Source organism: Coffea eugenioides, chromosome 5 (assembly GCF_003713205.1).
Source record: "Coffea eugenioides isolate CCC68of chromosome 5, Ceug_1.0, whole genome shotgun sequence".
In the NCBI taxonomy this organism is placed as follows: domain Eukaryota; kingdom Viridiplantae; phylum Streptophyta; class Magnoliopsida; order Gentianales; family Rubiaceae; genus Coffea; species Coffea eugenioides.
This window is the reverse complement of record NC_040039.1, coordinates 3,458,069-3,530,157: the sequence shown is the minus strand read 5'-3', so window position 1 is coordinate 3,530,157 and position 72,089 is coordinate 3,458,069. Positions and strand designations below refer to the sequence as shown.

Genomic DNA, 72,089 nt, shown 5'->3' with positions numbered 1-72,089 from the left:
ACACCCTATTCGGGTGGGAGGTGCCTCGATATTCGGGTGGAAGGTGCCTCTCATACCGACTCAGTGCTATGATCGATTCTCTGAGCGGCAGCAGCTACCACACCCTATTCGGGTGGGAGGTGCCTCTCATACCGACTCAGAGCTATGAACAATTCTAAATCGATTGAAGCATTGTCTCATCAACCAATTATACTTGTGGGGACGCCCCAACCCATTGGCTAACCTCGTAACTCGAGCCGACAAGGGTTTGGTCGAGAAGTTTGGTGAACCTTGGAAAATGATATAGGTTGATCTTTTGAAATCTCGTTTGGCATAGTCGAATAGTACCGCCACTACATGAATGTTTGGTTCCGGATCCGAGTGGGTGTTATGTTGGATGGAGGAAGTAAGTGAAGCGCCACGGTCATGTACTACTTAAGTTGACAGAGAGTCAACCCCAAATGGCTTGAATCGGTCGAGATATGGAAATAGCTCCGAGAGTTCCTGTATCCTTCCATGCGTGTTTATTTCTTACTTGTGCAGTTAAATGAAAGTTCATGTTAAAATTGCTTTCAAATATACTATTTGACTAATTTGCACTACTTGCTTGCTTGCTTAATTTTCTTGGTCTCACTGAGAGTCAACTAGTAGTTTAGGGCATATATCGGGTCGATCTCATGAGAAAGATTGAACAATTACCGGTACTACTAAAGTTTCTCTATTATTTAGATTATCAATGAATTATAAGATATGAAACCTACTGAACTTATGCAAAATAACAAATGACAGCTCCTTAGGTTATGGTATCCCTAATTACTCGTACAAGTGCTATATTTGAACCATTTAATACTACTATCTAGGGTAGTTATGGTGTAATTTCCTTATGCATATGAAACCTACTTTCGTAGTGAATCAATTATATTCATAACTAATCCATACCTATTCTCATGGTTATGAAATTAGTTACAAGTTCATTTCTTCAGTGAAATTACATGAAATTAATCACCAAAATCACATAGATGCACCTCTACTCTCGTAAGTGTACTTTCTATGTTTAGCACTTCTTGAACCAGTGTTAAATTTCAATTTTTATTGCAGAAACAACACCTTAGATAATCACAATCAATTGTACCAGATTAATCATGATATTAAGAGCTAAAATACTAAATAATTTGCTCAAATCATAGCAATCAAATAGCCAAATAATAAACACTAACAATCATAGTAAGTTCAACCAAACCCAAGGTATAAACTTTAAAGATACATAATGAACACAAAATCCAGAACTTGCATATTAACTATACTTAAGAATCTGATACAAAAGATAAAGAGTTGGAGAAGAGATAATCCATGTCACTTGAGCTTCAACTCCTCCATCTTCATCTATATCTTCATCCTAATCTAGCCAATATACAAGAATGGATGAACTATACTTACTCTATACTAAACTAATCTACACTCAGAAAATGCAAGAGCTACATTTCTGTACTCCAAGCTTTCCTCCCGTATGTTTCTCTATTCTCCTTCAATCTTGCAAGTTTTTGGCTATTTCAAGACAAAGGAAGTCAAGAAAATGAGGCCTACACCTCCCTTTTACAGCTGGTAATGTTTCTCACATGTCTAGCATTACATGTGACTTAGTTGAGGTGAAATTGAGTTTTTCGCGTAAAGAGCAGCCTTTTCTGACCACAATCTGGCTACAAATCCGGCCACAAATCCGGCCAAGTTCCTGCCGGATTGCTACAGTGACATTTTGGTGCACTTTTGTTCAATTTCCAACTCTGCTCCGATTTTGCGTCAACTTAAATTGAACTTTTCTTGATGATAAAAGCTGATTTAGCTCTGGACCAAAACATGAAACTTGTAGCCCTTTGAGTTAGCTTTCCAATGGATTAAGAATCACCTCATTTGGATCTGTGTAGGCAGAGAAATAACTGAAATACCCTTGACTGCTCATTGTCCTATTTCAGTTTCGATCAATAGAAATTAGCTACTGTAATTCGGCCTTTTGACCTGGAACACCTTCGAACTGGATTTTGATGTCTTCACCAAAGTTGTAGATCTATCTCTTATTTTCAAATTGGTTAAAGAATCATCTTAATCCAATTATTGTAACTCAAGTTATAGCTAAAATACGAACATATGTCAAAACTGTCAAAATACACAAAATTCAAGTAAAAAGTGATAAAAACCTCATTTAACCACTTAAAAGCATTTTTCACCAATTATAGCCAAAATGATTTATTTTTTCCAATAATATAACCAAAGTGACTAAAAATAATATAAAATGTCATTCAATTATTACGTAAATTAGTTACTTATCAAACTCCTCCACACTTAAATCATTGTTTGTCCTCAAGCAATCCACACATAATCAATTACAATGATTCAAGAGGTGAAACAATATATGCACTTTTGTCAAATTTAATTCCTCATGACTTGGAAAACAATCATTATAAAATTATTCAATTTACACTAAATACTCATAATATCAGGTAAAGGAAAGACAATTATACCTTAATTTTAACAAGTTAAATTTAATCTCTCACCCTAACCTAATTTCACAAATAAGCAAATCACATAGTCGTTTTATAACTTTTCTCCTCCTATAATCATCTTTTTCTCAAAATTTTACAACTAAGAGGGATTTATTCATACTAATTTTACTTAAATAGTGAGAATGCCTTTTTACGCGAAAATTGACACTTTTAGGTGAAGATCCCCGATTACTCAATATTTCACCTATTCAAGTTGCTATGCATACTCTTAATTCAAGTACCTTTTTACGCGAATGTCGACATTCGTAGATGCCAACCCCCGGTTACTCAGTTCGAGAATCATTGGAGTAGAACAATTTTTATTTACTTTCTTTTCTCCTTTTTTTTCCTTTTTTTATGAGAAAATAAATAGATTTTTCCCTCATAGAAAATTATATAAAAATAATCAAAGGAGGAGTATAACCTTTATTGACTATATCAATCACTTAGTTTGCAATATTAAGTAAAGAGAAGAAATCTCATTAAACATATAAAATCATAGGCATAATTTTTCTCACTTTACCGAATATACTTTCTAAAATGTAAAAATCCTAATTCCATAATAACCATTTCCAAGTTAAATGAGAACTAAACTTTCCAAAATACACATAAAGTTTCAACAATTGGAAGAATTAAACACTTAAGGTTGGAATACTTTGGCCCTTTTTGAATAAAAATGCAAAAATTTGAAGAATTTTTGAGCCACAGTGAAATATTAGAAAAGATTTGAGAAAAATTTTAAAGGAGTTTTCCCTTATAAATGGACAAAACTCTCTGCGAACAAACCCAAATTCAAGCAATTTATCCACATGGAAAATAATTCAAACACAATTCCAACATTTCTAAGCATTTATATTCACAAAATATCATCACAAGGCAAGTAAATGCAAGTCCAGTATTTTCATCCCCCACACTTAAACTTCACATTGTCCTCAATGTGAGAAAAGGAAAATAAATAAAGAGTAAAATACTGCTCAATTGAACTTGCGCAATCCGAATCCATGTCCAAGTGATGAATTTTCAACCTTATTTGGGAAAGAATTGAGAGTTCAATTATTGCACCCTGAAAAAAAAAATTCAAAACAAAACAACTCCTTGAGAATAAAAGGTTGCAATCAACAAGAAGAAAACATGCAATTCAAGGAAAAAGGAAAGATGATCAAGCATGTGGAACCATACAATGTTCAAGGGATAAAAACATGAAATGAGCTAATCTTTACTAATCAAATATATGCATTAGTATCCAAAGCAAAGGGATGCTAATTTCACAAAATAAGCCCACCATGTTGAGTAAGGTAAGTTCCATTTATACATTTTGCCATCAATGATCAAGTCCCCTCAAGTATAAAAGTAATCTCAAAATGGAGGCAAACACACCAAAACAAAATATAAATGACCTTCGTGAGAATTCGTGAAATACTAAAAACCATTGAACCACAAAGATTATAAGTGCATTTATGAATTTTATCAATTAAGGCCATCTTCAATTCACCTCTTCTTTTAGAATTACCTAAGAATTCAAGAAATCATTCAACCAAGCATCTTTTCATTCGTTAGGTAATCTAAATTACTCACATGAATATCAAAAACTCCCATTAAACTAATTAAAATGCTACATTGGCCACTTAATGTGCAACTTTGTCACCAAACCAAATTAAGCATAAAACTAGCAAGAATTCACCAAATAAATACAATAAATGCAAACCACAAGATTTATTTATTACTAACAATCACCAATAGCATCAATAAGCTCAAATAAATACACTTAACTTCACATATTAAAAATTGCCTAAAAATAGAAAATATTGAATCATGGCAAAATTCAAATAACAAAGTTAGGTGAAGATTTGTTACCTCAAGGTGGTTTGGTGATGCTTAGAGATGAATATGATGTGAAAACCACCAAGAAACTTACCCCCATTCGGCCTCAATTGAGTGATTCAAGAAGGTACAACCCTAACTAATGGTAAGCTTGAAACCACTTTAGAGTTATTTTTGAAAGAATACGAACTATAAAATTCACTCTAGAGGATAGGAGAAAATGATTTGGCGAAGGTTATTTGAAGATTAAATGGTAAAAAATGATGTTTTAGTGAGTGGTGTGTGTTTGAGGTGTTAGTGTGTGAGTGGGGTTGAAGAAGAAGGGAGGAAAATTGTGAGGAATCGGTTCACAAATTTCTCTTATGTTGGTTACTGTTCATATCCGGCCAGAAATTGGAGGGATTCATGGAGGGATTGCTGGAGGGATTCGTGGCAGATTTTTTTTTTTTTTTTGCCTATTCGGCCAGTTTCTAGACGGATTTTCGGCCGGATTTGCTACAATGGTTTTTTTTTTTTTTTTACAATCCGGCCAATTTTTGGCCGGATTTTCGGCTGGATTCAAGGCAGTAGCGCCAAAAAAAATTTTCTTTCTCCCCTGACTATCCGGCCTTTAATCCGGCCAATATTTGGTCGAATTTAGGGCCGAATTTGCTGCAAAAAAAATCTGTTTTCTGTAGTTTTTCCTCCAAATTTGCTTGGCCAACCTTCCGCATTCCACTGGTATCCACTTGCTTTCATGTTCTTTGAATAAAATCCAAGTTTAACATGATCATGTATGAACACAACTTTAACATGAAACACTTTAAATGCATGAAATGCAGCAATTGAACATGAAAACTCCTTTTTTGCCTCAATATAGACACTTTTGCAATTGAGATCATTTGCATGAACCCTTGCCATTACCACCTACAAAATACACAAAAACACTGGTTAAACAACTAAAAGTTACTAAAAACAAGAAATCGTTGGGTTGTCTCCCAACTAGCGCTTCTTTATAGTCATTAGCTTGACTATATTATCTCATTTTTCAAGGAGGCTTAGTTAACGAATAATCCACCATTTTTGAACGTGGTGGATCATTAAAAAGTGACCCGATCACATGAGTCACGTGTTCTAATGATATAAGAAGTGGAAGTAGTTTACCTAATTCAAGTGAATCATAGATATTACCTTGTACATACACCACTTGAGTACTCACCAAAGGAACATCTACATAGCTTTCTTGGTTTATAATACCTATAGAGCCTATACAATTAACACGTTCCTTAAGAGGGGTGAAAAATGAGTCGTTAAGGCTCGCCTCTTGCAGTTCAATGTTAGCTCCAAAGGTACTATCCTGTGAAATGGACATTTCCTCATTGAAACACAATTTAGATTCATCATTTTGATCAAAATTTAATCCATTGTCACATACAACATTCTCACTATTCATAATAGGGCCATTTTGCATATCATTAGAGGAAATAACTTCACACCATGCATATAATTGGTCTTGTATTTTACCAAAGTGAGAAGTTAATTCATCTAACATTTCATCAACCCTATCAAAACGATTGGAGGTTGCATTTGCTAGCTTTTCTATGGCTAAATCAAATTGATTAGAAGAATTTTCTACAGTTAGCTCCCAAGATGCATTAGAATCATTAGCTAATGGTTCACTTTCTAATTCCCAAGGTAGAGGTGCATTAGCTAACTTCTTTATTGCCAACTCCTAAGATGGTTTTGATTCATATTGGACACTTACAGGTTGGTAATCATAAAAATTTGGAGAATCGCTATATCCACATTGATTATCCCAACCATACGTAGAAGAATTTCTCTAATTAGCACTGTATTGATCAAAACAAGGATTGTAATGCTCTAATTCATCATAATAATCCATATTTTGTACTTGTCTACATGTATTAGTAGTATGATAACCTCCACACAAGTCACAAACCACATGATAAGAATTAAAATCATTAACATTCATCCCTTGCTCAATTTCATGCATAATTGTGTCCATTTGAACTTGTAACATCATAACATCAAATTTAGCCTTTAAGCACCTTAAACCATCTTCAAAAGACATACATTCAGTAAATTCTTGGTTACCTCTGTTGAGGGAGTTTTGCACTTGGTAACCATCCATTGCCAATCTTCCACTTTTCAAGCATTATCCTCCAAATTGACCTACCCTTCTCATCACCTAAAATTGCTTTTAAACAACCTCAAAAGTAAAATTAGTAAGAAAAATATGTAATAAAACACATACACACATAAAACACAAAAATAACAGAAAATAATATTCACACTATAACTAATGAAATGTCTAAACTAATAAACTTGTTCTACACACTGATATTGCCAAATCTTCCCCAGCAACGGCGCCAAAAACTTGACGGGCTTTTAATATACGTACAAGTTAAAAAATCTGATTTATACCCGTTTCACTGCAAGTATACAGGTCAACTAGTAGTTTAGAGCATATATCGGGTCGATCCCTCGAGGAAGATTGAACAATTACTGGTACTACTAAAACTTCTCTATTATTTAAACTATCAATGAATTATAAGAAATGAAACCTACTGAACTTATGCAAAATAACAAATGAAATCTCCTTAGGTTATGGTATCCCTAACTACTCATGCAAGTGCTATATTTGGACTATTGAATACTACTATCTAGTTTAGTTATGGTGTAATTTCCTTATGCATATGAAACCTACTTTCGTAGTGAATCAATTATACTCATAACTAATCCATACCTATTCTCATGGTTATGAAATTAGTTACAAATTCATTTTTTCAGTGAAATTAATCACCAAAACCGTATAGGTGCACCTCTACTCTCCTGAGTGTATTTCTTATGTTTAGCACTTCTTGAACCAGTGTTAAATCTCAATTTTTATTACAGAAACAACACCTTAGATAATTACAATCAATGGTACTAGATTAATCATGATTTTAAGAGCTAAAGTGCTAAATAACTTGCTCAAATCATAGCAATTAAATAGCCAAATAATAAACACTAACAATCATAGTAAGTTCAACCAAATCCAAGATATAAACTTTAAAGATACATATTGAACACAAAATCCAGAACTTGCATATTAACTATACTTAAGAATCTGATACAAAAGATAAAGAGTTGGAGAAGAGATAACCCATGTCACTTGAACTTCAATTCCTTCATCTTCATCTACATCTTCATCCTAATCTAGCCAATATACAAGAATGGATGAACTATACTTACTCTATACTAAACTAATCTACACTCAGAAAATGCAAGAGCTACATTTCTGCACTCCAAGCTTTCCTCCCGTATGTTCCTCTCTTCTCCTTCAATCTTGCAAATTTTTTGCTATTTCAAGACAAAGGAAGTCAAGAAAATTAGGCCTACACCTCCCTTTTACAGCTGGTAATGTTTCTCACATGTCTAGCATTACATGTGATTTAATGGAGGTGAAATTGAGTTTTCCACTTAAAGAGCAGCCTTCTCTGACCACAATCCGGCCACAAATCCGGCCAAGTTCCTGCCGGATTGCTACAGTGACATTTTGGTGCACTTTTGTTCAATTTCCGACTCTGCGCCGATTTTGTGTCAACTTAAACTGAACTTTTCTTGATGATAAAAGCTGATTTAGCTCTTGACCAAAACATGAAACTTGTAGCCCTTTGAGTTAGCTTTCCAATGCATCAAGAATCACCTCATTTGGATATGTGTAGGCATAGAAATTACCAAAATACCCTTGACTACTCATTGCCCTGTTTTAGCTTCGACCAATAGAAATTAGCTACCGTAATTCGGCTTTTTGACCTGGAACACCTTCGAACTGGATTTCGATGTCTTCACCAAAGTTGTAAATCTATCTCTTATCTTCAAATTGGTTCAAGAATCATCTTAATCCGATCGCTGTAGCTCAGTTATAGCCAAAATACGAAAATATGTCAAAACTGTTAAAATACACAAAATCCAAGTAAAAAGTGATAAAAACCTCATTTAACCATTTAAAAGTATTTTTCACCAATTATAGCCAAAATGATTCATTTTCTTCCAATAATATAATCAAAGTGACTAAAAATAATATAAAATATTATACAATTATTATGTAAATTAGTCACTTATCACTAGGTGTTTGTTGTTTGAGAAAAAATTGCCAAAGAAATTTTTGGTTGAATCTATCAGCACTGTAGTGTATCTTTTCAATAGGTTGTCTATAAAATTATGGAATGGCGAGACCTCATTTGAAGCTTGGTTTGGATACAAACCTTTGGTACGAAATTTGAAGGTGTTCGACTGCATTTGCTACACACATGTTCCTGATGTAAAAATAGGCAAACTTGACGAAAAGGCAAACTTAGCTATTGCAGCATGTACCAAAGTTAATAAAGTTTATCAACCTTTGACTGCAAAAATGATAGTCATTAGAGACATCCATTTTGATGAATATACAGCATGGGATTGGAACAATTTCAAAATTGAATATTCCAAGAGATCAGAATCTAAAGAATCTTAGAAGGAGAGAATTGATCAGTCAATAGATCATATTCCAGTTAGAGGTACCAGATTACTCTCTGATATCTATAACAAATATAATTTGTAGTTCTTGAACCAGTAGATCATAAAAAAACTATCAAAGACTTGAAGTGGGTCGAGGCAATGAAAGTAGTTGAGAATGATTGAAAAGAACCAGACTTGGATTCTTGTGGACAGACCAATTCATAAGAAACCCATTAGTGTGAAGTGGATTTTTAGAACCAAATTAAATGCTGATAGTTCTATCAACAAGCACAAGGCGAGGTTGGTCGTCAAGGGATATGCTCAACAATTTGGAGTGGACATCTTAGATACATTTGCACCAGTAGTAAGACTTAACACCATCTGATTGATCCTAGCACTTACAGCTCAAAAAGGATGGAGAGTTTATCAACTTGACGTCAAGTCAGCATTTCTGAATGGCTACTTAGAGGAGGAGATTTTTTTAGAGCATCCTCAAGGATTTGTAGTGAAAGGTTAAGAAAACAAAGCGTACCTACCTCACAAGGTACTATATGGCCTAAAACAAGTACCAAGAGTTTAGTACAGCAGGATTGATGATCATCTTCTAAAGATTGGATATAAGAAGAGTTTGAGTAAATCAACGCTTTATGTAAATTTATTAATAATGATATAATTGTTGTTTTACTATACGTTGATGATTTGTTTGTTACAGGAAGTAAGCTAATCTTGGTAAATCAGTTTAAGGAGTAGATGAAGCAAATCTTTGAAATGATTGACTTGGGAGAGATGCCTTATTTTCTTGGCATGGAGGTTGTTCAATTTCAATAAGAAATTTTCATAAGTCAACACAAGTATGCAAGAAATATGTTGAAAAATTTCAACATGGAGATTTGCAAATCAATTAGCACTCCATTGATAGAGAATGAGAAACTCAGCAAACATGATGGAGCAGTTAAAGTTGATGAAGACTTATATAGAAGTCTTATAGGTTATTTAATGTACCTTACAACAACAAGACCTAATATTATGTATGCTATGAGTTTACTGTCTAGATTTATGCATTGTGCAAGAGAGTTGCATTTCAAAACTATAAAAAGAGTACTTAAGTATGTCAAGGACACTGCTGACTTTGGAGTTTGCTTTAGAAAATCAGGAAAATTGGATTTACATAGCTATTTAGATAGTGCCCGGACTGGTTCATATGATGATATGAGGAGCAATTCTAGATACTTGTTCAACTTCGGTTCATGGATGTTTTTCATGAAATTCAAAGAAACAAGATATGGTAGCTCAATCTATCGCTAAGGCAAAATATGTTGCTGCTACTGCCGCTGCCTTATGGCTTAGAAAATTATTAGCTGATCAAAATCATGTTCAACAAGAAGCTATCCAAATTTTTGTTGATAATGAAGTTGCTATAGCTATCTCCAACAATCCAGTGTTTCATGGGAAGACTAAACACCTCAAAATCAAATATTATTTTCTTCGAGAAGTTCAAAAGAAAGAAAAATTTGTTCTAGTTCATTGGAAGACTGATGATTAGATTGCAGATATTTTTACAAAGGCCTTGTCTAAAATAAGGTTTGAACGCTTAAGAAGATAGTTGGGGATCTGCAGTAAAAGTGGTAAGAAGGAGTGTTGAAATATGCCAAATTTTCCTATAGATTTTTCCAAATTGAATTTAATACCAAAATAATTTAGTTAGCAGAAGAATAAGTCTTATTGTTAGGATATTTGTTAACCAAAAAATCATATTGATTTGTTAATAAATATTTTAGCTGAAATTTGCTAAGTAGAAAATCATGTTATCAAGTAGTTTTTGTTGAGATTTTTTAGAGAATTGTTAGTTGAAATTGTTTTAGTTTGTTTCTTTGTAAACAGTATAAATAAGGTATTGATGAATGAAGAAGCTAAACTCAATTTCTAGCCCTCAATATAGTCTTGATATCCTTGTTTATGCTCCAATTTTCCAATAGTAGAGGTGGTCAGTACCGAAAACTCATCCGACTATGATGAGCAAACAAAGTTAATCAAATTGATCCATGGAGGAGGAGCCACCTTTGGATGTATGAATCGAATGGGTTGTATCCCATGCGACTGTGCTTTTTCTTGCATTTTATCGATGCATCTGGTACTGACGGATATTTGTATTTCACGAGAACTTTGGGTCAATATGTTGGACAAGAAGCAAGGCATATCCCCCATGTAATGTGGGCATGGCCAGGATGTTGTATCTAGTAGATTGGAATAAAGCTATGGACAAACATGAGGTTAGAACTGGATCCAAGGAAATATTCTTGGCATGAATTCCCTCACATGATTCATCACATATATGTGCAAAGGGTACTTCATGGCTATGAAATGTTGCCAGTAGAATTTCATAAGAAGAGGAGGAGTAGGAGGATCGGGTCCTATCCAGCTAAATGGGGGGTTACAACTTCAGAGATGCCCCGGTGCTTTATTCAATATCTCAAGGATTTCATTGTCACCATGCATATCCTTTACTCAGGTTGGAGGGATACGAAGCCACTTGATGCTGAGGCCATTACCCCTAGCTAATATGGCTGGGGATTGCTTCATATACTATCTTGATGCTCAGAAACAGTGTTTGACCCTTCCTCAACTTCCGGAATATGCCTCAGATTCGGATTACTCAGACAATGATAAAGTAGAGAACAGTGACTATGAGTTAGTGACGTTTGACAGTGAGGATGATGAGACTAATCACGCCAATGTGAAGGTTAGAAACTTCTAGTGGTGGTACTGAGGAGGAATTTCAGATTGCTTGAGAGTTCCTCCAGAAAGTTGCAAGAGTTGTAATATCTGAAGAAAGACAAGTAACATTTTGATTGAGGGCAACTGAAGACTAGTTATTTTTCCATTGAGGGCAGTTGAAAGTCTTTGTTGTTGATTGTAACTTCTGGATAGTTGGTTTTGTTTATCATTTGAGTTATCTTTTGACTTGGGCTTGTTTGATCCTTAATCTAATATTGGACTTATATGTAAATAATTGTGTTATAAACTGTCAAATAATGTTAAGTCCAATTAAAGTGATCAAATATGATTTGAATTTAATGTATCTAATAGGGTGTGAGTCTTTTATGTGTAGAGATTAAAGATATTTTCTATTTCTATGATAGGCTGAAATAGGAATCCAAAAGGTAACAGGAATGTTACCTATAAATAGGGTTATGGTCCCCAAGTCACACGTATTCTGATTGTCATATTTTCTAATATCACAAAATAGTTCTACCCTGATATCCTATCGTCAAAAAAGATACCAGAGAGAAACTAAAGAACCCTCTCAAAAATTGATAAATACGCGTTGACCTGGAAGGCCATCCCAAAATCTTCAAGGATTCAAGTGCCAGTTTGTCAACATGAATTCAGATACTCTTCCACATTTATATTACAATTATATTCAAATATCTGATATTGGGATTCTAAAAATTTCTTACAAGTAGTATCAGACATTCTCCAATATCAGAATTTGAATTGTTGAAGTTTCAAAGTGGTGCTTAATTTGGTCTTATTCATGAAAAGTAGTATTACTATTTCGTTCATTCAAATATGGCTGAATGGCATAAAATTAAGATGGAACCATATTTCATGCTTCTTGCTTGGATCCGAATGCTTCATGCTTCTTGCTTCTTGCTTGGACTTGAATAGCCATGTGTTGTCTTATTTTTTTTTAAGAAATTGTATGCTGCCTTTAGTTTGAAAGGTCAAACCTGCGTGTCAAAGTACTATTATTAATATGCAATCCATGCCTGGTTCTTTTGATTGTCCGGCTTGCGTACTTCTTGTTAGGACTTGCATGTCATAGTACTATTATTAATATGCAGTCCATGCTTGGTTAATGGGATAAGGAATTTGTGGGTTTTTTTTATATTTTTTTTTCAAGAATAATATGTCTATATTTATGTTAAACAAATTATGGTTTCTTTAATTTGAATGAACCCTAATAAAGATAAACAAGATATTTAAACCCTACAAAAGTTCATATTGTTTGGCCTATTAAATATATAGTTTTATAAAATATTTATGGATTTCAAGAAAATTTTGGGTTTGAATGATAAATTTGGGGCAAATTATGGATATGAACTTTTGGTCCAATAAGTCTTGATCCAATTAACTAGTTTGACCAGGTTTAACCATGTTTTGACTAGACTTGATCAAAGTTGACTTTGATCAAAATTTTTGTGTAATTTGTATAATTTTAAATTTAAATATTGGTATGATTATATATTTTTTGGAATAAATTAATTGAAATAATATGCTACCAAAGTGACCTCTATTGTGAAAATTAATTTATTTTAGAATATAACTAGTTGAGTACTTGTGATTTTGTGAATATTGATAAGCTCAAAAGAAGATCAATATTTAATAAAATTGCATGTTCATTTGTGGTAATAAACATGTGATAATTATTCAGATTTTTATATGTGAATTATAAATTAGCCCAAAGAAAAATTTATTTTTTAACATGTTATTATTATCAGTTTTTATTACTGCGTCAAGATATCACTTAAAAGTTAATATTTTTGTCCAAAAACAAAATATTAATGGAATATCGGTATCTTGAGATGAGGTTACCTTTATTTGAATTTATTATTATTATGGTCTATGTGAGCTTGTTTAATTATATTATGTATTCTGTTCAGTTGCAAATGATCTTACGAATATTACTATCAATATCAATAGTATTCCTGTGCTGAATGGCACAAATTTCAAGTTTTGAAAAGAAAATCTCTCAATAGTACTTGGAGTAATGGATTTCGACCTTGTGTTAAGGGATGATTCTCTCCCACCTCTTACAGATCAGAGTACCTCTGATGAAAAGAGAGATTAGAAAAGATAGGAGAGATCAAATCGCTTGTGTCTGATGATCATTAAAAAAAGTCGTTCTAGAAGCATTCAGAGGAACAATGTCAGAAACGATAGTAACCGCTAAAAAGTTCCATCAAAGCATTGAAAAAAAAATTGTCAAGAACAAAAATATTGAAATTAGTACGCTCTTGACACACCTAATTTCAATAAAATATAGTGATAAAAATAATATCACAGAGTATATCATGGAGATATCTCATCTTGTTTCAAAATTAAATGCACTTAAATTGGTACTCTCTGAAGAGTTACTAGTGCATTTGATTTTCATATCTCTTCCTACACAGTTTAGTTAGTTTAAGGTGAGTTACAACTATCAAAAATTAGTCTCTAAATAGCTCATCTCGCACTATGCAGAAGAAGTGAAAAGGTTGAAACAAAATCAGACAGAGTGTGCTCATCTAGTTTCAACCACTAATAATAAAAGCAAGGGACTTAAGAGAAAAAAGGATAAAGAAACTGCAGGTACAGCACCACAAAAGAAACAACAAAAGAAATTAGTTGATCAAGGAAAGAATAGTTATTTTTTCTGTGGATCTGAAGGGCATATAAAGATATATTGCACCAACTATCACGTTTGGCGTGCTAAAAAATGTATATTTCTTAATTTGATTTGTTCTGAGACTAATTTAACTTTGATACCTAGACACACATGATGATTAGATTCTAATGTAACAATTCATATCAGTGTGTCTATGCAAGGTTGTCTGAATTGTCGAAAGTCTAATGATAATAAAAGATATATCTACGTGGGTAATGGTAAAACAGTTCAAATTGAGGCAATAGGGATTTTTAGATTATTGTTAAAGATCGTATTTTATTTGAATTTTAATGAAACATTTATTGTAACATATTTTTGACGGAATTTAATTTCTATTTCTACGTTAAACAAATTTGATTATTTTTGTTCATTTGAAAATGAAAAGTTTAAATTATTTCGTGATTCAAAATTAATTGGTTCTGGTTCTTTAATGCACTACGATAATTTATATTTAATTGATACAATTATTTTATTTAATGAATCTCTACATTTGAGTACTAAAGGAGTAAAAAGAAAATTAATCAATGAGAATTCAGCTGCATTATGGTAAAAGAGATTGTGACATATCTCCAAACGGAGAATAAAATAAATTGTATCAAATGAAATTCTTGACCCCTTGAATTTTACAAATTTTGATGATTGAGTTAACTGTATAAAGGGAAAACAAACCAATAGAAGAAGATTTGAAACCAATAGGTTCTCAGACGTTTTAGAACTTATGCATACAGATATTTGTGGGTCATTTTCTACATCTATTTGGAATGGTCAACAATATTTTATAACATTCATATACGATTTTTCAAAATATGGTTACATTTATCTCATTTCTGCAAAATTACAGTCACTAGATGTGTTCAAAAATTATAAAGTTGAAATTGGGAACCAACTCAATTAAAGGATTAAATGCGTCAGATCTGACTGTGGTGGTCAGTACTATAATAGATATGACAGTTCAGGTGAACAACGTTCAGGACCATTTGCTAAATACCTTGAGTAATGTGGATGGAATGCGATATCATTCCACATTACATTATGCCGGTTTCACCCACTATGAATGGTGTAGTTGAAAGACGAAATAGAACGCTTAAAGACATAGTAAAGAGTATGATATATCATTCTACCTTACTAAAATCACTCTGGAAAGAAACACTTAAAACTGTAGCATATATCTTTAACAGAGTTTCAACTAAAACAACTATCAAAACCCCTTATGAGTTTTGAATAGGAAAAAATCCCAATTTAAAGTATTTACATATTTGAGGATGTCCAGTTGATGCAAGACCTTATAGGTCAAATGAAAAGAAACTGGATTTAAAAACGATTAGTTGGTATTTTATTGAATATTTTGACAGATCCAGAAGTTACAAGTTTTATGATCCCACGATTAAATCGATTTTCGAGACAGAAAATACCCGATTCTTTGAGGATGTCGAGTTTGGGGAAGAAAATATAGTAAGAAAACTTGTCTTTAAAGAGAAATATGTCAATATTTTCACAGGTGTCATTGATTTTGTTCAGGATCCCATTCCTGACCTTGATCATGACATAATGAATCAAGACAATGTCGAACAACAAACGATTCTAAAAGAACAAACTCTTTCTCTCCAAAAACTAGTACCATTAAGAAGATCTACTAGAGAAAGGAGAAGTGCAATACCAGATGATTACATTATTTTTCTCCAAAAATATGAGAATGACACTGATTGATGAAAGATGATCCAATCAACTTCTGTCAAGCCATGAAAAACTCAAATTTTTAAAAGTAGATCGATATCATGAATGAGAAGATTAAATACATGAAAGACAATGTCCCATTACCAGAAGGGGTTATAAATGGATATTTAAAATCAAGAGAGATTCAAAAGACAATGTGAAAATATACAAAGCGCGTCTTGTCGCTAAGGAATTTACACAAAAAGAAGGTATCGACTATAAAGAAACATTCTCTTCGGTCTCTTCGAAAGACTCTTTTACAATTATCATGGCATTAGTAGCGCATTTCAATTTTGAGTTACACCAGATGGATGTAAAGACAATATTTCTCAATAGTGATATTGATGAGACGATTTATATAATGCAACTAGAAAACTTTGTATCGGAAGATTCAAAAAATATGATTTGTAAATTTAAAAAATTCATCTATGGATTCAAACAAGCGTTTCGACAATAGTATTTCAAATTTCATCAAGTGAACATCTCATTTGATTTTGAGATGAATTTTTAGATAATTATATATATCATAAATTTTGTGGGAGCAAGTATATTTTTCTGATATTATATGTGGATAATATTTTGCTTGGCAGCAACGATATGGGCCTATTGCATGAAATCAAGAGATTTCTAATTAAAAATTTTGAGATGAAAGATTTTGGTGATGCATCTTTTGTATTAGGTATACAAATACATCGGGATCGTTCTTGGAATATTTTGAAACTATCACAAAAGGGTTATATCGAAAAGTTTCTTAAAAGATATGACATGTAAAATTGTAAATCAGATGACACCTCTGTGGTTAAAGAAAATAAATTTAGTCTTGAATAGTGTCCTAAGAATGCTTTTGAGGAAAAACAGATATAAAAGATTTCTTATATGTCAGTAGTAGGGAGTCTAATTTATGTTCAAGTATGTACGCATCTAAATATTGCATATATTACTAAAATGTTGGGTAGATATTTAAGTAATTCTAGATTAGATCATTGAAAAGCAACCAAATGAGTCTTACAGTATTTAAAGAAAATAAAAAATTACATGCTCACGTATTGGAGGTCAAATAAGCTCGAGATCATTGAGTATATTGATTCCGATTATGTTGGATACCAAGATACTATGAAGTCGACGTCAGACTATATTTATTTGTTAGTTGGGGGTGTCATATCTTGAAAGAGTGCTAAACAGTTTCTTATAACATCTTCTACTATGACTGTCGAATTTACAGTTTGTTATGAGGTATCCAATTATGAAATTTGGTTGCAAATTTGTCACAAAATTATGTGTATTGGATAGTATAGAAAGGCCATTCAAATTATTTTGTGATAATAAGTCAGCAGTCCTATATTCCAATAACAACAGGAACTCGACAAAATCTAAACATATAGATATCAAATTCCTGACTGTTAAAGAAAGAGTACAGAGTGGACAGTTATCGATAGAGCATATCAAAACACACTCCATGGTTGCGGATCCGCTTACTAAGGAATTGTATCCAAAATATTTCATGAGCATGCTGCTCGTATGGGTATCATGTTATTAAATGATGTACAGTTTTAATGAGAATTTGTTATTTTAAATGCTTTTATAATACTTTTCGATTATTAATGATTTAAGAATATTTTATACATAGATAAAATTTGGATTTATTTATACTCTGATTTTGGTATGATTTAATCTTATGAAAATTTAAGGTGGAGTAGTTGAAAATAGGCATGTTATGATCACATTACATGAAATTTTCATACTATACATCCACATCATGGTTTATGTCATTTAATTATATCAATATATATGACCATTGATAGGTCGAGTTACGAAATTGTAACAAAGGCTACTTTGATCCTATGTTGATATAATTGATGGACCGAATTGGCTATAAATACATTTTGATAATGACAGTAAAGTTGAGTTCATACGGTTAATTACAAAATATAATTATAAGGTTACACATATAATCCAAATGGGAGATTATTAGATCCTTAATCCAATGCTGGACTTATATGTGAATAATTATATATTGCAAACTGCTAAATAAGATTAAGTCCAATTAAAGTGATCAAATATGACTTAAATTTAATGTATCTAATAGGGTGTGGGCCTTTAATGTGTATGGATTTAAGGATATTTCCTATTTCTATGATGAGATGAAATAGAAATCCAAAAGGTAATAGGAATGTTACCTATAAATAGGGTTATGGTCCCCAAATCACACGTATTCTGATTGTCATATTTTCTAGTACTATAAAATAACTCTTCCCTGATATTCCATCGTCAGGAAAGATACCAAAGAGAAACTAAAGGACTCTCTCAAGGATTGGTAAATACGTGTTGATGTGGAAAATCATCCCAAAATTTTCAAGGATTCAAGTGCCAGTTTGTCAACATGAATTCAAGTACACTTCCGCATTTATATTATAATTATATTCAAATATCTGATATTGGAATTCTGAAAATTTCTTACAGAGCTGATCATGAATGTTATCATTTATTGATTTCATGATTGAGTTTCGCTGTCTACCCATTCTGCAGCGCAATTGTGATAAGGTGTTGAAGACTTTTACCTGTTTTCTTCTGCTTTGTGAATCGAAAGCTTATGTAGCAGCAGTATGAGCTCTTCATACCTGAACAGTTAGCCTTAAAAAGCCTAAGCCTAACTATAAGAATCTTGTCAACTGTCTTTCATTAGAGAACAAATTGGTTATGTTAAATGGCTTCTATTACAAACACAAAGGGATCTGTTTTGTATATATATACACTTTGCACTGTGCAATGGAATATCTTAAAGGGTAAAATACAAGAAACCCCCTTGTGATTTCACGAAAAGACACCTTATCCTCCTATTGTTTAGAAACCTGCACATAAACACCATAAACTTCATAATTAAAGTGGAAATTGACCTTTAACCAGATGTGTAGGTCGAATATCAGGTAACAAGGCATGCTGAAAACTGGACCTGTGAACATCTCCTAGGATCCAATTGAGGATCATTAAAGACCCTCGCTTCCTGCAGAACAACACCCTTCTCGATCCCCATGAATGGAGAGTAATCCACTACAGATTAAAGAATCGAAATTACAACATCACATTTCATTGACTGCTAAACTCAGGCAAGGTTCAAACAAATTCCCAAGGCTAAAGCAGATTTGAGCCAAAATTAACCGATCTCATCGAAATTAATGTAGTGAAGAACTAACCCAGGGCTACAAATACAAATATTAAATAAATCCGCAGGACCAGTATTTCAACTTCTGCTAATTCCTTTTTTTTGTCTTTTTGCTTTTTAAGTGGGCACAGGTTTTGGATAAAGTGTTCGATCCGTGTGTCTTTTGGTTTTTAAAAATCTACAACTTCCAGAAAATGGTATATATGGAATTTCATTGACTAAATTTGCTTGCCATATATGGAAATTGAACTGGTTATGTATTTTAGCAATTTTTCACCTAAGGATCCATTCAATGACAGACATGGTAAAGCTAATGGTGTGAAGAAAAAGAACGAGTTGCGATTGGAGTAGACAGATACATATTGACAAGAAACGAGCTTTGTCAAGAAAATTGGTGCTGATAATCACTTGAATGCAGATGTCAAAAAGAAATGTTTGCCAAGCTTGAGAAGATTGAAAATAAGAGATTGCAGCTGTTACGGACTTCGAATCTGAGGAGAAGAAATTGCAGTGAGGCTTGTTAAAACAGAGACCCAATGCTTCAGGTCTGTAGGAACAACATTGATGAAAAAAGGAATAAGGTATCGCAAGATTTTCCATCCAAATTTTTTATTCTGAGTTTGAATACCCTTTAGAACACTCTGCAACATGAGACGACCTTTAGTAGTGAAGACATACCTTTCATTGCTCAGAAACGGGGGAGTTGAGTTCTGGAAGTTTCATTCAAGCGGAAAAGATATAGTAGAAAGCTGTATGGCAGAATCCGATTCAGAGCAAATTTGCTTTGGTGGTGTCGCATGCTGCTAATACTATTGCAAGACTGGAGAAAGGAGGAGTGTTGCGGATCTCTTCGCTTCTGCCTTCTCTCTCTTATGTATGCTTATATCGGGTGGGAGAGTGAAGTCGAATCGCAGATATCTCTTTGGTCGACGTCGTACAAATTAGTTTCCCTAGACAGTAACTTTTTTTTTCTTTTTTGTGAAGGAATTGGACAGCCTGCCAGGGTATTTGACCTGCTACCGGTAACTAAGCCGGTTCAGAAGGTAATTTCCACTTTAGTTATGAAGTTTAAGGTATTTATGTGCAGGTTTCTAAACGATAGGGGGTAAGGTGTCATTTTGCGAAACCACAAGGGGGTTCCTTGTATTTTACCCTATCTTAAATTATCTATTCGTATGATCGAAATTTAAGGTTATAAATCATGAGAGAAAAGCAAAAGAAAGAAATCCAGTTGGCGATTGCACAAAAATGATTTCATTTTGACAGTATAGAGATTTAAAGAAATGGCCTACTCACCAAGTGGCAAACTAATTTTTGTTTCCTTTTTTTTCGTTTCAACCAAGATTGATTTAAATTTATGTACGTCTTTGCGAAGTTTCCTGAACTTTATTATGATTGATAAGAGTTGCCATCAATTGAATTGATACTTTAGTGATGAAAAACTTTCAAGTATTTTTCCACGCAACAGGTCTTCTGTTTCACTTTCTATGACATTTTTTGTCTCACATTTTACTATATTAATATTTCTCCTTTATATTTTAGTTTCTTTTTATTTTCTTAATATCCAATAACTATTAATTGAATAATACATAAAATTTAATAATTTTGAAAAATCAAAATGCATAAAAAATGAGATTTTTAATTAATTTTTTGTTGTATTTTTTTAATTTTCTATCATATATTACTTTTTTTAAACTATTGTATTTATTTTTTGTTCAGTTAATAGTTATTGGATTTTAAGAAAATAAAAAAGAACTAAAATATGATGTTTATGAAGGAGAAATAGTAATATGATAAAAAGTGGGATAGACAGTGGCACAGGAAATGGGACAGAAGATTCGTTGCGATTTTTCGACCACTTTAAAATTCAAATACTTAGGAAAAAAAATTATGGGAAAGTAAAGTTTTTTGAAAAGTTAACTTTAAAATTAGAGGAAACTTTTGGAGACACACAAAAGTGTCTATAAATCAGGCTAAGAAATAATCAAAATATTTTGGGCAAAACAGTAAGGATGTCCCCACGCCCTCGCCCCCGCCCCCGCCCCATCCCCCATCCCCCGCCCCGCCCCGCTTCCCCTGTGGGGCTAATTAAGATTTGTTATATAATTTTATTATAGTTAAATTTTAGCAAATAATTAAGTATTAAAATATCGACACCCGTGGGGCTAATTAAAATTTGTTATATAATTTTATTATAGTTAAATTTTAGCAAATAATCAAGTACTAAAATATCGACACATCACCAAATTATTATTTATTGTAATTTCATAATTGAAACTTATAAAAATAATTAAACAAAAGTTATTTTAATACAATCCAACATGATGAAATAAATACAACTAAAGTAGTCAAGTTTTCACTTTTAGTACAAATATAATCACCAATTCATTATTGTGCTTGTGATTTTTTTTTTGAGAAAAAAATGTTATTGTATTAAGTGTAATTAGGGATTTAGTATAAATGTATTAGTAAATTTAGTGTAACTAATTAATAATTTCTATTAGTAGTTATATATAATTATTAGTATAATTGATAATATCAATTATATTACATATACTAATATACATTAAATAATACATATAACTAATAATATCATTATCATAAATTTATAACTAATTAAATTAAATATTATATATATAATTATATACATATATATATTTATATATTTACTTTTTTTAAGCGAGTGACGGGACGGGGATGGGGTGGGGAGCAGCTCCGTTTCTAAATGGGTGAAAAAAAAATCCCCCACCCCTTCCCGCGGCCCCAATAGCCCACCGCGGGGCGGGTGGCCGGATCTTTATTAGGCATGAAGTTAAAAAAAAAAAAAAAAAGGTTTTCAAGAACATCCGGGGCTTATCTGCAATAACGATATAGTACTCCTCCAAACTGTCCTCCCAAGCGGATTTAATTTGACTACTAATTCATGAAATATCCAAAAAAATATCCATTCCCTTAGGCCTTAGCAAATTCTCCTAAAACCCACTATTAAGCCCTGCGTATTGATGGAAATGGGGGGAGTTTTGAAGCTAAACGCTTAAATTCAGGTAGAAAGTAAGAAATTCAGAAAGAATAGAATGCCTGCCTGAATGCTGAAGCTGTCAGGATGATGATGTTTCTCAAACCTTCCACGTCAATTTCAGTTCCTTCCTCTTCCTTGTGGAGGTTTGTGTCCTTAAATCTTTTTTTTTTTAAATCTTATTCTTTCTGCTGTAATCTTATCTGGGGATTTCTTTTTCCCTCTTTTTTAGCTGAATGATCGTAAAAATTTTTGTCTTTGCTAAATGTACTAAATAACTTGAGTAAAGAATTTAGTCCAATTCTTAGAGCTGAAACATGGGGTTGTAGCTTTATATATGATGTTTTACCTACAAGAAATTATGGCCTAAATAGAACAATAGGATAAGACTCTTGTTTAGTTATTCCCTTGGTTATTTTATTAGCTTTTCTATTTTTGATTTCTGGGCTTTTGGTGTTAATTATAGAATGGTAGTAAAGATTCTTGAAGTGTGTTAAAATAGGGACTTTTACTGGTAGTCACCTTAATGGTATTCCGTGAAGGTTGGTTGTCTTAATTATTGCTTCGTTTAAATTTCTGTTCGCTTCTTGCCATTGATATTACACGAGTATATTGCTTGCAAAAGTTGGGCTAAGAGATGATTATTTGTTGTTTCTGTAGTGGCAATTCAAGTAGTAATGGTAATTTTATGGATGGCAATCTTAAGATATGTAAAAGAGCTGAGGTGGTATGCCTCGGCATGTTGGCACCGAGGAAGTTTATGCAAAAGAGGAAGAAAGTTGAGTATTTTAAAGATGCCCATGATGAAGCAGATCAGAAGAGCTGGAGGAGACTGATGAACCAAATTGAGGAGGAGGGTTCTGCTGTTTCAGTGCTCAAAAACCATAGGCTGAAGAATGAGTCTCTTCCCAAAGACTTGGTTCTTGGAACTTTAGTAAGATTCAAGCAGCTCAAGAAATGGAACCTTGTTGCTGAGGTATGTGATTGTTTCTGCTGTACATATATTTCAGTGCTTAGGTTTTGTTATTTTTCTAAAGTTAGAAGAATATGAAGTAATATGGTTTCTGTGGCTGTTAGATTCCATGAGAAGGTTGTGAAAGATAGTATTCATTGGGTTAAAGAGATACAGACTATAGAGAGATAGAGACCTGAGTGAGGTTTTTTCATTAAATTAAGACATATGAAAATTGTTGTTCTAATTGATGAATCTTCTGGCTTGAAATTTTGAACTAGTTTCAAGACATTTAACTTCTCTCGACCATTTTGCAAAATCATTAATGAGTGTTCACCTAGCTTCATCACCACATTTTTGGCACAAACTTGGAGGTTTCAAAAGCTACATGATTGGATTTATGCTTAAAATTAACCTGCTGATGAATAGATGTAATACCTGAGAGCACCTGACCATTATCTCATTTGAAAATTATTTTTGGCTGCAGTTTATCTGTTACTGTATTTATTGGTTTTGATTGAGTAATCTTCACTTAAAATTATTTACTTTGTTCTCCTTGTTGAGCATATGCATGTTTGGGTTGACTTGATTGATTTTTGTAATTTTCAAATGTGTTTTTGATGGATTGTTATGTGATAAACCTTTTGACTAGGTGCTTGAATGGCTTCGAACAGAGCACTGGTGGGACTTTAATGAAATGGATTTTTTGATGCTAATTACAGCATATGGAAAACTTGGGGACTTTGTTAAATCAGAGAGGATTCTAAGCTACATGAACAGAAAAGCATATCCACCAAGTGTGATATCCCATACTGCCCTCATGGAAGCGTATGGCAAAGGTGGACAATATAACAAGGCTGAAGCAATATTTCGGAAGATGCAGTCTACAGGCCCTGAACCTTCTGCTTTAACATATCAGATAATCCTTAAAACCTTTGTTGAGGTATAGCTGCATTTTCTTTTATCTCTTAATTGTTCAGACACTTTGCAGCTTTTATCATAACTAATGTAAATGAACACTTGTAGGACTGTTTATCATGTTCTTACTATTATAGAAAGATCTAGCTCCCACTCCCAAATTATGCATGAATTAGCATAATACATTAGGAAACTTAATCTTCCTGCTTATTAAACTGGTTAATGAAGTGGCTTCTTGGGTAGCTCTTTGGACTTAAGGAAATGCTTTCTCTGTTAGAGCAGTTTCATAGTTTCTTTGAGTTCTCAGTTCCAAGTTGTTCTTTGTCGTAAAAGATCTTTATTATGGCTTTAAAACCTTAAGTGGATTTAAGTTACTCTGATGATAAGTAATTAAAAGAAATCAATTTATTTTGACAGGCAGATTCGTGCATGAGTGAGATGTAAATACTTTGTAACTTTAAGTGATCCTGACTCTCTGAGAGAAAATTGAAGCTGAATTATTTTAAAGACCACAGGTATGAGGGAGGTTATGAGTGGCCAGTGGGGAAAATCATAAACCTTTTTGGGCAAGATTTGAAAAGCTTATGAATTACATGAAAAGGATAATTCGTCAACAAATTTTGATACTGGAGGGATTTTAGAGTTGTAAAAGTAAAACAAGTGAGAAGCAAGATATTGGCTTCTTTTGCATGATTTCTTCAACGTGCCATGTAAACACATTTCTTGTTCAATCTGGAAGGATGGAGGGAAAAGTGAGGAGTTAATACATGATTATGATGTGGGCCTGAAGTTTCCAGGTTGAAACAACAAAGCATGTCTAGAATGCGGGTTGCCTAGCAACATTGTGATGCAAAATGATTAATCATTTGGGTGCATGTTGACTTAGTTATAGCTTGTCCAATTCATTTCATGTCTAAAGTGTTCTACCCTGTTTGTACTAATCTAAATGGAGTTTGAGGCATATCTATAGATACCTGCTTCTTTAAATGAGAGAGCTGTAACAATTTTGATGCATCAACCAGTCAATTTTTGCTGCTTATGGCTTACTTTTTGTCTAACTTTTTGTACATATTGCAGTTGATGAATGTTCCATTGAATTCAGTGATATCATGACAGACACACTAAAAAATCAAAATTCATTATATTTTTTCCCCTAAATTTTCTATTTGATTAGCTACTCAACTTCTACCAGTTTTTAGTTCCTGTGTGTGTTCATTTGCCTTTGATTGCTTTTCAGTTTAGTTGACAATGAATGACAGATCCTGCTAGTGCATAGTTATCGTGCCTACTTGTACCTACTATGGGTGCTTGTACTCCTTCACCATCCTGTGCATACTACAGGCTGACAGATTCAAAGAAGCTGAAGAAATCTTTGAATCTCTTCTAAGCAAGGATGCTTCACCTCTGAAACCTGATCAGAAGATGTTCCACATGATGATTTACATGTACAAGAAAGCAGGAAATTATGATAAAGCTCGTCAATTATTTTCTCTGATGGCTGAGCGAGGAGTTAAGCAAACAACAGTTACGTATAATAGCTTAATGTCATTTGAGACTAACTACAAGGAGGTTTCAAAAATCTATGACCAGGTAAATGTTAAAGCATCTATAAATAAATAAATTATTATATATGTGTGTGTGTGTGTGTTTTGGAGAAACAAATTTCTTTAGTTAAATTCTGTTCTGGTAATGCTTGTATATGATTTTGCAGCTAATCAGCTGTCTAATTTGTGCTTCTGGATTTTCTCATTTAGCCATAATGCTACTCTATTTTCTTCAGAGGGAAGCTGTGGAAATTTATGTAGCACTACCTTTTGCCTTTCTCTATTTCTTTTTTTTTTTCCCTTGATGAAGAAAAGTTTTATTGATAGGACAAATTCGGAAGACTGTATAACCTTTGTGTATGTATTTGTTATTTCTACTTGCACTTTGGTGCTTGCTTATGGATACATGCACAGCATTTGCCATCTGGTCTTCCTAAGGCTTTACTATATATGTAATTTGTATTACTTTTGTTTCCATTGATTTGCATTTATCTGAGGTTTGAAGTAAATGCTTAATTTTAGATGCAACGGGCCAAAGTTCAGCCTGATGTTATAAGCTATGCTTTACTCATTAAAGCATATGGAAAAGCTAGAAGAGAAGAAGAGGCATTAGCTGTTTTTGAAGAGATGCTTGATGCAGGTGTCAGGTTTGTAATTGCTTTCTTGCAGATTTTTGTCAAAATCAGAAATTTTTTTTGTGCATTAAACTGGTTTCTTTAATTTAAATTTTTTCCACTCAAGCTTTTATGCATCAGTTTTTGAAGGCTATTGCATGCAGAAAAGTTGTGGTTTCTGAACTTACCAGTATTTTGTTGCAATGAATGAGTACATTGCTCAAGTGGATGCTCGCCCTTGGGTTTTCTTTAGAACTTATTATAGTTCAGGCATGACACAATAAATAACTCATAATAATTATGTGTATGGGAGGCTTTTGTAATTTAGAAACGTAACCAATTTTTGGAAGTTGCTTTAGGATAAGATTGACTCTGGAATTTGCTTAACTATGCAGAGAAACCCTTATTCTATCAATATAATACCAATGAACCAACTGATGCTCCAATTGTTTAGTTGTAAAGACTGGAAAAGACACGTGTAACGCCTTGACAGTCTGTTTTGATAATCTTGAAAAATTATTTTCAAAGTCCTCAAGTTCTTGGACAAGTATGAAAATGATAATATGCGGCTCCTACCTCTTGCACATGTTGATCAACTACTTCTCATGATTAAAAGATAGGTACATAGCTAAATTCTCTACAGTCATGTTCATGGTAAACAAAGCTTCTTTACAGACTATGATCTTTATTATGTTGGTGCAACCTCGGTTGAAATATCTTAAAGTACACCAAATGCAAAAAGTTGTATTAGAACAGAAACTTTTCAGAGAAAATTTGCTTCAATTTCCAAATGCATAAGGCCATTTTCTTTCTTGACGTGGAAGATTCGTGCAAATTTTTGTTGTGTATTCTTTTAATTTCTACTCAGTTGTACTTCACAAATATAGAGCTTGTAAGTAACATAGTGTTCCCATATCTCCAATCCACTAAATAATCTGTTTAGAATTTTTAGCAGGTGCAGTTCATTATCACCTTTTCAGGTTCAAGAAAAAGAAAAGAATGCCTAAATTTGTCTTTCGTAATTAGGGACTAATACTATACTTCTGAGCAAAGTTGAAAATTTTTGATCTACTTCTAGTCAGCAAAAAGCTCTCTCAACTTGATTCTTGGTCAAGCAGTTTATCGCTTGTTGGTAATAAAATATGTACATGCAAAATATTCACAAACAGAGCAGTCTTTTTAGTATGTATATTTTGGATATATTCCTCTTAAGGTTTTTTGGCACAATGATGACAAACCTGTTAACACTTCCAGGCCATCCCAGAAAGCTTATAACATTTTGCTCGATGCATTTGCAATCTCGGGAATGATTGAACAAGCTCGCATTGTCTTCAAAAGCATGCGAAGAGACAGGTGACATTTTCTTTGCTAAGCAATATCTGTGAAATTTTCTCGGTGTAATTCTTCTAAATGCTCAGTGAACTTTTATTTCTATATAGAGCTAGAGAATGAGCGCCTAGTTTTTCTGTGATCTTTGTGATCACTGATCACAGTGCATGCAATATTGTCTAAGATAAATCAACTTCCCTTTGAAGTTTGTTGGTGGCTAGAGGTAACAGGGATCATGAGTGAAAGCCTGAGAATAGAGTTGTAGAAGTCCACTAATTGAGAAATACATCAAATGTGATCATTATTAGAACTCTTAGTTAGCTTCATCTTTGAGTTCATAGATCATTTATGATCGTACTTTATAATTGCCAACTGCTATTCGTAATTGTTATGACATCAGGATTGTACACAATTGTGTTAACCTTGCTTACAGTTAATCTCCATTGGGTACTTGCTGATGAAATTAATGTTGACTTATGGTAAAAATGTGCTAATTGTTGGAGAAATCATCCTTAGAATTGGAGTAGAAAAGATTAAATGGATAAGTATATTTGGATAACATTGGATAGATATGTATTTACAGTCTGTTGGTGTTGTACAACCCAAAAAGTCAGGACATAAAACATTTACAAATTTTGGCAGAATATAAATAAATTCATGACAGTCTATTAGTGGGAGATGTTGATGGGTCATTCTTAAGGCAGTAAGGCCCTGATTCCAATCATGACCAGAATCAAAAATTAAAGAAAAAGAAAAATAATTACACACCTCAGTGTCCATCTCTCTTTCCTGGTTTCTTCTTTGGAGAAATAATAGGAGCATAGGATGAGTCTGGAGGTATAAATTTGACGGTTCATAAGTTCCCGTAAACTATAACTTCATAACAGCAACCAGCCTTAACAGCTTGAAGAATGAATTTTCTTTTTTTTTTTTTATAAAGAATCTTATAAGCTCCACGGCAATGATCCAGCACAGAAGTTGACCTATAGTCAGGAAAAGAAAAACTTAGCCAAATATCCTCACCCTTGACATACATACATCCATGCATGCATACTAATCATCTTTTTCTGTAGTTCAAACCATGCACTGGCATTATAAACCCTTTGAAGTCTGCATGTATTGCTAGCAAAGCCTTTATCTGCTGGCCAAAACTAAACAAGGTTGAGATCCTTGAGGCCTTGGGAGTAGTTCCTTGGTTGAAGTTTCACAAGATCTTTATCCTGCTAGGGTGTAGGCTGTTTATTTTTGGTGTTTACTTTGTCATTGTAGAAAGAAAAGGATGATAGTATCTGTACGGCAGCTACAGAAATTCTGTTCTGATGAAAACTGGGCTATGTTCTAGTAAAAGTTGCTATTTCTAACCAAAAAAAAAAAGGACTTCATGTGGATTTTGTTCTTTTATGCAATGTTTTTTAATAATGGGTATAGCATTGTAAATTAATGTTTTTAATATTGCAAGAGTTGTTTGAAAGTGTTGAATTTGGAGATAATTTGGATACGAATGGAATTGTACGTTCTGATGACTAGGTTTTTCAAAATCAAATCTGATATTCTAATTGCTTTGCATGGTTTTCTACATGAATGAGGCTTACACCTTTTAAAGATTGGTTTGAGTGTTTCTTAAATGACTAGCTTTTCATAGCTGACCTTTTAGTTTGAGAAATAAAGATATGAAGGTGTGACTTAGGTACCCCATTAAATAAATAGGACAATTACTTTTATGAAATAATCGCCCAACATCATTACTCATCGCGATGAAAACATGCTTAGCTACAACCTAATGTTTCATCGACTCTTACTTCCCAAGCATATTTTCCTTGGCGACTTGTGAATTGCAAATGATTTACAGTATGTAGGCGAAACCCAGTTGAGTTGTTGTTCAACCATGTATACTGCAGTAATACATTTTTTATTTGTAACTGGACCACTGAATCTATGTGTTCACGTAATGGAGGCCAACGAACTTAGAATATGTTCCTCTACCCCATATGCAGCAAAAACAAATTGAGATAACGTGTTTGTGTTTTAGGTGTACACCGGATCTTTGCTCCTACACGACAATGTTGTCAGCCTATGTCAATGTATCTGATATGGAGGGTGCTGAGAAATTCTTTAAAAGGATAAATCAAGATGGATTCCAACCCAATATTGTCACTTATGGAACTCTGATAAAAGGATATGCCAAAGTAAATGATCTTGATAAGATGATGGAGAAGTACAAGGAAATGCATCTGTGTGGTATCAGACCAAATCAGACTGTGTTCACTACCATTATGGATGCACATGGCAAGAATGTGGGTTTTGACAGTGCTGTAATCTGGTACAATGAGATGGGATCTACTGGAGTGATCCCTGATCAGAAATCAAAGAACATCCTTCTGTGTTTGGCAAAGTCTGCAGAAGAAAAAGCAGAAGCTTATGAGCTAATAGGATATGCAGATGAACAGAAGAATAATATTATCGTCCATGCTGATAATGATAATCGTGATAATGTTGACGAGGACTTTGATGATGCTGCTGAACAAAGCTGTTTAATTGATACAAAAGAAGAATTGGTACTTAGATGATTATGGTTATCGAACCAAACAAGAGATTTTTCAAGTCAGTTTTGAAACTTTTGTTTGTATACCGTCCTCAATTGAGACAGCTTTTGAAAATGAATTTGCTGGGATTGGTTAGATACTCTTACAAGTTGTATAGAATCTCAGATCCACCTGATTCCGGCAAAATCAGTGGATTGATGCTCCCAGAGGAGATTTTGTACATTACATTTTCTCTGATTAGTATTGTTTTAGCGAAAGGTGCTCCAAGTTCACTTTACGAGTTTCATCCAGTCACAGCTTTCATCCATTCACTGAGCATGCCTTCAATAACCTGCATACTCAGTGTCATTTACCTATTATTTCTCATGCTTGTGTTGTTATATTTAGCATGCTATGAAACCAGTCCATGTTTCCACCAGAAGGTAAGAGGGAACACCATTAACATTTCATTCCTACAAGGTTATAGGTGGGGGTTGCATCATGTAAACCATTTCAAGTGATGTATTTGTTAAACCAACTTGCCCTAGTGGAGTTGGTCTCCACATAAAGCATAGAATGCAGTTTTAGCTGCAGGTTTAGAGGTGGTTTTCTCTCCTTTTGTCCCTCCCTAGTATAGATTAGAGTAGGTGTACTATTTAGGTACTGCTGATTTGCCCAAAAAAAATTATTCCATTTGTATGTTACATTAGTACCGGACAAAAGAAAATTTACATAGATGGTCTTACTGTCATATACATCTAAGGTCACAAAAGAGTACCATATTTTATCTCATTCTTTTATTTGTTTGGCCAACAGGTATCCAATGAACACTCGTTAAGAGAAGGTTCAGGTGTTAGTTTTTTTTTTTTTTTTTTTTAAAGTACGGAATCAATAAATATGAATGTTTGTATTTACATGGTAACTTAAATGTTATGTGAGGGGGAAAAAAAGTACTGCATGAGCTCTATTAGCTTTTTATTGTATTGAGGATCGAAATCACAATCTTTTTTTTCTTTTTTAGTATAATCTCAATTACTGCTAATTATGAAATTGTCGGGGCATGAGGGTTCTGTCTTTTGTACGGTCAGTTGTTGAGATCCAAAAGTTGCATTTTCGTACATAGGTTTACCAGAAGCAAGCGAAAAACCTTGCAAGGTAAGTATCTACCCCTTGTGGCTTGTTGGCGATGATCAAGTTGATGTATACCCATTGATCAATTAAGTTTCATTTTTAAGAGAATCATGGTTATATTTATGTAATAGTTCTAAGGTTCTTTTGGAGGAGACCAATAATAAAAAAAAAAGAATAGAGTATACTCTGAGACTCTTTCGCACCCAAAAAAAAAAAAAAGTGTTCATTAATTCTGTTTGGATTGAGGATTATTTTAACTAAATTTGTATATTGATTAAGGTAGTGTTTTAACACTTTTTGTGATATTTTGTATGTAAAATAACGAGGTACTGAAAAAATGATTGAAAAAAGTGTCTCTCATATATATAGAGAGGGGGTGTGTGTGTGAGTGTGTCTTTTTTTTTTTTTTTTGGATTCCTATGTAATGGATTTGGTTGAAAAATGTGTTTGCAAAATAATACATAAAAATTTTTCAAGAACAGTCCTCTTCATCATTCTCTATTTTCCTAATAGCATTAAATCTCAATTATTGAAAATTATATGGACGTCACAAATCAAATGCATAGATGAGCACATGCTCAATTTTCCAGGGGCGGGGGGTGAGAATGCACTGCGCTTAGTAGGCGAGTTGTCCATGCGTCGTCACTCGTCAGTGGCTAAAAAGTGGGCTACAGTAATAACTCTGCAATAATTTCTGATCAATAGGTTATCCTAACTCCGCCACCTTATTAAAAGGATCTTAAACAAAGCAAAATTAAGGCCCTGTTTGATGACCCCATTTATCACTTAAACTTAATGGATTTCAAATCTTAATATGTTCAGATGCGTTTGATACCTAAAAATTGAACAAATGAATTAATTAAATGGCAATGACTTTTCTAAGCAAAATTTTCTTCCAAAAATAAGTGATAACCTATTCACTTTTTACTTAATGTGATATACAATCAAATGTATCAAATTCAATATTTAATAATTCAATAATTTAATGGATTCAAATTTCAGACTCTAGACTTCAATTTTGGACTTTAGTTTTATCAAATGAGTCCTAAGTACCTCACATGCTATCCTATGTCAATCTATCATCTGACAAATTATTTTCTTAGAACAAATGATATTAGCACTCCTAAAAAGTGTGGATTAATCTTCCTTCTATGCATTAGAGGTGGAAAAAATTATCCACTAACTTGAAAACCCTTTATATCCAATCCGAAAATTAGGATATCCGATCTGTATTATTTGATCGGGTCAAAAGAGGGTCTGGTATCCGTTAAGATGTGGGGCCGGTTAGGATCACATAATAAAAAACCTGTGGATACCTGACTCGCCCATCATATATATATTTTTTATTTTTTATTTTTATACACATATTATAAAATAATATTTTTAGAGTTAAATAAGTAATTTCATTGAACAAATTGCATTATAAATATGAGAGACTATAGTTTACTTATAAGATTCATTTGTAGAGATCATAATGTTATGTTTTATAGAAAAAAGAAAATGTGCTACTTATTTCAAACTTTTATTGATTTTGAATTCTTTTAATATTTTTTTCCTTTTTCTTGTATTCTTTTCGCCTACTTGTTTCTTGGTGAGAGACTTTTTTTAAGAAAAAATTCTTTATTAAATCTTATATGAATGTGTAAAATATACCAAATTAAATTAATATAAATTATTTTTTTAAAAAAAATAAATGACAAGTGGGGCGGGGGCAGGTACCCGTTGATCCGACCCTATTTTAGCAAGTACTTTATAATTGGGGGTATCCACTGATATACGGGGCAAGTAAGGGTCAAAAAATGAATGATCCGCAGGGTACGAGTCGGGTCAGCCAAATGGTGAACGGCGAGTACCCACCCGCGCCCATCCCTACTATGCATTGACAGTGTATCTACTGTCATGTTTGGATGAATGTCACATATATTGAATTTGAATTTTAAATCCAAATTTCACCTATGTGACATTCATATGATAGTGTGTACACTGTTAGTATATACAAGATTTACGCAAAAAAATATTTGGTACTCTTCCATACTAAATTATTTGACCATAGTTTCCCGAGTTTAAGTAGCAGGCCAAAATAAAATACGAATTTGTTCAATTCTTGTCAAAGTCATTGTATATGTGAACAAAATCATGAGTTTCTTGAAGAATCTCCACTGTAAGATACTTTCATGTGGGATTTTTGTTATTCTTCTCTTATCATTAATAACCAAGATGAAGGAAAGTACCAGCTTCCCCAGATTGAAAAATGACGATGTTCTTAACATCTTGGATAAATACGGCATTTCACCTCCCATAAAAGGTTTGCCCCGTGACAGATCAGAAGCAGCAGTCCACTACTATTACTATTATGGAGTGTTTCAACATCTGGCTCAAGAAGGATACCTTTCTACAACCTCAAAATCATTATGCATCCGAGGCACAAAATTGGATCAAGAAGTCAATGCATTGAAGAGTGTTGGTATTTCTGATGTTATCATGATTTCAGGTCAAAGTTTTGATCGATTTGGAAACAATACTTTTGATTTCGCATTTTTTGGTCCAAGAACTAGTCTGGATTTTGTGTTAGTTGACCAGCCTTTTGAAATTGCTTCTGAAGTTTGTAGGATTCTTAGATTTGGAGGGTACTTAGTTGTTCACATAGCAGTTAAAGATGAGTATAGTTTTAACTCTTTTCTTAGTTTATTCACCTGCTGTAGATTAACAACATTTAGAGACATTAAAGGCTTGAATTCGACCTCTTCTCTTCGTGAAGTCGTACTAAGAAAAAGTTTGGAAGATTCGATTTCGGATGATACTGCCCAAAGATGTGATAATAACACAGTTCCAGAGTACAAGCGGGATTTAATTGGCGATCTTGAGCCATTGGAAGAAAAAGAACCAATGGAAGACTGGACCGAACAGGGAAAGAACCGCGAGAGCATCAGGTTATTCAGGTATCTCCCTACCATGGTTGATTTAATTTACAAGAGGAGGTACATTTACATTGACATGGGAGCTCGAACTTACGATTCAACGATTGGAAATTGGTTTAAGAAGCTGTATCCAAAGCAAAACAAAAACTTTGAAATCTTCGCAATTGAAGCAGACAAATCTTTTCATGAAGAGTACAAAAGGAAGAAGGATGTCACGCTTCTGCCATATGCAGCATGGATAAGGAATGAGACATTAGTCTTTGGGACAAGAAATAAAAAAAGGGAATATACAGGCAGGATTCAATCAGGACGGCCACAAGTTTTGCAGGACTACAAGGGGGAGCAAAATGTTGTACAAGCCTTTGATTTCGCAGATTGGTTGATAAGGTCATTTTCCAAGCAAGATTTTGTAGTCCTTAAAATGGATGTTGAAGGAACTGAAATGGATTTGATCCCAAGATTGGTGGAGAGTGGAGCAATTTGTTTGATTGATGAGTTGTTCTTGGAATGTCATTATGATCGTTGGGCGAAATGTTGTTCGGGTAAGAGGACTAAGAGGTACAACTCCACATATGATCAATGCTTTAATTTGTTCTCAAAACTCAGGCAGGCTGGTAGCCTTGTGCATCAATGGTGGTGAGCTGACAGATTTGAAGTTACAATTTGACCTAGACAGGCAATTTTTCAATCGAACAAACAATGCGATTTATTCTTTCATTTTCATGTATGTTCGAGATGTTTTGAGGTTGCAGTCTTGTATGAAACAGTCTTTCTATCCTCTACTTTGATTTAGTTTAGTTGTTACTCATTGTGCAATTTGTTTTTCTTCCAAAAACATTGTCCACACAGCACCATGGTGCTAATATAGATTGGCATTCAGATGACCTTTTCTTAGTACGAGAGGATTGGGAAGAACGCACCTCTGATGTACTAATTACTGTATCTACGACAAACATAGTGAAACTTCTTTTTACAATCTAATTCTACTAGGTGATCAGGATGTAAAAGTGATTTGGTATGAGATATACGGTTTTTGAATAAGGATAGTCTTGAAATAACCTCCTCACTTATTTAGCCACGGTTTTTTTTTTCTTTTGTTTTTTGTTTTCAATGTTTATTTCTTTTCTATGGTCCTTAATTGTGGTAAATTTTTTTTTTTTAGTGTAAACAGGAGGACTCGAACCCGAGACCTCTTGCTTACACTCCCTCCCCCTGTACCACCCAACCCATCCCTCCCCCCTTTTTCTATGGTCCACTGTTTAATTTAAGTTTATCTTTCTTAGATGATAATAGGTAATTATGGAATACATATATTTTTGAATATTATATACATTATACATACACGTGTGGATTCTTGTTTCTTTTCACGTGTGGACTCCAAACATTACAAGAAAAAAAAATTAAAATATGAAGAATTTGAGAGCCAATCAAAAAATAACAAGATTACCTCACTAAAGTACCTACCAGTTAGGGTGCGTCTCGAGGCTATGGACAAGTAAATTGGTACGTTGCCAAATATCTCGGGACATTTGAATGGATCTTGGACTTGAATGGTTCTAAGGCCCCGAATTGCCAACGTATTAGCGGCCCAGATTGGGTGGCACCGGCATCAATTGATATCCGTGCAAAGGAACTTCTTAATTTTAAAACTGAAAATGAGCGGCCGATTTTTAGCCCAAAATAATAAGGTCTGGTCTTGATCCGTAGTTTGAATAAATGTTTGAGGACTTCACCATCTTATTATATTCATAAGTATTAAATTACAGAAATCATATATACATTTATATATATATAAAGTCATATTCTCATATTTATCTATTTTTCTATTCTGTATCCGACTTGGCTAAGTAAACAAGGAATTTATTTTACTCGCTTTCACATTAATCACACGTTATCTCTCTCATATCTCTCCCCTGGAAGCCTAGCATCTTTATTTTTTCCCATTGTGGATAAACTTTTGTTAACTAATTCCTCTCTCACCCTTACTCTCTCATCCTTTTTATCAATCTATCATAATCAAATTTTAAATACAAAACCATCTTATCACGTGAGTCTTATTTTTTTATGTTTAATTATAAGCTTTATCACTTTCCCTTTCTATTTGTCAAGGATGTAATTTGCAGGTACACGAAGAATGCTTTCCAACGAAAGAATGTGCCTTGGGAACGAGGATGCACTTGTAGCAATACTTATATGGGTAAATTATATTTTATCCCCCTATAGTTTAGTATTTTTGTACATAATCCTCTTATAATTTCAAAAACTATACATAACTCCCTCATGATTTGGATTAAAGTGTCAAAGTGATAGAAATGGTCATTCGTAACAGAACCTTTAAAAATATCAAAATTACCCTGGTTTAAAAATTAAAATGGTTGAAATGATCAAAATATGTAAATATAATATACATGACGCACTAATTCCGTATAGTTTTATATTTTACTATATAACCCCCTTATGATTTAATGTTTTACCATATAATCCCCTTATAGTTTTCAAAATATACACATAACCCCCCTGTAGTTAATAATAATTTTCAACTTTACATAGGGGTATTTTTTATATTTTAGGTGATTCGGTTATATATTACAAGTTCCATTACTTTGATACTTTAATTCAAATCATAAGGGGGTTATGTATAGTTTTTGAAACTATAGGGGGATTATGTACAAAAACACTAACCACAGGGGGGTAAAGTATAATTTGCCCTGCTCATATTCATGCATAATGTTGTAAAAAAGTTCAGATGGGAAAAGCTGACTCATAATGAGAAAGTTACCCATAATTTAGTTCCCAAGCTAGCTCAGGGATTTCCAATTCGGCTCCATCCTCACAAGCCATGAACAATGTAAGAAGCTAGAAGATCTTTATAGAAGAGTGAAAGTATTAAAAGGATCCGAACTCAAGATTGCTGGATCAGGATCCAGAGCCTCTCCGGTTGAACCGTTGTCCAACTCCGTTTAGTATGTAATGCTTACAATATTTGGAATAAAATGATACAATATTGGCGTAAACGTGAATTTTGTCAACTCATACAACTAAATTCACAATTATAACAAAGTTATATGAATTTATCTCCAAAGTTGTAAGAATTATATCAAATGAACAAAACTGGACAAATTAAAATCAACTGGAAAAGCCCCTGAACTTCATGCTAGATTGCAAGTTCTAGACTGCGGAATTTGACTTATTTGAAAACATTGTTTGTCAAAAGGCCTCCATTTTGCCTCTTATGAGCATTCGAAAAGGCCCAAAATTCAAGTACCAAGGGCCAAATCGCTGTTTTCTTCCCTAGGGTCTATCTTTTGAGAAGGAATAAAGAAATGGAAAAGTTTTGCAGGAGGTGACGAGGACACAAATTTAATACTAAGATGCATCTTAATTTTGGATGCTGGTAGTAAATAGCTCATGCCTTGTATGCGAAAGTAAAGCTAAGACTCGAACCGGGTATCGACTCGATCGAACTCAGGGGTTAGGTATCAATGGGTTCGCTCGGAGTTGAATCGGATGATGTCATAAATAAAAATTGTTTAAAAATTAAAATATTGTATGTAAAATACCTAAGAGCATGTTAATATTAATAAAAGTATATTCATATATATATTTGATGTTTCAAATATATTTAACAAGAAAATACAAAGAAATTAGAATGATCAAGTAGCAATTTATATTATTCAATGAACATTAACAAGTTTAGAATTAAAATTATGGACTAGATTGAAAAATAACACCAAACTTTAAAACAACATTTATAAAGTATGAAATATTTGAGATATATTAATAATTTTTAACAATCTAGGGGTCAAAACATAATATTAAAAATGCTTTGACCTTTCCAAAAAAAACTTTGACACCAAACCGGTTCTTCCGGTTTTTCGGTCAAACCCAGTTTTGAGCTGGTTTGACCGAGTTTCTATCTATCCAATTTTTTAGATAACTCGGACTGAAAACTTGGTTGATTTCCGATTCGACCGGTCGGACCTGCTGCTCTAATCCAAGTTTAAAAACATAGAAGTAAAGAGGTGATCTTGCAGTAATCAATTGCATTTCTAAAACTTTTAATCAACATGAAGTTTAACTCTTCATTTATATGAATACTCTAAAATCTTAACATGAGGATATGGGGATTAGGGCTGCAAACGAATCGAGCCGCTCGCGAGCGGCTCGATTCAAGCTCGAGTCGAAATCGAGCTCAAAATATTAAGCTCGCGAGTATATATATATAATTTTTTTTTATTTTAAGTATATATATATATATATTTTTTATTTTAATAGTAAAATTACATATATATCCTTAATATTTTTATTATTTATTAAAAAAATATTATTTTATTTATTTTTTAAAAAATAAAAATAATTATTTTTTTTTATTTTTTTCGAGCTCGAAATTGCCGGCGCGTCGAGCTCGAGCTCGAGTTCGAGTTTGGTAAAATTTAGTCGAGATTCGGCTCGATTAGCTCAAAACTTGACTCGACTCGGCTCGTTTGCAGTCCTAATGGGGATGAAGATAATTACTGTATATGCTGCATATGATTAGGGGCCATTTTGCTTTTGAGGTTCAGCAAAACTAGTAGGACCGTTTTGAAATTTTGTTCGGGTGTCAAAATTAAATTTTTTCCTACATCTTTAGGGACCAAAATCCAATTGGCAAGAGAACTATACAACTTTAGATGATATCAGCAATTTAGTGTCTGATTCTGTTGACGAATGTGATCTCAAATGTTTGCAATAGACCACACTGCAATACGTTTTCATTTGACAATTGAACACTGTGTGATTTTGTTTGTGCACATTTATGCCTCGTAGCGGTCAAAAAAGGCTAGCAATAATTGAGCAAATCCAAAAACTTCATAGTATTCTTCTGCTAATTTCTCTAGGAAGCAAAATCCATTGAACATTTTGCCAGAAAAATGAGCGCCTCAACAACTTGCATACATTTCAAAGACAAACAAGAAGCTGGGGTACCCGTGGCAGTTTCAAGAAGGACAAATAACTTTCCTACGCTGCAAAGAGATAATATTCAATTCGACAATACATTCTCAAATGCCATCAGAATTATCACGTCCCTCTTCATTTGCAGAATCCTTTAAGCGAACGGCAGCTTTGGCAACCTGCAAGCCAATAACAAATTTTGAGTGGTGCAATCTGCATGGTTATCTATTGAATATTCACATAATCAACTCGAACAATTAAGGGATTACCTCAGAGTTCCAGTTTGTTCTCACGGTTAGTATAAATAGTGCCAACGATTGCAGGAAAACTCCTATAATCATTCCCCACCATATCCCCTGAATTTGTTACCACCAAAGCCTGTTATTCAGTACATACATTTGTACAGATAGATGCCAGTAGTACAATGCAAATGTAGATCAGGACTTACAGCCACTCCCAAAGAGGTTTTGAAGCCAAGAACGCAGCCAATTGGGAGGCCAATGATGTAGTAAGTAGCCAAATTGACATAGGCCACAGCAGCTTGCCATCCACTCCCAATTGCCACTCCTGAAAATCAACATGTTTCAAGTGAATTTCACATCTCAGAGCCTGTTTTGCTTTATAAAGTTTCTTACCAGAAAGTATAGGTTGAATGCCATTTGTGAAAACAGAGATAGCCAGCAATGGTGTCAAATTTGAGACAGCCTGAATGACTTGAGAGTCACTTGTGAAGAGCTCACTTAATCCAACCCGAAATATCAGCACAATTGCCGTAAAAACTATACTTATCAGAATGCTGGTTGTGGTTACCACGACGACTGAGAATTTTGCAACCATTGGATGACCTGCTCCAAGTTCATTACTTACTCGAATACTGCAACAAGGCGAGGAGAATGAACAATTAAAGTTGCTACAAGTCTGTCCAGTTTGATCCAGCAGAAAATCAATTTCATGCTTCTATAGTCATACCTGGCAGCAGCAGCTAGCCCCAACATAAATTGCATATCCCAATTCAAATAGTTCATGCTGCAAATTTAGTCAAAATTTTAGCTTGTGAATAACTAAACTGTGGAATAGAAGTAGAGCAAATGTCTTTACCAAATTGAAATGGAGTCCAGCGCGATTGTAGGATTGGAAAGGAGACCTGATATGAGAACAAGACCTTGGAAGTACCATATCTCCAAGCTACAGCATCAGTGAGTATAAGGAATCAATCTTTAGAGAGCAGCATTTAATGTAAGTATGACTGAAGCGCAATGAACATACCATAACATGACAGCAGATGCAGCGGTTAACTTGAAATAAGGCCAGATGCCTTTAAAAGCCCTTATCGACAAACCTGTCCAAGACTCTCTGCAGGATGGACTGAAAAGAATGTAAAGTCCTTGCAAAATTACCAGCAACCACCATGTCAAACTAAGTGTCAGAGCAGCTCCCAGGATCCCATAATTTAGGACATAAACGGCCAGCCAAGTCAGCAAAATGTGCAGGAGGAACACGCCAACAGCGATATAGGCTAGAGGGTTCACAATGTTCTGAGCCTGGAGAAACCTTTGCTGGGGACAACTAATTGCAAACGCATAAAGTTGAGGGATCAGTCCTCTTGCAAAAATTTGGCCTTGTTCGGCTATGCTATCTGATTGACCAATTGATTTGAGGAATGAGCCGGAGTATAGATATAGGAACGTGAGGATAACAGCTGCTCCAACATGTAAGACAATGGCCCTCTGGCAAATGATCCCCATTGCTCCATATTGTCTTGCTCCATAAGCTTGACCACAAACTGTTTGAACTGCACTTGCCATGCCCAACTATAGCATAAGAAATTAGTGGAGTCAGTAACCGAATTATCACCAAAAAGACTGCTATTTGAACTAATTATACTCCACATGATTGCTTTTATATGTGTAAGCGCTTGAAATATGTGCAGGTGAATGATAATTGAGAAGGAAATTAGTAACATGTTTACACTAGAAGAGGCACATTGGTCCAATTTTTTTAGTCAATGAATTCAAAATGATTTTCAGCTGAGTGAATCCCTGCTCTTTTTTCTTTTTTTCTTTACCTCAGTAAGTTCCTTTTCCTTGTTATCAAGGAAATTGGTAGTCAACCATCTGATAAGTAAACTAAGTTATAATATATGTACAGAAACCAAGCATGCATGCTAGATTTGCAGAAAAGAAGGCAAAATATTTGATTCTCCGTTGTTTATCTTTCCTTTTTCAGGGTATAACAAAAGATGGAAAACAATTTTCTTCTTCATACATTACCTCATGTAATTAGCTCATGTATTTAGAGGAAAGCAAGAGTCTACACAACATGTGCAGTAGAAATATAGAACTAAAGAGTCAATAGATATATAACAGCTGGAATTCCATAAGGATACAACCTACCATGATTCCATAAGCAAGGCCTTGAATTCCTACACAAGCAATGGATGCCCCGGCCAGCTCGAGTGCACCCAAGTGGCCTGTGAACGAGAGTGTCACAAAACTAAGCATGTAATTGAAAACATAAACTATAATCGAAGCTCCAGAAAGCAGCCAAAGTAGCCTTGATTCCCAGGCAAATAGCTTAGGATACCACCGGATAGGAATCGGCCTATGCTCCAAGAACTCTTCAATAACACTGGACGTCAAATCCGGAATCTGAGAATGAGAATCAAGTCCAAGAAGCAGAGGCTGGTATTCTGTAGCTGAGCCCATGTTATGACTTATGACTCTGCTTCCTACTTCAAATCAAACTCTGAAGTGAACCAAGTTCTTTAGCATGCCAGTTCGTTGAAGTAGATCAAATTCACAGCAGTTTATATCAAAATTTTATCAGGTTTCGAAGTTAGTAATTGATGCGTAGAGGATAAACATCCATGCTTTGCTTACTTGCTTGTCTTTAACTACCATTCCAATTTGAAGTTTAGAGATAATTAAGCAATGCATCTATGACAAGTAGATAGAAGAACGACAGACGTTGGTAAAGTTTTAAAGTTAAACTTTCCAACTAACAGTCCTTAATCTGGTCAAAGTACCTGGAACTTTGGCTAAAAACTGCTCTTTTGCAGGATCATGCGTTTATTACAGGAAGATTATCATTCAATTATCATTTATTGCCTGCAATTTCTTTTATATCAGGACAATCTATGGCCCCAAAATAGCATTCTTCAAAAGAATGTTATATGTGGAATGTGGTTCCACGCTAAACCACCTGAAACGTTACATATATGCTAGTACTTAGCTATTAGAGCTATAGAATTGACTTTTCAATGATTAGGACACCACGTTGTTGTTGTTGTGAAGGTCCAACAACAAATAACAACTACCCTTCTTTCAACAAGATCAAGAAAATAGGAAGGAAGAAGAGTAGCCGGTTCTGCCAGGGTAGGTGGCCCGGATGCTAATGATAGTCCTCGTCTATTATTTTGGATGAAAAAATATGAGCCATTTGTAATGGATCCAAAGTGGAAGGAATAACATGGGCTAGCCTGAACTTCTTAACTCGCAATTTTTGAGTGTCAAATTACTATTGGATCGTTGCCCAATCATTTTGATCCAATTCGCATGATTACTATGTACAATTCTGTTTTCCGTTTACCTTTTCTTTCCCGTCAGATGCTGCAAAGTGCAAACTTAGCCTCTAATTATTGCAGAAAAAAAAAAATCACCCATTGCATGCAATGTTTGAAACTCGCACCTGATAGTGACCCGAAGGAACTTAGAAGTCAAGAATCAATGGGTTCAACCGGTTGGGTAGAGAGGAGAACCTAAGATCTAGTTGGAAAAAAGGTTGGGTTGGGTGGTAAGATAGTAGGATTGTAAGTTGGTCTTGATTCAAAACCTTTCATTTATCAAAAATAAAAAAAAAATGAGATCCAGATGACGACATAATAATAATGTCATAAATATATTAATTTTACATAAATACATATACATATACATATATATACATACACGCATAATGCATACATACACACACGTATGTATGTATGTATACATATATATATATATATATATATATAATAGAATAACATAGAAAATTCCCCTTGACTTGGCATACTTTGATGAGTTTACACCTAACACAAAGGATTCATACAACAAAGGAGGCAAGAAATGTGACCTGGAAATGATCATGGGTGAATTTAAAATTTCTTGAAATATAAATACTAAAAAATGTTAGGACATGAAGAGCAAACCATCAAGTAAAGCATAGTCCCTTCTCACCCATCTTCTTCGCCGGCAGCATATTGTTTCTTTCGTGTAGTTTGTCAATCACAATTTAATTACTTTGACCGTTCAAACCCGCTCATTAACTTTAAATGAGTCTAAATAGGTATCCAATTAAATCCATTTAATTGGTGGGTAGGGTATTGACTTGACTCATTCATTTATATTCATTTAAAAATAATTTTAATTTCAATTTTAATTTTTAGTAAGTGTCAAGGAGATAAATTTGAATTTCCTACCAATCTAATAACAATAAAATACCATTATTTCTTGTCAAACAGCATACAACAAAATAAAAAATAATTAAAATTTCAAATGAGTCATAAATGGATAATTGAGTATACCCATACCCATTTATTAAATAAGTATAAATGAGTTGATCCAATTATACCCATTACCCAAGTTAACACACCCAAATTCAACAAAATCATCTTTTTTGATACCTCTACTTTCATGTTACCGTTCTTTAATCAGAGAACGAATGCACATACATACCAAGACGAGAGCACATACACGCACGCCCAAACACAGAGAATGTGTGTTCATACCTTTTCACTAATAATAATAAAAAAGCTTTCTATGTCATTCTTTTATAGGGCCTTGTTGTACTACTATGAGTATTTGAGCCTCTAACTGTACTTCTTTTTAAGCCAAAAAAAAAGGGATAATTGCAGAAACCTCCCCTGAGTTTTATGGTAATAGCATTGACCTCCCCTATGAATTTTGAAATAGCAATCACCTCCCTAAAAAAAGGCGGACACAATTTAATAGATTCTTCATGGTCAATTTACTAACATACCCTCACTGAAATTTAATTTTACCAAAGAATGTGATGACTTAAACCCAATAAAATGTTTGTCATTTTGATAATTGTAGTTTACACTAAATTAACTATTTATGCATAGTTTAACTAAATAACTAAATAACTAATAATCTAATTAATTAATTAACTAATTATCTGTTGACATAAATAGATAATTAACTAATTAACTTTAGATGCTTAACTAATTATCTAATTAGTTAATTAACTTCTTAATTAACTAACTAACTAACTCAAGCTGTAGTCTCCGTCCAGCTTTGATTAAGAGTATGCTTTAGTGTGAGACTAGTTTTAGAGGCAAGAACAGGGCGGCAATTGCTGAGGAAGATGGCGCCATGAATTGGCGCCAATTTGTTACAAGTTGCTCTTGAGGTGACAAGCTGCCTACTTGCAGCATAAGAGAGTGTGCCTTGCAGATAAAATTCTGACCATTGAGAGAAGGAAACATAAGAGAAGAAAATTGGAACTCTGGCTTAGTTCATGGGAGGCTGATTGTCTGTGAGAGATAAACAACATATGTGACCGTGAGCTAGGAACCAATTTTGAGCATCAACTGCAGTTAATTTGCAAGAACTGAAGTGGAGTAGGTAAATAAATTTGTACTTTAGCTCTTGTATGATCATGTTTTTGAATACTGAGTGCAGTGAATGCATGTTTGTTGTTCCATCATGAGTTGAATGTGTTAGTAATGATCAGAAACAAATGTGATGTTATTGTCAGTAATGATCAATGCCAAATATGATGATATTGTAGCTGGTTTTAGACGAGCTGCTGTACTCTGCTATTCATGTTGTTTTAGACATGTTAATCAATGGATGTTTTGATCATGATCTATTTTTCGATCTTTTAAGACTTGTATCAACTCAGTGAATGCTACAATAGTCTTGAGTTCATGACTAGTCATCAGTGTAGACATAAGTGTCTAAACTAGATACAGTTGTCTGCTATTTGCTACTTACATTGCTCAGTTTCTGTCACTTTTGAAACCTAGGATGGCTCTTTTTTCTGCTTATGATATAGCTGTTCACTATGAGGAGAAACAAGTGAGAATTCCAAATATCGATCCAATTGGTTACTGTTACCTTAATCTACTATTTGATGTTGCTGAGAAGGTGTTCGGTGAAGTCCCTGGGCATCTGAATAAGTTAATACATATGACGTGTCAGATTCCTAAGACAGATCATATGTTTGATATTACAGATGATGATAGTGTACGTGAAATGTTTGAAATGCATAAGTCTGGAAGAATGATTAATGTGCATGTGCAGGATATGGATGTTATTCCATCTTATAAAGCTAATCAGATAAATGAAAATGGTCATAACACTGATTTGAACTTAAGAGGAAAAGGAAAGGACAAGGTATGTGTTGTTGCCATTGATGATTCTGAGGGTGAATATAGTTATTCCAGCTCTGATTCAAGCTGGCTGCACAGCATGGATAGTGACAATGAGAAAGATTTAGATGTTCATAGCGATAGTGATGAATCTGACATGTCATTTTCTGATTTTGATGACAATGAGGAGGGTGCCTTAGTTCTTTATTCTGAAAATGAAGAAGAAACTGACCCTGTTCAGCAAGCTTTGAAATCAAAACTGTGGACGTACAACCCAAAAGTAGAGATAGAGTTTAAGAAAGGTCAACTATTTACTAATGTCGATGCATTTAGAGCAGTTTTAAAGGACTATGTAATTCAGAAAGGATTTCCAATTATGAGACTGAAGAATGAGAAGAGCAGAGTCACTGTTGTTTGTGGTGTTGAAGGGTGCAAATGGAGAATCCATGCATCACCAGTTTTAGATTCCATGACCTTTATGATTAAGACTTATCAAGGTGAACACACATGTGTGATGGACAGGAAGAACACAGAAGCTACAGCTGACTGGATTGCCAAGAAACTAGTTCCAGTCATGAGAATTCACCCCAACATGTCCACCAAAGGGGTAGAAGCTGAGATGATTAAGTATGGTGTGCATCCAAGCAAATGGCAGATGTATAGAGCACTAACTAAAGCAAGAAATGAGATTGAAGGCAATCACATTGAATCGTACGCCAAATTGCCAAAGTATGCAGAGCTGATCAGGAAATACAACCCACAAAGTATCTGCAAAATACATTATGATAGGCCTACTCTTCTTGTTGAGCCTAGATTTCTCAGAATGTTTATTAGTTTCAAAGCTCAAAGAAGTGGATTTGTTGAAGGCTGTACACCTTTTGTTGGTTTTGATGGATGTTTTTTAAAAGGTGCTTATGGTGGTGTGCTTCTCACAGCAGTCACATTAGATGCTAACAATAGCATTTTTCCTATTGCATTTACTGTGGCTGAAGCTGAAAATAAAGAAACCTGGAGTTGGTTTTTTCATTACTTTGAGGAGTTTTTTGGACCATTTACTTCAGAAAATGGTTTTCATGGTCCTCTAACCTTCATGAGTGACAGGCAAAAGGTGAGCTTCACAACAAGCCTTGAACATTATTCTGATTCTGTTATGCATCCAGATTCTGGAATAGTTATGTACTCGTCAATGATTCTGTATTTTTTAGTGTAACTTGTTTGCATGTTTTGGTGATCATTTCAGGGCCTGAATATAGCTTATGAAGAGAGAGTGCCTGTTGCTAGTGGAAGACATTGCTGTAGGCATATCTGCAGTAATTTTAAAGCTCAATTTCCTGATATTCTGCTTAGTAACTTGTTCTGGAGAGCAGCAAAAAGCTTTGATGTTGCAGGACATAATGAAGCCATGGCTAGCATAAAGGAGTTAAACAAAGAAGCATGGAAATACTTGGATAAAATTCCTAAAACAACATGGTGCAGATATACCTTCAATACTGGACTAAAATGTGATCATGTCACAAATAACTGCACTGAGTCCTTCAATGCATGGATAGGTGAGCTAAGAGGGAAGCCTATCTTGACACTTGTTGATGGGCTGAGGAAGAAGTTCATGAAGAAAATGCATAAGCGATATCAGAAAGGGTGCATGCTCACCACTGCCATCACACCAAAGATGCTTGGTAAACTACAAAAAATAGGACAAGCATCAAGACAATGTGAACTCACTATGGCTTCTACTGATGTATTTGAAGTGGGGGATATGAACAGGTCCTACATAGTCAATTTATCAGCTAAAACTTGTGATTGTGGAGCATTTCAAATTTCAGGCCTTCCTTGTAAACATGCTGCACTAGGGATTATCTACAAGAGAGAAAAGCTGGAATCCTACTGTGAGCATTGGTTCTCAAGAGATAAGTACTTAAAGACATATTCAAGTATGATTCATCCAATTCCTGATGAGAAAATGTGGCCACCTATGCCATATGTTACACCTATAACAGTCCTGCCTCCTCCATTAAGGAGAGCTCCAAGTAGACCAAAGACTAAAAGGAGAAGGGAACATGATGAAGGACAGTCCGCGTCACAACCAAAAAGACTTTGCTACATCAAGTGTGGAAACTGTGGCTCTTTTGGTCACAACAAGAGGTCATGTCAAGGAGCACCTGTCCAGAATAAGAAGAATGGCAACAGAACTACTGGCCAGCAGGTGTTATATGTGCTGAAATTGCTACTGAATGTGATTATTTTATATCAATTCATTACTTACAATTAGCTTGTTCCTTAACAACAGAGCTATAGAAGAGGCAAACCAGGAAGAGGGACTGCAAACACGGGCCTGTCAGGAGCAACTCTTTGGGTAAGATTTTTTTAACTTATTTAAGCTTCTGATTGTAACATTTATAGCACATGCCTTGTCGAAACTAATATTACTTGTCAATGTTTACTGCTAGGATCATGTCACTGGCAATGTTCCAGTTGTACACTCAAGCCAAGGCAGCAATCCTTCTCCTTCAACTCAACCTGCACCTGCAACTGTGAATGTGCATGTGCAGAATCAGAGCACAACAACCACTTCAAAGAAAAAGGTGCAATTGAATGAGTGCATTTTATGATATGCTTCAATAAGATGCTTGAGTGTAATGTTCAACACGTGTGATTGTGCAGAGAGGAAGACCTTTAAGCAATACTGGTGCATCTGCTAGAGGGAGCAGCAAGAGAAACTACTCAAATACTGCTCAGATCACTCAAATTGTGGAACAAGCTGATCATCAGTAAATTGCTACATTTCAAGTTGCTACACCTGCATCTGAATCCATCAATGCAGCTACAACACTGCACTCAACAAATGTTAGCAACAATAGTAGTTTTAGTATGCAATTCTGATACTATCTCTATAGTTTTGGCAAGTGAATGCTTACTGCTGAAAGTATCAACTCAGTAGTATGCCATTAATTAGGTACATAACAGAGCTATTTTGTACTCTACTGTGGCAGTTTTAGACATGTTTCTGCCTCTCACGACATTGCAATCCTCACCATCTGTTCTAAGTGATTTAATGGTTCAGATGGTGTTTTGAACCTTTTGTGGATTGCTCAGTCATGCTCTGCTATTACTTGCCTGTTGTGTTTCACTTTTGTAGTACTTCAAATTACTGAATTCTGATCAAACTTGTTGTATTAATGCATTAATCTTGTAATACAAGTATGCTTCTGTGACTGTTTTGTTTTGTATTGTTGGTAACAAGTGATTTTGTATTGATGACAGTAGATATAAACAGAACTCTGGCTTGCATTTATATTGTAAACTACAAACGCTGCTGCATACATGATGAAGGGAACTTGTTCCTCTCCTATGTCTTACATATAAATTCGAACTGCAGCTATATCTACTTCATCACTAATGTACATTTCTGGATAGCATCGGCCTATTGACTTCACAATATGGATGAAAACATAAACAGCAACAAGTATGAGATTGATGATGAAAAGTATAGCCACTGCACTTGTCAGAACAGTTGGCATTTCCCTTCTAGCAGCCATAGACCTTTGTTGCTGTAGGTGCGATTGTAGCACTGAATTGGTGTCATAGTTTCTACTGTTAACCTCTTCTTCTTCTGGACCCTCATACCACTGGAAGTACTTGCCATTTGCACAAAAAAAGTATAATTTGTTGGGGTTGTTTTCAGACTCAGAAATCTTCAATGTTGCCTTTCTATTGCACCAGCAATATTTGTTTTGTATTGTGAAGGATGTAGGAGAGTTCCATGATGTTCTCCTGTGGCTGGAAGAAGCCATTTTCTGATTTCTGCAATATGACTTGAAACTGCCAAACTGAGTATCAAGCAAGCTGTGTTTTGAGCTGGAAAATTGCTGCTGCATACATGAGTCCAGATTCTGGTATTCATTTTGCTACTAACCATCGTTTATAAGCTAGTGCCTTAGTTACATCAATTAGCCGTTAAGTAGCCGTTGGTTTCTCAGCAAATGAAGTTGTTGCAGGTCATCATCTGGAAGCATGTTGTTGCATTTATACCCCCTGAACTTCCTTGTGCTTAATGAAAAAGCCCCTCTCTTGTTAATACTACTTGTCAACCAACATCAGGGCAAATTTGGAACAAATTTTTTATCTCACTTGTACAGCTAATTTTTTAATGGGAATTGAAGCTGCCTGGACTGATTTTGCAACTTAATGTTCCTGTTGAGGGGTGCTATCTGCCATTTCAGAACTTAGAGGGGAGCTCAGTGCAACTGTCAGTAGTTTCAGGGGAGGTTTCTGCAATTTTCCCAAAAAAAAAAGATTAAAGAATGGAGAAGTATATTAGTAAAGATTTAGAAAGATCTAGGGAAAAAAATGAATGGTTTGCCATAAGTTTTTATTGTCTCTCTTTTCTAGTCTTTTACAGCTTAGAACCAAGCAGGGCACACATATCAACACATAATATCCTTCAGATGACAAAAGGGATTAATCACGCTTTACCCCCTGAACATATAGGGTAGTCACACTTTTTCTTAAATTTTTTTTCTAGCAGGGAGAGGTAGGATATACACACTTTGCCTCCTATAGGATAGTCACACTTTTTATTTTAAATTTTTTTAGTAGGGAGAGGTGAGAAACATATAGGGTAGTCACACTTTTTATTTTTAATTTTTTTAAATAAGAAGATGTGAGATTTGAGAAGATGAGAGGTGGAAAAAAGATTATAGTCCAAAACCTCTAGGTTTTAGGGCTTGGTTTTAACTTAGCCATTGGATTAAGTAGTCACACTTGACTACCCTCAACTTAGAATATATACCTGACTTGACTATTCAAAGGTTGGCAACAATAGCATCATCAAAAAAAAAATGTGATAAAATGACACCATACAAAATTAGGATTAATCATAATTTGCCTCCCTAACTTCGGAGTTAATAACACCATACAAAATTAGGTATCATAATTGTGTAATAGCATCATATATTGTAATTATTAAAACTCTAAAGTGCTCTAATAGAAATTATAATTCATCATAATTGATATTGCTAGTCACGTGAAAGCAAGTTTTCTTGTTTGTATTGCATTTTTTCTTTAACAAAATACCTCGTTTCTTATTTCAGAGAAAATATTCTAAGTATAAAAAACGTATCCATGCTATTTTGATCTTATCAAAACCACAATTTTGTCAATTTATGTTTATATCTCATTCATCGCTATCTTTTGGAACAAAAATTTCGACAAAAAGCAAAGTGAAATATTTAGTTGGCATAATTGATATTAATTATTGATGAAATGCATTGAATTGGTTGTTCTTTTTCTGGTTTAATTCATCAGAATCACTACAATTCAAAGAATGTTTCTTTGTAACTGTTAACATAATTCTTATTAATTATTAAAGAAATGCAATGTAATCTGTCCATTTATTAGTGTCAAGAGCAATATTGATATTACAAAAACCAAAACCAGTTTTTACTTATACTTACACTTAAGACTCATCGTGCTTTTTATATAGTAATTGATTAGAGCTCATACTTTTACCATTGAACGCTAGTTTAGACAAATGCAACATAAGTTTTCGAAAGAAGCACATAACAAACAAAAGTAACCCAAGAAAGATTTAAACAGACCTGAAAGCAGGCATTTTAACACCTTAAAGAATTGCATCCAAAATGAAAAATAACATCATAAATTCTGGACAACACAATTCAAATTATGTAATCTTAACTATGTACCAAACTCAAAGCATAACTCCACCTCATAACACTTGTCCATCTACAAAAGAAATGATTCAATGAAAGAGACATAGTACTGCTGCAAGTCCAAAATCAAATCCAACCACCCAAGTCGTTGCACTCATTCAAAAGAAAACTTGTCTTCCAATACCATAACTTTTAGAAACTTTATGAAGGAACTCTTTGGGATTCTCATCTTTTTCCTTACTACCGTTTGTGTAGTCACTCTCATTTTCATCTTCTTCCTCAGAGTCTCCATAATCAACCTCATGCATATCAAATCTACAGTCACCTTTCACAAGTACAGTCGTCCTCCACTTTTCTCATTTTCACTGTAATCGGAATCCGATTGATATTCCAAAATAATAGGAAGAGCCAAACACTTGTCCTTAACATCAAGCTAATATACAAAGGAATTCCCAGCTGCATTAAGTGGGTTTGTACCCTAAAGGTCAAATGGTTCTATATTTATCCAATCTGAGTAGAGAAAATGGAGCTAATGATGAAACTCTTGAGATGTCTAATAGTAACTGCCCAATTTACTAGATACGACCCAATTCTTCTTCTCCTACGAAATTCTACCACCAACAAATCATCTAAGAGAACTCAAGCCATGCTAGTGGATCAATATCCAAACTAATTTAAGTTCCCAGTTTTTTTTTCCAAGATAATGGATCAATATAACTAATAGTATAATTTGGCCATGCTTAAAATACATATACATAGGAGATAAGACTTGATTCTTTTCCAGTATATTCTATTGTCTACATATTATAGCAAGAGAGGAGTATCCCTTTGGTGCACTGAAGTCCATAGAAAGCATAGGATAATGATGGACACATTAGATATGCTCCATCCCGTGAAGTTTGCTCATTATTTTGGCCATATAAGTTGATGGATCAATCTTGTTTTTAGTGTTTTGTTGTAGGCAGACGAGTGACATGTATACCCCACGTTTATATGAGCTACCTATACGTTGATGAGATCATCGTTCATGCCAATCTCCACAATCTGTCCATCCTAGATACTATCTGTCACATCCACATATTGGACATAAAAACCTGATTTGCTATAATAATGTTGGTACATCCAGCAAGTTAGGTACGCTTCTTGAACATCTTTTTCACATTCTGTATCTGGTGCAATCGCGAACAAATAGAGGATGAGAATTTTAGGGCTGTCTGTCAGCGCTCTTAGTATGAGGATAATCTGCATCTTTCTCCAAAGACAATTGAAACCCATTTTCTCTAACCTATGTCAATTAACATGTTTGTCCTTTAGCAATCTATCATAAATTGATTAGTAGGAAAAAAAGTAAACAAATTTAATCAATAAATCTTGTAATCAATTGATTAGTAGAAAAAGTACACAAGTTAATCAATAAATCTATACAGGCACAAAAGAAGGTTGTGTTTTTTCAACTAGTAAAATAGAATAGAAACAATATCATCGAACTACATACTATGTAACTACTATTAGTTAATATATCAATAATTATTGGTTACCTTGAGAAGCAAACAGACTCAAGACAAACTATATGTTTCAAAAAATGATACTTTATTTTGATTCAAAACATAAGCTATAAGATGCACAAAACTCAGAGAGATAACATACTAGATCAAGGCCAATTCTATAGAGTATAACTCATACATCTACTGAGTTTATCTCACATAGAGAAGTTACAAAAATGACTATATGTTTTAATACTGCATAGTTCATCTCTCACATAGAGGAGCTACAAAGATGACTAAATGTTTTAGTGCAACATGTCGGGAAAACCGGGTAATTTCCCACTCAAAATTGCAACTACCAGATGCGTAACAAAAGAGATAAGAAAAGAAAGGAACACACTCGAAATTGATAACGGAGTGCGGCCAAATGCGCCTAATCTCCGAGCACCGCCTAAGCAACCTGCTCTTATTAATTTGGGAGAAGAAAGAATACAAAATTTTAGTGTGTTACAATTGGGAGGGGAGAGTGTTAATTTATAACTCTCAAGCTGTGACAGCCCCACCTTTCCTTAAGGCGGACCAAAGGGGTTAGCGGACTGCTTGCCCAACTCTCGTCAGGACTACTAGGACAAAATTAACACAATCTAAACATTCCAAAATATAATACTGCACTTAAACGATTCTACCACCATAGGAAAAGAACAATTCCAAGCCAAAACAACACGTGAACATTACTAAATACTTTAATATACACAAGGTTGCAACTTTACAGATCAAAAGGAAATGTTCGATCAAGATACATTTAAGGTTTTCCATCCATCGAGGAGCTATACAAAAGAATATTTAAACTAGCTCAACTCATGCTTTAAAGCTCCATAACCTTCAAAAGATACTCCCTGTAAGGAAAACAAAGTCAACAAGGTGAGCTTTCGCCCAATGAGGTACCATCACGCAAGTAAACAAAATTCACATAAGCACAAAGTTGCTCAATCCAAATACGTTCAATAAATGAATCAACTAGCACCACATTTCAATAAAGATTTCTAAACGGATACGGTCGGCTCTCAAGAGCCCATTTCCTTGCTTGCCGTACTTGATCTCGCCCCGTTGACCCTCCGTCAACCTTTAAGGAGTAACCAATACCGTAGACTCCACTTTCTCCAATTCCTTCCACCTCACATACCCCTACCGGGCCCGAACTCCAACCAGTTCAGTAATGGTAATACTCAAGTATATCAAAATCAAGAGTCTCGTACCCATCGATTCCTTAGAAACAGTTCCACATGGCTTATCAATTTCCTCGACCAAACCCTTGCTGGCTCGATTCAATTGACCACCAATGGAGTTGAGCTCATAATCAACAGTATAAGTCGTTGGATGCATGTCCAAACGACACCAATTTAAGTATAATCAAGACAATTCAAGTGATACAGTAAACAGTCAATTAAGCCATAGAGTACGAGAGTGGTAAAGTACACTCTCGTCTCAACCAGTATCATCAGTAAACACAAACATTCCAATCATACATCTCAAGTATAACAAAGCCAAGAAGTATCAATCATGTGAGTAGTACACTCACCAATCAAACAAAAGAAATTTCACAAATTTCCGTCCAATAAGCGCATTGGGTCACCGGCACGCCCTAAAACATTCAAGTAAACACAATGAGACTCGAATACGAGTCATAAGCCGAATCTACATACTACTAGAGTAAGACCAAATAGAACGTATAAGTGCAAAATCAAACTAGGGAGAGTCCGGAAATGAAGTTTAAGCCCTAAATCCAAAATGCATATTTGACGTTATTTAGCGTATTAGACACAACCAGAGCTACAATTATCAGATTGCGGTGCAATTTATACTGTTTCGAAGTTAAGATAAAGGGCTACAATTTTTATGAAGATCACTTAGTCCAGTTCGTAGTGTAGATAGGTCAAAATTTCAATGTACCAAATGAGAATCGCACAAACAGGTCAACTAACCGTATTCTGATTAAATGACCATAACTCAGGCTACCGAAGTCCAATTAAGGTGTTTTCAGGGCTGTTAGAAAGCTAAGACATAGGACTACAACTTTTGTATTTTGGCCAAAATCTAATTTAGTACGCATCAGGGTGAACGGTCGCGGTCAGATTGGATGAACTGTCAACACTGTCACCAAACTCTTACCTATGGCAGTCTGGGTATTTCCATCTTTTCACAGGCTACCGAGCTCGGATTGGGCTGAAATTTTACAGGCAACTATAAAACATTATTTCCTACAATTTTCATGTTTTAACTTAAGGTTAATTCAGCCTTCATCCCATCGAAACAGTACCGGGTAGAACAGGGTTAGGTGAAACCCTAATCTGGAATTTCCGCTTCAAACCAACGATTTTACACAACTAATCATTTCCAACATATACCAACTCCATTTTACACTATAATAAACCATCAATCCATGACTAACCAACACTAAACATATAAAATCAGAAAAATCATAAATAATTATAAAATTCACCAATCTCTACCAAAAGTCACAAAATCAACTCTGTGACTAACACAAGTCATTAATTTCACATTATCAAAACCAAAGAAGGAATTCCTTAACTACTCACCTTGCAACCTCAAGAAAAGACCCAACTTAGCACCACTTTCTTCCAAACCACTTCACAACCAACCTCACTACTACTAAACTAAGGATTTTTATGGAGGAATTTCAAGTTTAATCGGTTGGATTGAAAGATTGAGCAAGATTATGAGCAAGAAAGTTGAGAGTTTTCTTTTCTTTTCTCCTTGAGAGGAGTCGGCCAAGAGGAGGTTGTAAGATAATGAAATTTGGTCAATTTTTGGATTATTTAGTAAAGTTAGTAAGTTGGTCAAAGTCCAAGAAGAAATAAGAAAGTGACACTTGTCACTTTCTTTAATGCAAAGCTATCCTTTTGTCTCCCCAACTCTCATCTATTTGGTAACCTCTAATTATCTCTGAACATCTAGTAAATTAATCCCTGAATACTAAACTTAACCTAATCGGCCGAATTTATCGAACTTACCGCACTAGCGGGTCCCACGTACAATATACACCCCTAAAAACTCATGAGCTAACTTATACTAGAAAAATGATTTGAAAACTATATTTACTCATAGAAATTATCTAAAAAATTTTCCAAATAAAAAATATAGAAAAGGCATGCAATTAAATAAAATAAAGTCTAGAAAATAGGAAAATTCACGGGTTCTCACACTCTCTTCCCCTTAAAAGAATTTCGCTCTCGAAATTTTCTCACCTTGATTCACGAACAGTTCAGGGTATTTCTTTTTCATCTCTTCTTCCACCTCCCAGGTAGCTTCCTCTACTCCATGGTTTCTCCACAAGATCTTCACCAACGGAATCTGTTTGTTTCTCAGTTCCTTAACTTTTCGATCAAGCAACTGTACAGGTTTTTCTTTGTAGGTGAGAGATTCGTCTATCTCGATTTCCTCCGATTGTAAGATATGAAACGGGTCGGGATAATACTTTTTAAGCATCGAGACGTGGAAGACGTCGTGAATTCTGGATAGGCTTGACGGTAGTTCTAGCTGATATGCTACTTTACCAATCCTCTGGAGAATCTTGAAAGGTTCGACGAACCTTGGTTGGAGTTTCTTTCCTCTACCTGCTGTGACGCTTCGTAATGGTGTGACCTTAAGGAACACACGGTCCCCAACTTTGAACTCCAGATCTTTTCTTCGATTGTCCTCGTAGCTCTTCTGTCAGCTTTGAGCTGTTTGGAGTCTTTGTCGTATCAACTTGACTTTTTCTTGTGCATCTTCCATCCATGGGATAGTTATTGGATCTAGCACCTTCCTCTCGCCGACTTTATCCCAATAGATCGGTGACCGACACTTCCTCCCGTACAGCGCTTCGTATGGGACCATTTGAATTGACGAATGGTAACTATTATTGTAAGCAAACTCTACTAAGGTCATATGTTGACCCCAATTACCTCTAAAATCCAGAATGCAGGTCCTTAGCATATTCTCGAGAGTTTGAATTGTTCGCTCCGATTGTCCATCCGTCTGAGGGTGATAGGTGGTACTTAGGTTGAGTTTAGTCCCTAGAGTCTTCTGAAACTTCTGCCAAAACTTAGATACGAAGCGGGGATCTCTATCTGAAACGATGCTCACGGGAACGCCATGTAGCCTTACGATCTCGTCCATGTACATCTTAACCAATTTTTTCATGGAATACTTCATGTTTACCGGCAAGAAATGAGCCGATTTGATTAATCGATCGACGATCACCCACACGGCATCGTGTCCTCGTTGCGTTCGCGGCAAACCTGAAACGAAATCCATTGTGATGTTTTCCCATTTCCATTCGGGTATCTCAAGAGGGTGTAACAAGCCTGATGATTTTTTATGCTCCGCCTTGACTTGTTGGCAAACAAGCATTTCTGCACATATAAAGCAATTTCCTTTTTCATGTTATCCCACCAATAAACTCCTTTTAGATCCTGGTACATCTTGCTATTACCCGGAAGGATTATATATTTGGATCGATGAGCCTCCTCTAAGATCTCCGTCTTCAACGTTGCATCTTTAGGCACCACCACGCGGTTTCGGTATTTCAAAACCCCCTCGAGACTAAAGTTGAAGTCGGTCGATTCCTCTTTTTCCACCTTCTCTCCCCACTTCTGCACCATCGAATCCTCCTTTTGCGCTTCCTTAATTCGTTCCAGTAGGGTGGATGTTACCTTAATATTACTAAAAGCCACCTTATGACTCCCAAGGCTGGGTTTCCACTCACAAACGGATTCTAACAAATCCCATTCCTTAATCATTAACCCTGCTACTTGAGCCTTTCGACTTAAGGCATCGGCTACTACGTTCGCTTTTCTCGGATGATAGTTGATGGTGCAGTCGTAATCCTCCAGAAATTCCATCCACCGTCGCTGCCTCATGTTTAATTCCTTCTGCGAGAAGAGGTATTTAAGACTCTTATGGTCTGAGTACACCTCGAATGTTACCCCGTATAGATAGTGCCTCCACTTTTTCAGAGCGAAAACAACCGCGGCTAACTCAAGATCGTGGGTTGGGTAGTTCTGCTCGTGGGGTTTCAACTTTCTAGAGGCAAAAGATATCAAATTTTGGTTTTGCATCAGCACACACCCCAGACCTTCCTGTGACGCGTCGGTGTAAACGGTGAACTCGTCTACTCCGTTAGGCAAAGTTAGAACTGGCACCGTGGTTAATTTTTTCTTTAACTCTCGAAAACTCGCTTCGCATTTGGCATCCCACACAAACCGACATGTTTCTTCGTCAGGTCGGTTAAAGGACCGGCCAGTTTGAAAAAGTCTTTAATGAAACGCCAATAGTACCCAGCTAACCCTAGAAAACTATGAATTTCCGTGGGATTTTCTGACCTCTTCCAATTAGTCACGGCCTCTACTTTTACTGGGTCAACCGAGATGCCCTTTTGGGAAATTACGTGCCCTAAGAATGAAATTTTCTCCAGCCAAAACTCACACTTACTGAACTTGGCGTACAACTGATACTTTCTTAGGGTTTGCAAAACGACTCTTAGGTGCTGCTCATGCTCTTCACGCGTTTTGGAGTAAATCAAGATGTCATCAATTAAAATAACAACAAATCGATCTAGGTAGGGCATAAAAACCCTATGCATTAAGTCCATGAAGGTGGCAGGGGCATTGGTCAGTCCAAAGGGCATAACTGCGAATTCGTAGTGCCCATATCTCGAATTAAAAGCAGTTTTCGGGATATCTTCTTTCCGAATCAACAATTGGTAATACCCCTGTCGAAGATCTAATTTCGAGAAGACCACGACTCCCTGCAACTGGTCGAATAACTCATCAATATGGGGCAATGGATACTTCTTTTTAACCGTCACATTGTTCAGCCCCCGGTAGTTGATGCACATACGCAGACTCCCGTCCTTTTTCTTCACGAACAACACAGGGGCTCCCTAGGGAGACCCACTCTCGTGAATGAAACCCCGTTCCAAAAGGTCTTATAACTGTAATTTCAACTCCCTAAACTCAGCAGGTGCCATCCGATACGGGATTTTTGAGATAGGTGACGTTCCAGATAACAAGTCAATTTTGAACTCTATCTCTCTCTCTGGAGGTAGGGCTACTAACTCATCAGGGAATACATCTGGATATTCCTTTACTATGTGCACATCCTCTACCTTCAATTTATCGGTGGAGGCATTGATTAGAAAGGCTAAGAACCCTTGCGCCCCTCTACTTAACAGTTTTCTAACCCGAATGCCCGAGATCAAGGCGGATGAAGCTAACCTTCCCCTTATATCTAACCTTAAGGTCGCCTCCCCAGAAATGCGGAACTCTACCATCTTCTTCTTACAATCTAATTGAGCATTATACCTGGCTAACCACTCCATGCCCAAGATCACGTCATACCCTTTAATGGACAGGCTTATCAAATCCCTTAGCAATTTTCTCTCTTCTACCCAAATCTCGCAGTCCTTATAAACCATACTAGTGATCAAACGATGGTCCCTAGTGGGGGTACTAACTTCTAGGTCATAAGAAAAACTAGCAGGCTTGATATCCATACCACACATGAAATTAGGGTTAACAAAGGAATGGGTGACACTGCGATCTACTAAGACTTTCGCAAATCGGTGAAATATAGGGATCGTATCTTCTACGACCTCGGAAAAGTCTGGGACCTGTTGGGGCTCTAGCGAATACACTAGAGCCGACATCTTGGGTTTTGTCCCGTCCATCTTAACTGGTCCAGAACTGGTCCTTTGCAGTTGTTGACTTCCCTTTCCATCTTGCTTTAGAACTGGGCAGGTGGCGAGCTGGTGGTCTGCGCTTCCGCAATGCAGGCACTTTCTCTCCTTCCAGCAGTTGTCCTCTGTATGATTTGACTTTCCGCAATACCCGCAGGGTCCACGGGATACAGAACTCGAACCTCTCTGGAAACCTCCTCTTTGACCTCTTCCCGCTGGGCCACATCTTGACTGAGCCTCTCTACCTACGCCCGGCTGCCTTCCATCTTCGGCTCCTCGTCCAAATTTGGGAGGGGTACTCTTATCCCTCTGCCCCGAGCTACTTCTAGGGAACCCTCGTTTTTTAGCTTAGAAGTTTCTCACCTGTAGCCGAGCATTCCTTACTCTTTGCGCCTTCTCTTCGGCATCGCTGAAGGCGTTAATTTGGGCCACGGCTAGATCCTTTTGGATTTTCACGTTCAGACCTTTGACGAATCGCCGTATTCTCCGTTGCTCGGTCATGATGAGTTCGGGTGCAAATTTGGACAGTCGAGTGAATTGGCTCTCGTACTCGGCCACAGTCTGGGTCCCTTGGCGAAATCGGATAAATTCATCTTCTTTCCACTCCTGAACCAGAGGAGGGAAGAATTTGGCATTGAACTCCCTCATAAAGTTCACCTAAGTCCTGGGCGTTTGTTCCCGTTCCCACTTTTGCCGTATGACGCTCCACCAGGAACGGGCCGCCCTTTCCAGTTAAAAGACGGCGAAAGTCACCTGCCTCTCTTCCGTATAATGTAAGGCGGTAAAGATGTCCACCATCTTTTCTAACCACCTTTCGGCCACGTCCGGATCGGGCCCCCCAATGAACTTTGGTGGAGCAAACTTCTGGAATCTCTCGAGAGCCCTATCCTCGCTCTCCACGTGATTACCAGGATTCTCAGGGTTGGGGTTAGGGTTTTGACCCTGTTGGTGCACCACTTGGGCTAGTAAATTAGTCATTTGCTGCATGGCAGCCGCTATTTGGACGTTGGGATCAACCCTAGGTTCAGGATTTGGTCCAGACGAGGTTTCCCCATTACCCCTTTCCGACGTGGGTTGCCTACTCCAGCGTCTCCGGCCTCGACCATTACTAGTGCCCTCCATCGATCTAAGTCGATCTAAGGTCAAAATATAAGTATAATGCGAAAGGGCACATAACCCCTTTTCATAACAATAAACACGAACAATTAGCCAAAACAACTACTTCATAGAGCATTTAAACACATAACACATGTACATAGAACACATAACAGGATCAAGCCATTATACAAAACAGTCAGTCAGGTACATACAAAAGTCATCCCATAAAACAAAAGGGTCCTCCAAAACAATATACAAAGTTAGGCCAAAACGGCTAACTAAGAGTCTTTCCTAACTATTCCCTCCATGGAATCAAAAGCAGTTCAAAAGTTCTAGCCTAATTCCCTACGGAGGCCACAGACTCTTCCCCTTGACTAGAACTAGGGGTACTCCCCTCACTAGGTGCATCGCCACCAAGAGCCACTACCTGCGCATTGGCGCCAATCATATCTTGGATCAACGCTTCACACTTATTAATAATGCCTCCAGAACGGTCTCTAATTTCCCGGACGACATTGGTCAGACGTTGGTTAACCCCTTGCAACTGCTCCCTAAGAGCATTAGTGTGTTCCTGCTCCATAGCTATGTCCTCACGGAGCTCCCCTATCCGGTCGGCTTGCATCCTCGTGATGCCCTTCAGCCTAAGTATCTCCGTGTGATCCCTGACGGCGGCACGCCTAAATCTCCTTCGTTCGCCTAACACCGTCACGACCACGTGGTCGACGTAAGAGTGGTTTCGGCAACGGTCACAACGACGAGCCAGACTGGCGGTATACCAAAGCCGGATTGGGCCTCTCCTGGTAATCAATGATTCGTGGCCGCATCTGAGGTGGCTCACCTCCACCTTCTTCGCTTGTTCCAGCCATAACCTACAAGGATGGCAAAAGGATTCATATCTTAAGCAACGTAAGGATAATCGCGCCTAACAGTACCTTAACACTTCCCTCGCAGGCCCTAAGGAACAAAATTTCAAACTTGTCTAGGTCATTTCTAACCTAAGCTCTGATACCACCTATGACAGCCCCACCTTCCCCTAAGACGGACCAAAGGGGTTAGCGGACTGCCTGCCCAACTCTCGCTAGAACTACTAGGACAAACTTAACACAATCTAAACATTCCAAAATATAATACTGCACTTAAACGATTCTACCACCATAGGAAAAGAACAATTCCAAGCCAAAACAATACATGAACATTACTAAATACTTTAATATACACAAGGTTGCAACTTTATAGATCAAAAGGAAATGTTCAATCAAGATACATTTAAGGTTTTCCACCCATCGATGAGCTATACAAAAGAATATTTAAACTGGCTCAACTCATGCTTTAAAGCTCCATAACCTTCAAAAGATACTCCCTGTAAGGAAAACAGTCAACAATGTGAGTTTTCGCCCAATGAGGTACCATCACGCAAGTAAACAAAATTCACATAAGCACAAAGTTGCTCAATCCAAATACGTTCAATAAATGAATCAACTAGCACCACATTTCAATAAAGATTTCTAAAAGGATACGGTCGGCTCTCAAGAGCCCTTTTCCTCACTTGCCGTACTTGATCTCGCCTCGTTGACCCTCCGTCAATGTTTAAGGAGTAACCAATACCGTAGACTCCACTTTCTCCGATTCCTTCCACCTCACATACCCCTACAGGCCCAAACTCCAACCAATTCAATAATGATAATACTCAAATATACCGCAATCAAGAGTCTCGTACCCATCGATTCTTTAGAAACAGTTCCCCATGGCTTATCAATTTTCTCGACCAATCCCTTGCTGGCTCGATTCAATTGACCACCAATGGGGTTGAGCTCATAATCAACAGTATAAGTCGTTGGATGCACGTCCAAATGACACCAATTCAAGTATAATCAAGATAATTCAAGTGATACAGTAAACAGTCAATTAAGCCATAGAGTACGAGAGTGGTAAAGTACACCCTCGTCTCAACCAGTATCATCAGTAAACACAAACATTCCAATCATACATCTCAAGTATAACAAAGCCAAGAAGTATCAATCATGTGAGTAGTACACTCACCAATCAAACAAAAGGAATTTCACAAATTTCCGTCCAATGAGCGCCTTGGGTCACCGGCACGCCCTAAAACATTCAAGTAAACACAATGAGACTCGAATACGAGTCATAATCCGAATCCACATACTACTAGAGTAAGACCAAATAGAACGTATAAGTGCAAAATCAAACTAGGGAGAGTCCGGAAATGAAGTTTAAACCCTAAATCCAAAAGGCAGATTTGACGTTATTTAGCGTATTGGACACAACTAGAGCTACGATTATCGGATTGAGGTACAATTTATACCGTTTCGAAGCTAAGATAAAGGGCTACAATTTTTATGAAGAGCACTCAGTCCAGTTCATAGTATAGCTAGGTCAAAATTTCAATGTACCAAACCAGAATCGCACAAACAGATCAACTAACCGCATTTTGGTTAAACGACCATAACTCAGGCTACCGAAGTATAATTAAGGTGTTTCCAGGGCCGTTAGAAAGCTAAGACACAGCACTACAATGTTTGTGTTTTGGTCAAAATCTAATTTAGTACGCATCAGGGTGAACGGTCGCGGTCAGATTGGGTGAACTGTCAACAATGTCACCAAACTCTTACCTATGACAGTCTGGGTATTTCCGTCTTTTCACAGGCTATCGAGCTCGGATTGGGCTGAAATTTTGCAAGCAACTATAAAACATTATTTCCTACAGCTTTCATGTTTTAATCTAAGGCTAATTCGGCCTTCATCCTATCCAAACAGTACCGGACAGAACAGGGTTAGGTGAAACCCTAATTTGGAATTTCCGCTTCAAACCAACGATTTTACACAACCAATCATTTCCGACATATACCAACTCCATTTTACACTATAATAAACCATCAATCCATGACTAACCAACACTAAACATATAAAATCAGAAAAATCATGAATAATTATAAAATTCACCAATCTCTACCAAAAGTCACAAAATCAACTCTGTGACTAACACAAGTCATTAATTTCACATTATCAAAACCAAAGAAGGAATTCCTTAACTACTCACCTTGCAACCTCAAGAAAAGACCCAACTTACCACCACTTTCTTCCAAACCACTTCACAACCAACCTCACTACTACTAAACTAAGGATTTTTATGGAGGAATTTCAAGTTTAATCGGTTGGATTGAAAGATTGAGCAAGATTATGAGCAAGAAAGTTGAGAGTTTTCTTTTCTTTTCTCCTTGAGAGGAGTCGGCCAAGAGGAGGTTGTAAGATAATGAAATTTGGTCAATTTTTGGATTATTTAGTAAAGTTAGTAAGTTGGTCAAAGTCCAAGAAGAAATAAGAAAGTGACACTTGTCACTTTCTTTAATGCAAAGCTATCCTTTTGTCTCCCCAACTCTCATCTATTTGGTAACCTCTAATTATCTCTGAACACCTAGTAAATTAATCCCTGAATACTAAATTTAACCTAATCGGCTAAAATTTATCGAACTTACCGCACTAGCGAGTCCCACGTACAATATACACCCCTAAAAACTCATGAGCTAACTTCTACTAGAAAAATGATTTGAAAACTATATTTACTCGTAGAAATTATCTAAAAAAATTTTCAAATAAAAAATATAGAAAAGGCGTGTAATTAAATAAAATAAAGTCTAGAAAATAAGAAAATTCACGGGTTCTTACACAAGCACTCCCCCCAAGACCTATCCCACCGATGTGGGACAGAGACTTATGCCAAAAAGGCGACAAATCTCCACCTTGGCATAATTTCTAGTCCCACCACAAATACAAACCTTCTCACTTAAACAAAATAACAAATGGCCTTTGCGGTACTTTCAAATTTGCGCCCTCAGGCGCCAACTCAAATGTGCAGGATGTTGACTAAGTCTAAAGAATGTTTAAACATGGATCTTGTAACCACCTTGGTCAGCATATCTGCAGGATTCTCCGTAGTCCGAATCTTTTGGAGAAAAATGTCTTTTTCTTCGAGAATTTCCCGCACGAAATGATAGCGAACATCAATGTGCTTCGTTCTTGTGTGCAAGACCTGATGTTTCGCTAAGTGAATAGCACTCTGACTGTCACAAAAAATATCAATGTATTTTTGACCAACTCCCAAGTCTTCAAGCAATCCTTGAAGCCAAATTGCCTCCTTCCCAGCTTTAGTAATTGCCATATACTCTACCTCTGTTGTAGATAAAACCACTGTTGACTGCAAAGTAGATTTCCAACTAACTGGCACCTCAGCAAATGCGAACAAGTAGTCAGTTGTAGAACGTCACTTATCCAAGTCACCTGCATAGTCAGTATCACAATATCCAACTACACATTGACCAAGTGATTCATCTTGCTCAAATACTAATCCAACATCTACAGTATTTTGGATATACCGTAGAATCCATTTCACAGCTTGCCAATGACCCTTGCCGGAATCATGCATGAACCTGTTTACCACACTAATTGCTTGTAAAATGTCGGGTCTCGTACACACCATTGTATACATCAAGCTACCAACTGCATTAGCATACGGGACTTTCGCCATGTATGCTCGCTCTTTATCCGTCTTTGGAGATAATAGGCTGCTAAGTTTCAAATAAGGAGCAAGCGGAGTGCTTACAGGTTTTGAATCTCCATTCATACCAAAATATTGTAGTACCTTCTCCAAATACTGCTTCTGTGTGAGAGAAAATTTGCCTCTCATTCTATCCCTACTTATCTCCATGCCGAGAATTTTCTTGGATTCTCCCAAATTCTTCATCTCAAACTCTTTACTCAACTGAGCCTTCAATTTGTCAATTTCAACTTTGCTCTTTGATGCTATCAACATATCATCAACATACAAGAGCAAGTAGATGTAGGACTCATCTCGTAGCTTGCGCAAATACATACATTGGTTGTATTTACTTCTCGTGTACTTCTGGCCCATCATGAACTGGTCAAAGCGTTTGTATTATTGCCTCGGTGATTCTTTCAATCCGTACAACGATTTGCTTATCTTACAAACCCAATTCTCTTTACCAACAACTTTGAATCCATCTGACTGAAACATATAGATTTCCTCCTTCAAGTCACTGTGAAGGAACGCGGTCTTCTCATCAAGTTGAGTTAACTCCAAATTCAACTGTACTACCAAGGCCAACAGGATTCTAATAGAGGAATGTTTAACCACTAGAGAAAATACCTCATTATAATCAACTCCCTCCATCTGAGCGTAGTCTTTAGCCACCAATCTTGCCTTGCAGCAAACATCATTCTTGTCAAGAAATCCTTCTTTCTTTGCAAATACTCATTTGCATTCAATTGCCTTCTTGTCTTTCGGTAGTTGTGTCAACTTTCATGTCTTGTTCTTCTGAAGAGATTGCATCTCTTCTTCCATAGCATTTTTTCATCTACCATTTTCTGTACTTCGAGCTGCTTTAGAAAAGGTGGATGGAACATCATTAACAACTAGAAGTGCATAGGCCACCATGTCAGTAAAACGAGCAGGTTTTTGAATTTCTCGTCTTAGCCTATTAATGGCAATTGACTCTTGCTGTTGTTGAGGTTCTTGAGTTGAAATCTCTTCCTCATTTGACTTCTCTTCTGCCATGGGAGAGTCACTGATGGTACTATTTACTGGGCTCACTATTATTTGCTCAAACTCCATCTGTTCCGGCGCACACTCCGCTTGTTGAGGAGTACCACTGGTCTCATCTTGTGCTATTTTATTCAACATGACAGATTCATCAAAGGTAACATCCTTGTTGATAATGGTCTTCTTTGTTTCTAGATACCACAAACGGTATTCATTAACTCCAGTATTAAAGCCCATAAAAAGAGACTTCTTTGCACGTGGATTCAATTTTAATTCATTTACATGATAATATGCATTAGAACCAAAGATATGCAAAGAATCATAGTCTGTTGCAGGTTTTTCAGACCATACTTCTAATAGAGTCTTGCCTCCTATTGCAGATGATGGCAAACGATTTATTAGATATTGAGCGTATGTCACAGTCTCAACCCAAAACTTTTTGCCTAACCCATTATTAGACAGCATGCAATGAACTTTCTCCACTAGTGTCTTGTTCATACACTCTGATTCCCCATTCTGCTGCGGTGTTCTTCTAACTGTGAAGTGTCGAACTATGCCACACTCTTGGCATATCTCTTGGAAGGGATCACTCTTGTATTCTCCACCGTTGTTTGTTCGAAGAACCTTGATCTTTCTTCCTGTCTGATTTTCAGCCTGAGTTTTCCATTTAAGGAAAATCCCCAGCACATCATCCTTGTTCTTCATAATAAATACCCAAATTCTTCTGAAAAAATCATCAATAAAAGTGACAAAATAGTACCTGCCTCTAAGGGATGAAGTCTTGGCAGGTCCCCACACACCTGAATGCACATAATCCAAAATATCTTTGGTATTATGGATACCAGTGCCAAATTTCACTCTTCTCTGTTTTCCTAGAATACAATGCTCACAAAATTCTAATTTGCAAGCTTTCGTACATTTCAACAATCCTTACTTGGCAAGATTTTGCAAGGATTTTTCACCAGCATGTCCCAATCGCATGTGCCACAGCTTTGTTGCCTCCACATCCTTCTTGCTACTGGAAGATGCTGCTACTGCTGCTGTCCCAACAACTGTACTACCTTGGTAGTAATATAGATTATTCTTCCTCACACCTTTCAACATCACAAGTGCTCCCGAAATTGCTTTAAGAATTCCATCTCGCATCATCACAATTAGGCATTTGGATTCTATGGCTCCCAAAGAAATGAGATTCTTCTTCAAATTCGGTACGTACCGAACATCTTTCAAAATTCTAGTGGATCCATCATGATTACGTAGCTTGATTGAAGTTATCCCAATTGTTTTACATGGATTGTCATTTTTCATATAAATAATTCTACCATCAAGTTCTTCAAATTCAAAGAACCACTCTCGTATGGGAGACATATGGTAGGTACAACCTGAATCCAAAATTCACTCATCTGGGTGGGATGTTGAAGGTGATACAGCCAAAGAGAAATCTGATTCCGCATCACTTTTGCACTCTGCAACATTTACGTCTTAAGAAGCCTTTCCTTTTTTCTTCAATTTTGGACAGTGTTTCTTCCAGTGCCCTTTCTCATGACAGAAAGCACACTCATCTTTGGTAACTCTATTTTTCAATTTGGACCTTCCTCTTCTCCCTTTTGATTGGCTTTGTTGACGACCTCTTGCCACTAAAGTTTCATCTGCTGTAGCTACTTTGTTTTTCATTTTATCCTGCTTTCTCAATTCATGACTATACAAAGTAGAACATACAGCATTTAAAGACACATTCTCCTTCCCATGAAGTAACATAGTCTCCAAATCTTCATTTTTAAATTTCACATCTAATTTAACAGGTCTGTTACTAACTAATTAAACATAGTGATGTCTTCATTCATAGTAGTACCTAGTCGGTAATCGAATCAGAATAACCTTTTCTTCATAAGGAGTTTATTCTGACCACTTTTCTTCAGAAACTCCTCCTCCAATGCCTTCCACAATTTTCATGCAGAAGTCTCGTTCTTGAAAGCATACTTTTGCTCTCTGGACAAACACGATCGAATAGTTCTGCATGCCAACCGATTTATGGTACTCCATTCCTTCTCTTCTATGTCATCTGGTTTCTTTTCTTCAATGGCAATGTCAAGACCCTGTTGGAAAAGGGAGTCTATGACCTCGCCTTGCCACATGCCGAAATGGCCAGTACAGTCAAATATCTCCACTGTCAGCTTCAAACTTGATATTGGAATCCTCGGCCATGTAGACAAGGAAGCCGATGCCCTGAACTCATTTATCGGTGAATCGTCTAACACCATTACAGGCTCAAATGATAGTATTCAATATAACAAGTTACAAACAAGTCAAAGGACGAACCTTCGGCTCTGATACCACTTGTCGGGGAAATCGGGTAATTTTTCACTCAAAATTGCAACTACCAGATGCGTAAAAAAAGAGATAAGAAAAGAAAGGAACACACTCGAAATTGATAACGGAGTTCAGCCAAATGTGCCTAATCTCCGAGCACCGCCTAAGCAACCTGCTCTTATTAATTTGGGAAAAGAAAGAATACAAAATTTTAGTGTGTTACAATTGGTAGGGAAGAGTGTTAATTTATAACTCTCAAGCACTCCTTCCAAGACCTATCCCACCGATGTGGGACAGAGACTTATGCCAAAAAATCAAGACAACAAATATGTGTCCTTCAATGGAATTATTTATTCAAAAAAGTCTTCAAAAGATAGTGAATTAACATAAATTATTATTTACTAGGATAGAGAAAGAAATAAAGACTTGGTTCAAGTATTTTACACTTCAAGATCTAGTGATTTTTGGACATGCAATTTGCCAAAAGTGAATTCCCTACTTTAAACTCTCAAAAAATGTAACCTCACAACAATGAAAATTTCTAGACTCCTTATCCTTATATAATTTATTTTTAAGTTAAATTATGGAATAACTCTTTTTACTCCAAACTTTATCCTTGTTCGGGCATTGATATGGATGAGATAGCCATCCAATTTGCATGATCAAGAATTATTTAATTAATGTTCTATATGACATAGAAGCACATATGCTTTTTAAATTTATAGTTATCGAACTACATTTTGTCTATTATAACTTAAGATAATATGAGAAACATTCAGGGGTGAAAGTTTTGAAAAAACCAAGTTGATTACATGTGGATTTGTCTTGTTTCTTTCAAGGAAAATACCATGTGCACTTTTAGCTATTCTTAGTATGTCTTTTATATTATGTTCTCCACTTACAACCAAGTTTTGCTCAATCTAAATCAATTTTATCAAGTGTATTGCCTTGAACAATTATGTCATATAAAATCCATCTATTTTATGCAATAATTTTAAAATAAGGAGAGGAAATAAGTTTTGAGGGATAACTTGAGTAAAGATTGATTTTGTTATTCGTATTAGCAAGTTTATAAGTAAAAAACTCTTATCTTTGTGATCTAGCAACTAATACTCAATTTCTTTCTTCATATGGAGGTTATAATACTTAACCTTTCTCTTTTATTATATTAAAATACATAGTATTGAATGTTTGTACTTTTAACTTGACTTCTTTTCCAAATTCTAGTGGCAAAGTGAACTTATATAATCTTTTTAAATTCTAGTATTCATTTTGCTAGATAATTTTCACATATCCTATCTATATATTTATTTTGATTGTTTTAAAGTTTAAATTCAAAACCCCCCACTGTAATTAGGAGCGAATAGCAAATCACATCCTATATTCATGAAATACATATATTTCCCCTTAAAAGCTAGCTAAAACCATTAGTACGACAAATAGTTTGGCTAGAACACTTTCTCATGAGGGTTCATCTTATTCTATTACTAAAGGATTGCCCTCAAAATGAATTCTAGTACATATTTAACCGTGAAGAATAATGCTCCTAGCAAATTATTGTTAAAATTTAGATATTAATTGCAAAATAGTACACAGTAGAAGAAAATTTAAGACAAAACAAAAGAAAGAAAAAGAAGAAGAAAAAGACAAAAATAAATCCACAAAAGGCCATGTGACAATTTCCCTCCAAAAAAAGGTTCTTGAACATATCCATGTTGGTTACTAAGAGGCAATTTGTAGATTTCATGTATACAGGAGGTGAATTGCTACTAATCACTAATTATGGGCCATGTCATGAAATTAAGTTTGATGTTTATTGAATTTTTTCTATTCTTTGTATGATGAGATTATTACATGACTCGTTAAATTATATTTTGTATGTACATTTTATTTCTAGTGATTGAATATATACAATGTAACTTCCACCTTTCTCTATATTTTAATCTTTTGAGCATATGTGGTTGAATTGCAACTCATAAATGAAAAATAATACTTAACCTCTCTGATAAGTGACTAATTTACGCTACATTTGAATGATATTTTATGCTATTTTTAGTCACTTTGGCAATATTGTTGGAAGAAAATAGATCATTTTGGCTATAATTGGTGTAAAATGCTCATAAATGATTAAATGAGGTTTTTGTCATTTTTTATGTGCATTTTGTCCATAATTGGTATAGGAGTTGGAAATATACTTCGTTTGGATGATGAGAAAGTTGACAGCTTTGACACAACTTCGTATTTTGGTTATAACTTGAGCTACAATGATCAGATTGAGATGATTTTTGAACCATTTTGAAGATAAGAGATAGATCTACAATTCATGTGAAGATATTGAAATCTGGTTTAAAGGTTTTCTAGGTCAAAAAGCCGAATTGCAGTAGCTAATTTTCTATGGTCGAAGCTGAGACAAGGCAGTGAGCAGTAAAGGGTATTTCAGTCATTTCTCGGTCTACACAAATCCAAATGAGGTGATTTTTAATGCATTGGAAAGATAACTCAAAGGGTTACAAGTTTCATATTTTGGTCAAAAATTAATTCAGCTTCTATCATCAAGACAAGTTCAGTTGAATTTGAGGCAAAAGTGGAGCAACATTGAAGACAGGACAGAAACTGCTAAGAATGGCAGGGGAGCAATCCGGCCGGATTTTGGCTGGATTTGTGGCCGGATTCCTATCAGAAAAGGCTGCTCCCCACTTGCACAACTTGTTTCCTTCTCCCATAATTCACAGCTATTGATGGACGTTGACAACCACTTTGCAGCTGTAAAAAGGGATGTTTGAAGTCTCATTTCTTGACTAGAGGCCTTTATATATAGCCATGGACTTTCAAGAGTGCAAGAATACTACCAAAAATGTAGTTCTTACATTTTCTTAGTGTTAGGTTAGTATAGTATAGAATAGTTTAGTTAGTTAGTTCATCATTCTTATTTATTAGCTAGATGAAGAAGAGGTTGAAGGATGAAGAAGACAAGGAGATAAACTCATGTGACAAGGGTTACATTCCTTTCCAACTCTTTATCTTTTGTACTTGATTCTAAATTTAGTTAATATACAAGTTATGGATTTATATGTTATTATGTATTTCTAAAGTTTATGCCATGGGTTTGGTTAAACTTTCTATGATTGTTAGTGTTTATTATTTGGCTATTTGATGCTATTATTTTGAGCAAGTTATTTAGCACTTTAGCTCTTTAAATCATGATTAACTTGGTACCATTAGTTGTGATTATTTAAAGGTGTTGTTTCTTCAATGAAAATTGAGATTTAACACTAGTTCAAGAAGTATTAAACCTAGGGAGTGCACTCACGAGAGTAGAGGTGCACCTATATGGCTTTAGTGATTCATTTCATGTAATTTCATAGAAGAAATGAACTTGTAACTAATTTTATAACCACGAGAGTAGATATGGATTAGTTATAAATATAGTTGATTCACTACCAAAGTAGGTTTCACATGCATAAGGAAATTACGCCATAACTAGCCAAGATAGTAGTATTCAATGATCCAAAGGTAGCACTTGCATGAGTAGTTAGGAATACCATAACCTAAGGAGCTTTCATTTGTTATTATCTTGCATAAGTTTAGCATAGTTTTATTACTTTTAATTCATTGATCGTCTAAATAATAGAGAAACTTTAGTAGCACCGGTAATTGTCAAATCTTCCTCGTAAGATCGACCCGATACATGCCCTAAACTACTAATTTGACTTGTATACTTGCAGTCAAACGGGTATAAATCAGAATTAAACTTGCACTTATATTAAAATCCCGTCAAGTTTTTGGTGCCATTGCCGGGGAAGATTTGTGGCAATATCGGCGTGAAGAGCAACTTTATTAGTTTG

At 35.5% G+C, this 72,089-nt stretch overlaps 4 protein-coding genes across 4 annotated transcripts; 3 read left to right on the top strand and 1 right to left on the bottom strand.

The window, feature by feature from the left end:
- Positions 1 to 22,012: 22,012 nt before the first annotated feature.
- LOC113772276 (pentatricopeptide repeat-containing protein At3g59040-like) lies at positions 22,013 to 30,322 on the top strand. Its single transcript, XM_027316863.1, has 7 exons — positions 22,013 to 22,282; positions 22,797 to 23,112; positions 23,741 to 24,031; positions 25,348 to 25,596; positions 26,073 to 26,197; positions 27,419 to 27,517; positions 29,523 to 30,322. The coding sequence occupies exons 1-7, from the start codon at positions 22,224 to 22,226 to the stop codon at positions 30,058 to 30,060; spliced, it is 1,677 nt and encodes a 558-aa protein (XP_027172664.1). The 5' UTR covers positions 22,013 to 22,223; the 3' UTR covers positions 30,061 to 30,322.
- A 3,041-nt stretch (positions 30,323 to 33,363) lies between these two features.
- On the top strand, positions 33,364 to 34,704 carry LOC113770999. The gene has a single exon (XM_027315632.1). The coding sequence runs from the start codon at positions 33,364 to 33,366 to the stop codon at positions 34,702 to 34,704; it is 1,341 nt and encodes a 446-aa protein (XP_027171433.1).
- A 4,189-nt stretch (positions 34,705 to 38,893) lies between these two features.
- On the bottom strand, positions 38,894 to 41,917 carry LOC113770171 (protein DETOXIFICATION 41). Its single transcript, XM_027314562.1, has 8 exons — positions 41,390 to 41,917; positions 40,263 to 40,807; positions 40,095 to 40,181; positions 39,966 to 40,022; positions 39,632 to 39,870; positions 39,445 to 39,563; positions 39,266 to 39,352; positions 38,894 to 39,175 (listed from the first exon to the last, which is right to left on the bottom strand). Exons 1-8 carry the CDS (start codon positions 41,699 to 41,701, stop codon positions 39,104 to 39,106), a joined length of 1,518 nt encoding a protein of 505 aa, XP_027170363.1. The 5' UTR covers positions 41,702 to 41,917; the 3' UTR covers positions 38,894 to 39,103.
- A 2,838-nt stretch (positions 41,918 to 44,755) lies between these two features.
- Positions 44,756 to 48,141, top strand: LOC113770998. The gene is made up of 6 exons (XM_027315631.1): positions 44,756 to 44,806; positions 45,002 to 46,477; positions 46,610 to 47,572; positions 47,657 to 47,722; positions 47,817 to 47,951; positions 48,031 to 48,141. Exons 1-6 carry the CDS (start codon positions 44,756 to 44,758, stop codon positions 48,139 to 48,141), a joined length of 2,802 nt encoding a protein of 933 aa, XP_027171432.1.
- The last annotated feature ends 23,948 nt before the right edge of the window (positions 48,142 to 72,089 follow it).

What these genes read in the sequence shown, in the direction of transcription:
- LOC113772276 (XM_027316863.1), top strand. Translation starts at nt 22,224, where the DNA reads ATGATGATGTTTCTCAAACCTTCCACGTCAATTTCAGTTCCTTCCTCT. An exon ending in TCCTTAAAACCTTTGTTGAG is followed by an intron (nt 24,032 to 25,347) that starts GTATAGCTGCAT and finishes TGCATACTACAG; the next exon opens with GCTGACAGATTCAAAGAAGC. An exon ending in TTTCAAAAATCTATGACCAG is followed by an intron (nt 25,597 to 26,072) that starts GTAAATGTTAAA and finishes GCTTAATTTTAG; the next exon opens with ATGCAACGGGCCAAAGTTCA.
- LOC113770999 (XM_027315632.1), top strand. Translation starts at nt 33,364, where the DNA reads ATGAAGGAAAGTACCAGCTTCCCCAGATTGAAAAATGACGATGTTCTT.
- LOC113770171 (XM_027314562.1), bottom strand. Translation starts at nt 41,701, where the DNA reads ATGGGCTCAGCTACAGAATACCAGCCTCTGCTTCTTGGACTTGATTCT. An exon ending in GCCTTGCTTATGGAATCATG is followed by an intron (nt 40,808 to 41,389) that starts GTAGGTTGTATC and finishes CTTATGCTATAG; the next exon opens with TTGGGCATGGCAAGTGCAGT. An exon ending in CTGGACTCCATTTCAATTTG is followed by an intron (nt 40,023 to 40,094) that starts GTAAAGACATTT and finishes CTAAATTTGCAG; the next exon opens with CATGAACTATTTGAATTGGG.
- LOC113770998 (XM_027315631.1), top strand. Translation starts at nt 44,756, where the DNA reads ATGATCAATGCCAAATATGATGATATTGTAGCTGGTTTTAGACGAGCT. An exon ending in CTGGTTTTAGACGAGCTGCT is followed by an intron (nt 44,807 to 45,001) that starts GTACTCTGCTAT and finishes TACATTGCTCAG; the next exon opens with TTTCTGTCACTTTTGAAACC. An exon ending in ACAGAACTACTGGCCAGCAG is followed by an intron (nt 47,573 to 47,656) that starts GTGTTATATGTG and finishes CCTTAACAACAG; the next exon opens with AGCTATAGAAGAGGCAAACC.